At 42.9% G+C, this 65,063-nt stretch overlaps 3 protein-coding genes and 2 pseudogenes across 4 annotated transcripts in view; 2 read left to right on the top strand and 3 right to left on the bottom strand.

The window, feature by feature from the left end:
• Window positions 1–234: 234 nt before the first annotated feature.
• On the bottom strand, window positions 235–1,313 carry LOC119039477 (homeobox protein NANOG-like; annotated as a pseudogene).
• A 5,757-nt stretch (window positions 1,314–7,070) lies between these two features.
• On the top strand, window positions 7,071–26,949 carry LOC119039455 (toll-like receptor 13). 2 transcript variants are annotated; one of them, XM_037132209.2, is made up of 2 exons: window positions 7,071–7,544; window positions 20,442–26,949. In XM_037132209.2, exon 2 carries the CDS (start codon window positions 20,539–20,541, stop codon window positions 23,392–23,394), a length of 2,856 nt encoding a protein of 951 aa, XP_036988104.2. In that variant the 5' UTR covers window positions 7,071–7,544; window positions 20,442–20,538; the 3' UTR covers window positions 23,395–26,949. The 2 variants fall into 2 exon arrangements, with proteins under 2 accessions (XP_036988104.2, XP_036988106.2); XM_037132211.2 differs by lacking the exon at window positions 7,071–7,544 and adding an exon at window positions 18,553–18,836.
• A 3,444-nt stretch (window positions 26,950–30,393) lies between these two features.
• Window positions 30,394–55,896, top strand: PGK1 (phosphoglycerate kinase 1). Its single transcript, XM_037132207.2, has 11 exons — window positions 30,394–30,575; window positions 40,087–40,137; window positions 43,694–43,849; window positions 43,965–44,109; window positions 47,477–47,580; window positions 48,209–48,328; window positions 52,205–52,319; window positions 52,549–52,728; window positions 54,499–54,676; window positions 54,955–55,053; window positions 55,428–55,896. The coding sequence occupies exons 1-11, from the start codon at window positions 30,511–30,513 to the stop codon at window positions 55,466–55,468; spliced, it is 1,254 nt and encodes a 417-aa protein (XP_036988102.2). The 5' UTR covers window positions 30,394–30,510; the 3' UTR covers window positions 55,469–55,896.
• On the bottom strand, window positions 42,027–42,116 carry LOC119039487 (uncharacterized; annotated as a pseudogene).
• Window positions 55,897–64,763: 8,867 nt separating the features above from the next.
• TAF9B (TATA-box binding protein associated factor 9b) overlaps window positions 64,764–65,063 on the bottom strand; it is an 8,707-nt gene continuing 8,407 nt past the window's right edge. The window contains exon 7 of the mRNA XM_053662439.1: window positions 64,764–65,063. This exon is cut by the window's right edge and continues 1,712 nt beyond it. The gene's annotated coding sequence lies outside the window, so the exon portion shown is untranslated.

Raw genomic sequence — 65,063 nt, 5'->3', positions numbered from 1 at the left:
AGTATTGTATTTAATAATCTATAGCCAGAGACATCTTATACATCTATAGCAGCAAGGCTGTGGAAATCTCTGATGAGACTCAGCATACCTCACCCCCACCGCTCCAAGTCGACATAATGGGCATAATGAGAAGCAGCATATTGAGGCAGAGATACAGTGAAAAATCCTAGGAGAGATACAGCCAGTGCCCAGATGGAGACTGAATATACCTGTCATCACACTGAATGTTCATGGCTAGATGTTTGTGGAGTCTGGCTGCATATTCATGGAGTAATCTTGGAATAAATCCGTGGTTTACTGGATGCCATAATACATAGGGGTTTGCAATACTGCATCATAGCTTTCCCCAGCAGCTTCCAAGGTGACCTCTAAATCACTGATGGGAGGAGTTTGCTGGAACTGGATCTGGGGCTGCAGGGACCCCTTTCCATAACTATAGAACTGATTGGTCCAGGCCTGGTTGTTCCAGGCCTGAGGGCACCAAGTCTGACTATTCCAGGAATGGTAGTTCCAAGATGGGCTGTTCCAGGAATGGTTGCTGCAAGAGAGGTTACTGCAGGTCTGGTTGCTCCACACTGAAAGGTTTCCAGAAGCACTCACCAGACATCCCTGGTGACGATAGGAAGAGAAGCCCAGGTACTCTGTAGTTGCTGAGCTCATCTGAGTTAAACGGTTGCTACTCTTTGGCCAGTTGTACTTCTGCCACCTTCTATGTTTTATTCTCTGGTTCTGGAACCAGGTCTTAAATCTGTGTGTAGCTAAGGTTCAGGACGTTAGAAAGTTCTTGCATCTGCTGGAGACTAAGATACTTTGTCTCTGAAATCTCTCATTGAGTACACAGAGCTGGGTCTGTGAGAAGACGGTTCTGACCTTCTGTTACTTGACCTGGCCCTTTTCCTCCTTCGCTACACTGTCCTCTATAGAAGTGGGCAGTATTATGTTGGGACTGGTGGAAGAATCAGGGCTGTTTGGAATCAGCAGGTCTGTGGAGGAAGGAAGAGGAGAGACCGTCTGTGTGTGAAGTGTCTCAGCAGATGACATTGGCAAGGATGCAGAGTTTTCGTCAGGCTCATAAACCTCAGGCACTGGTGAAGGTTCCCTAGAATTGGATGCTTCAGGGCAGGGCAGAGGAGGAGCTGAATGCACACTCACGCTTTTCTGTAACCAGAGCCAACCAACCCAATCTACGAAAAGCGAGTCTGTTTCTATTTTGTTTCTTTTGCTCTTTGAATTCCACATAGGAGTGAGATCATATGGTATTTGTCTTTCTCTAACTGGCTTACCTCACTTAGCATGGTAGTCTCCAGGTCCATCCATGATGTTGCAGAGAGTAAGATTCAATTCAATGACCGAGGAATATTCCATTATATACAAATACAGCAATGCTTTTATCCACTCATTAGATGGCATTTTTTAAAAGACAAATTTATAACAACAGAAGGCAGATTGGTGGTTTCTGGCAGTTAGGAATAAAGAGAAGGTGCACTAAAAGATTATGAGGGGCTCTGGGAGGGTGAGAAAACCCTTCTGTATATTGATTATGGCGGTGTGTTTACATGTATTAAAGCTTATAGAACTGTACACCAAAAGAGTCCATCTTATTGTGTTTCCTTAAAAAGTAATTTTTTTAAATCAGAGGGTTAAAGAAACCACGACACAAGAGTGTTGAATGTTATTAAATGAAGATATGATTCTAAGAGTTGCTATAGCTGGCTCGCCCTTCATCATGTCAGCAATAATCAACTTTGGAACTGTCCCTCACAGGACTTTTTGTGAGATAGATAGTCCATTTATTTCCCTTACCCTTAAAGCCACGTCTGGTTTGGTTTGGCATCTCTTGGCACTAAAAAGCATCCCCTTACAAATAGATGGTAAGTGTTATTATTCGTTAACATGTTAACATTTCATTTGGTTTTGATAAGTAAACATTGAACTTCTAATATATGAAAGTATTTAAATGCAATGTTGATGGAGAACAATCCAGAAGGTTTTCTTTTAATAAAAATGACCACACATGATAGAACCTTCATACCCCTCACATCAGTGCATTTCACTGGCTCCTACATTTCATTTCACTGGCTCCTACAGATACTCTGTGAATAAGACAGACATCATTTATCCCATTTTTCTGTTGAGCATATAGTGTGCAAACGAGTGATAGGTGACATGTTTATGGTCCATACCTTAACACAAAAAACTAATTAATGGTCTAACCTTTGTTGTACGGATGTGTCAGAAGGAACAGTTTCGAATAGAGGAGGCTTTTTGTGCTCTCCATCTTAAGCTACAATATGCAGGAAGAAAGGAATAAAAATGTTATTTAAGAGTGTTATTTAAGAGTGTTATAAAGACAAGGAAATTAATTCTGAACTGCTAGACCTACCAAATAGGTAGGAAGTGACTTTCTGAAGAGGCTGTCACTTTTCTGGGTTCATGAAAAGAACATCAGCAGGTACTCAGATATTCATTACCAACAGGAGGTGTGGTCTGCTTTTTCAAAGACACACACGCAGGTATGTGTAGGTCTGATTTGGTGACTCAATGTGAATGCACTTAATGTCACTGAGTTGTATGCTTGAAGTGCTTAAAAGGGTGACTTTTATCTTACATTTTACCACAATGTTTCAAAAGAGAAAAAAATAGGATTTGATTTTCTGGATTACATCTAATAACTCAAGACTGATAAACCCTAGGCATCTCACAGAGAACATATTTTTTTAACGATTTTATTTATTATTTATTTATTTTTTAGAGAGGGGAAGGGAGGAAGAAAGAAAGGAAGAGAAATAATGTGTAGAGGGAGAGAAATATCAATGTATGGTTGCCTCTCATGCGCCCCCTATTGGGGGCCTGGCCTGCAACCCAAGCATGTGCTCTGATTGGGAATGCAACCGGCAACCCTTTAGTTCACAGGCTGGCCCTCAACCACTGAGCCATACCAGCCACAGCAGAACATCTTTTTATTTACTTATTTATTTTATCCTCACCCGAGCATGTTTCCATTGATTCTAGAGACATAGAGAGAGAAATAAACATGGATGTGAGAAAAATGTCGATCAGTTGCCTTCTGTAAGTGCCCCTACAAGGGATCAAACCCACAACCTAGGTATGTGACCTGACCAGGGATCAAACCTGTGACCCTTCAGTTCATGGGAATCAGTGCTTCAACCCACTGAGCCACACCAACCAAGGCTAGTAGCCAGGTAATTTTAGGACTGTATAGATGTAACTACTCCTTAACTGTTAAGGAGTTGAAATTACATTTTGACCTTTGAAGGCAACCATGAGACTGATATGGCCCACAGTGAAACTGAATTTGACACCCCTAGTTTATAGGCTATTTGGCTGATAATGCTTGCGTAATTCAGAGAGCATCCAGACCAGCACTCTGGTATGTTTTCCAACAAAAACAGCACTTACTAGCACCATAAATTTCTTCTATAAGTTACCTACATAATGAGCCAGAGAGAGGCTTTACCTTTGCCTTCCTTGCAACTCAGGTGAGAGAACTGGTCATACATGGTTTCTGGAAAGAAATATGTAAAGAAACCATCTCCGAGCAGCCAGGAAAGGCAGGATATCTTGCTGGTAGCCTTTCTATTGGGAAAAATCTCCTGGGAATAGTACTCCCAGAAACATGAATGAAAAGACTATTTCAGCAGTGGTGTCCCTTAGTGTGACTTTCTGTTTAAATTTGTTTCCTGCTTTTCTAAATTGTCTCAGCTAAAACTAATAATATTTTTAAAGGCAGACAAGACACCTCAGAGCACATCCAGAAAGTTCAGAAGAGGAAGAGACTACTAGCTCAGCCTGGCAGGAAAAAGTACACAGGCTCAAGGGAAGCAACACAGGTGCCTGGTGGAACAGAGATACTAGCACAGCTCTGTTCCTTACTGGCTGGGTGATTTGGGGCTAGTTAGGTGACTATTTTGTGTCCCAGTTTCCTCATCTAAAAACTGCAAAAGTGATAATACCTCATAAACCATTTTCTTACCTGTGTAAATACATGTAAAGCACTCATTACAATGCTTGGGATATGATAAATGTTCCCTAATTTTTCCCAGCAACTTCTTCTTCTTCTTCTTCTTCTTCTTCTTCTTATTATTATTATTATTATTATTATTATTCCACAAATGCTCCATAGTATGAGTGAGAGGCTTGAAAAAGCCCAAAGAGCCCTGGCTGGTGTAGCTCAGTGGATTGAGTGCAGACTGCAAACCAAAGGATCATGGTTCTATTCCCAGTCAGGGCACATGCCTGGGTTGCAGGCCAGTTTCCAGCAGGGGACGCATGAGAGGCAACGACACATTGATATTTCTCTCCCTCTCTCCTTCCCTTCCCCTCTAAAGATAAATAAATAAAATCTTAAGGACTTCCTGCCAAGATGGGACTTCCTGCCAAGATGGAGGCGTAGTTGGAAACACTGTGCCTCCTCGCACAACCAAGTTTAAAGACAACAAAGGTTTAGTTAAAAAAAAAACAACCAAAACACAGAAAATTGAACTATATGGAAGTCTGACCACAGCAAACCATTCATCCAAACCAGTAAGAGGGGCAGAGCCAGCGACTGGCGGAGCAGGGTTGCGCAGGAAATCTCGGCCAGACCGACCCGGGTGCACAGGCAGCAGTTGGCAGATCCCAGGCATGGGGTTGTGACGGGCAGACCCAGTGAGCAATGGGTGGACCCAGTGAGGGCACAAGGCGGCAGGCTGACCATGGTCACACAGTCATGCACAGAAAAACCAGGCAAAGGAGCAAGCAATGAGACAGACAGTGCAGGCCCTAATGACAGGAAGCAGCAGAGGGGACCACTATTGCCCCTCTCTGACCCCGCCCCCACATGCAGCATCACAACCCAGCAACCTGGGTTGCCCCGCCCTGGTGAACACCTAAGGCTCTGCTCCTCATACATAACAGGCACGAACAGACCAAAACATTGTGGCTGAAGAACAGCTCAAAGCACCAGAGCTAATAACTCTAAGCAACCAAGAAATAGCCAACCTGTCAGATGCACAGTTCAAAACACTGGGGATCAGGATGCTCACGGAACTGGTTGATTATAGTCACAAATTAGAGGAACATATGAAGGCTAAACTAACTGAAATGAAGGGAAATGCACAGGAAGCCCGTAGTGATGAAAAAGAAACTAGGACTCAAATCAAGGGAGTGGACCAGAAGGAAGAAAAAAATGACCAAACAGAAAAGGATGAAGAAACAAAAATTCAAAAAAATGAGGAGAGGCTTAGGAACCTCCAGGACATCTTTAAACGTTCCAACATCCGAATTATAGGGGTACCAGAAGGGGAAGAGGAACAGCCATGAGTGGAAAATTTATTTGAACAAATAATAAAGGAGAACTTCCCCAATCGAGTAAAGGAATGAGACTTCCAGGAAATCCAGGAAGCTCAGAGAGTCCCAAAGAAGGTGGACCCAAGAAGGAACACACCAAGGCACATCATCATTATATTAGCCAAGATTAAAATGAAGGAGAGAATCCTAGAAGCAGCAAGAGATAACGGGACAGTCACCTACAAAGGAGTTCCCATCAGACCATCAGCTGATTTCTCAAAAGAGACCTTACAGGCAAGAAGGGACTGGAAAGAAGTATTCCAAGTCATGAAATCCAAAGACCTACATCCAAGATTGCTCTATCCAGCAAAGCTTTCATTTAGAATGGAAGGGCAATTAAAGTGTTTCTCAGATAAGGTCAAGTTCAAGGAGTTCATCATCACCAAGCCCTTGTTCTATGAAATGTTAAAGGGACTTATCTAAGAAAAAGAAGAGAAAAAAGATGAACAGTGAAAGGACAGCAAACTCGCAGTTATTAACAACCACACCTAAAACAAAAGCAAACTAAGAGAACAGCTAGATCAGGAGCAGAACCATAGAAATGAAGATGTCATGGAGGGTTAACAACAGGGGAGTGGGAGAAGGAGAAGGGGGGAGAAGGTACAGAGAATGAGTAGCATAGACAGCAGATAGAAAATAGACAGGGGGGAGGGCAAGAATAGTAGGGGAAATATGGAATCTAAAGAACTTGAGACACGTGGTCATAAACTAAAGGGGGGAATGGTGGGGGTGGGGTGTGCAGGATGGAGGGGAATGAAGGGGGAAATAGGACAACTGTCATAGCATAATCAATAAAATATATTTAAAAAAATAATAAAATCTTAAAAATAATTATAATGGCTTGGTGACAATGAAGTCACTTTTAAAAAAAAAAGAAAGAAAGAAAAAGCCAAAAGAGAGAACCCTTTTAATAAAATCTTAAAAATAATTATAATGGCTTGGTGAGGATGAAGTCATTAAAAAAAAAAGAAAGAAAAAGCCAAAAGAGAGAACCCTTTTAATAAAATCTTAAAAATAATTATAATGGCTTGGTGAGGATGAAGTCATTAAAAAAAAAAAGAAAGAAAAAGCCAAAAGAGAGAACCCCAGGGGAAAATCTCTCCTGCTCTGGAAAAAAAGACTTTGTTCAGGTATAGCCCACCCCTTCCCCAGTATGATGTTATTATAAAATATATTATTCTGCTTTTTCTCTTTTTTATGAGCTCCACATCTACCTAAAGGTTGTGGTTGCAGTACTTAAACATAAGGAGCATTGGGCTATCAAAAGAAGGTGGATACCCAAGTTTCTGGAGTGTGGCATATGTGGTAGACAGCCATTCCCCCCCACCACCACTGCCCCTCCAGCACTTGATACTGTAGAGATGTGTGAAGGACAGAGTACTGAAGTTAAACTACCAAGGCCTGCCTAGAAATTCCTCGGTGCTGGCAAAGGCTGGCCCTGGAAATGGGTTTCTGGAGTATTACTTCTCCCCACAACAATGAAAGCATAAATGCTTTGAATCGGTTTATAATCATGTGGCTCCAATTTCTTCGGAATCCAATGTCTTCACAAGCTTCTACTGGCTATAATTTAGGAGAAGGAAGGAATTCCGCACCCTAGACTAAAGAAAATGCAGTGCAATGTGGGTAATCTCTTTAACAGGCAGCCAAGTTTGTGGCCAAAAGGAGGAGTCAGAGGGGAAATAAGCAGGGTCGCACAGCCTGACCCCAAAGCTCAAACATAGCTGAGAAGTTCCAGCTAGGAAACTTCCAGTTCCAGGAAGAAAAAAAAAGGAAGAGAGGCCTCTCTCCACCCATTCACTTGTGCCGTTCCAGACGAGTGTGTGGGAGTGCTGCCAACACAGGGCTTGAACGAGCTGAGCAACCCCATGAGCTCCCAGGGAACGAGAAATCTGGAGGAACTGTCACGGGCACAAGTTCTTCACACTAAAAAATCTGCTTTGCAACACACACCAAGCAGGATTTTGGCACTTCTGAGGAAACTCCTTTAGTGAGCCCAAAATGGGCAAATCAAACAACAAAACCAAACCATAAAGCCTGAAGAGGAAGAAATGCTTCTTAGTCGATCACATGTCTTAGCTCAGAACAATCATCTTGAAGTTTTGAAACTTCCCAAGAAAGAATTTCCTTATTTTACAGAAAATCTGAGTACAGAAAGATGAGCAACAGGAGTGTGGACCAAGAGCTTCTTGCAGGTATGTTGTTTTCTTTAAACTTTGATTAGTATGTTGTATGCTGCTGTGTAATAAAAGACCCTTTCCTAGAATTGTCCCAAGAGATAGATGGCATTACTAGAGTCTGAGGGATCAAGAAAATTATAGGTATTCTTTAAAGTAACTTATTTAGAAATTTCACCATATGCAGTGGTACTACATGAAGGTGGTGTAGCATTTATTTTCTTATCAGCCAACAAGACTCATTCCCAGTGACTAAAGTAGCTTTTAAGAATTTCAGATCTGAAGAGATATGTGTGCTCTCACGTTCATTGCATCATTATCTACAATAGCCATGATATAGAAACTATCTAAGTGTCCAACAGTGGATGAATGGATAAAGAAAATGTGATATATTTGTACAACGGATTATTATTCAGCTGTAAAAAACACAGAAGTCGTGCCATTTGCAATAACGTGGGTGGACTTTGAGGACATTACACTGAGTGAAACCAGTTACACAGAGACAGACTAATACCACATAATCTTGCTTATACGTGGAATCTGACAAAAAAATGTTCACAGAAACAGAGATCAGATCTGTGGTTGCCAGAGGTGGCAGGGAGGTGAGGGTGAGGGAATGGGATGAAGATGGTAAAAAGGTACAAACTTCCAGTTACAAGTTAAATCTGGGGGATGTAATGTACAACAGGATGACTCTAGTTCACACTACTGTTTTGTACATTTGAGAGTTGCTAAGAGAGTAAATCTTAAAATTTTCATCATAAGGAAAACAATTTTGTAACTGTGAGGTGATGGTAGTTAACTGAACTCATTGTGGTGATCTTTTCCAAACACATACATACTCCAACTCATTGCATTTTGCACCTTGAGCTTATACAATGGTAGATGTCAGTTATATCTCAATAAGCCTGGGGAGAAAAGAACTTGGGATACCCAATGCATCTTCAGTTAGGTGCTGCCATCCCAGCAGCACAGAATATGCTGTGCAAACTATCACAGGGCTTTTGAAATATTCGCTCTCAATCTAATAAGCTCTCTAAGATTACATATGGAAGTTTAGAGTGAACTTTCACATTGAGCACTACAGGGATCCGTGATTGGGTTTCATCACACCTCAGAAATTCCAGAAAGAAGCAGTTGGAAGGATGGGGTGGAATTCTAGATAGTGCTCTGAGCCCACATGACCCTGAGACCGCACAGCAGCCTTAGGGATCAGGCAGGAAGGTCTGTGCCTGGACCGCTTGTGCTGAGGTTGTAAGAGCCCTGAATTGGAGGTCAAGCGGTCTGCACTTGAATCTCAATCATACATACCATTTACTGACTAAGCACCATCACGCTACCTCTCTGGCCCTCCTTTCCTCTTCTGTAGAACTTCACAGAGCTTATGTGAGAGCACTGTAAACTGTAAAGTGCTCAGTAATTGAGATATCTTTTCTGGGCATCAAGTTCCATAGATCCCCTCAAACTAGAGCATGCACGGTGGATCACCCCTTCTGTTACTTCTGCCATCCCCAGCACATTTTCAAAAAATAGCACTCTCAAAACACTTCCAAGAGTAGAAATGGAAGTATCCACTCCTCTCAATTTCACGAGAAACATCCTGTATTAAAAATAATAATACATGGATTATTATAATACAATGGATTGAGCGTCAATCTGCAAACCGAAGGGTCACTGGTTCAATTTCCAGTCAGGGTACATGTGTGGGTTGCGGGCCAGCTCAGGTCCCGAGTAGAGGGCCCGCGAGAGGCAAACACACATTGGCATTTCTCTCTCTCTCTCCCTCCCTCCCCCTATGTCTAAACTAACTAAATAAAATCTTTAAAAAATAAATTTGAAAAGGGGAATGGTTTGCAGGAACAAGTATAAAGGACACATGGACAAAAATAAGAGGGGGTGCAAGCGGGAGGGAGGTGGGGAGGGCTTGGGGGGTAGACTGGGATGGGAGTAATAGGCAGAAAACTGTACTTGAACAATTAAAATGAACAAAATACTCTAAAATTTAGAGTATTACCTATACCTTAATTACCTAATATATATACTTTATTAAATCATATAGCAGCAAAACATATAAAAATAAATTTAAAAATAATCATAACAAGCCACGTGCATTTTAATTCATGGCAACATTTCAAGTGAGAGTATTGCTAGAGTGCAGGTAGTGTAGAGCGTTAATTGAAGGAGTGTCATATACCCAGGTCCTGGGTGAGTCATGAAATCCTGTTTTCCAAAAACACTCACCAGAACTTTTTCCCACACTGTACCGGAAAAAGTCCTTTGTACAAGCCTGAGAATGCCTTTGACTAACCCGGTGGGGGGGTCGGTAAAAGCAATAGGGTCATCAGACTTTAAAAAGGGGGGCTCAAGCATTCTCCAGAGGCATGATAACGTGTGTAAATTTGACAAGATTAGGTTTCTATCAGAGTTCAGTTTATCTACTGCTGGAAAATTGATTGGGGTGCTGACATTTCTGCATGGAGACTCGGGTCCCACAGTTGCACTCTGTAGTAGGTCAAAACCTGTTGTTCGGTGCAGGGGCCAGACATTGTCCAAGGAAAACTTTCCATTATGAAGCAGGAGGCTTGAGGTGTGTTTGTGTGGGTGTCACCCTCTGCTTACCCTTCCTGACCTTTAGAAATTTGGGAGCTGATTGTATTCCGCAGTGATATGTATGGTAGAGTGTTGGGGCTAATCCCAATTCCCTTAGCAGTTATTTCATGCAGGAACCCACTGAGGAAGAAGCCATGGGAATTGTTTGATGTCAAGATCAAACTAAGATAGGCTATGCTAGTCTTGTCTGGTGTGGCTAAGTGTGCTGAGTACTGGCCTGCAAACCAAAGGATCACTGGTTCAATCCCTAGTCAGGGCACATGCCTAGGTTGCGGGCCAGGTCTCCAGTGGAGGATGCATGAGAGGCAACCACACACTGATGTTTCTCTCCCTCTCTTTCTCCCTCCCTTCCCCTCTGTCTATAAATAAATAAATAAAATCTTTAAAAAAAGATACACTATGCCAGTTATTCATAGAACATGGTCCCTGAATCAGTAACTCAACATCACCTGTGAAACTGGGCTAAATTCCAGTTCTTGGGCTCCTCTTCAGACCAAATGAATCTAAAACTCTGAGGGTTGGGCCCAACAACATGTGTTTTAAAAAGCCTTGGGGAAATGGGGAGTCAGGAGAATGGGGGCAGCTGTAACAGAGTCAACAATAAAAATAAAGTAAAAAAAAAAAGCCTTTCAGGTGATTCTGATTCAAGCTGAAACTTGAGAACAACTGGGTAAAGGTCTTTTCATCTCTGGCTGCATAATTTAGGTATTTGTTTAAAACCCAATTCTTGCTCTGGCTAGTATAGCTCAGTGGATTGAACGTGGGTCTGCTGAACCTCACAACTGCAATTCAATTCCCAGTTAGGGTACCCTACCTGGGTTGCAGGCCAGTTCCCAGTGGGGGATACATAAGAGGCAACCGTACATTGATATTTCTCTCTCTCTCTCTCTCCTTTTCTTCCCCTCTAAAGATAAATAGATAAATAAATTTTTAAAAACACACAGATTATTGATAGAGGCCCGGGAAACACCAGTTTTTAACCCCTAGATGATTCCATTTCTTAGGCAGGATTGAGAACCACAAGTACATTCTCTCCTCATGGACAAGTTACTCAGGACTTTGCTGAGTTTTGGTCATGGACCTTCCATCCTTTTTTCTGGAGTACAGGGTACGATTTGGGGGTTAGAAGGCATTTCCTGGCTCCAGGGCTCTCTCTGTGATGGAATCAATGCCTAGGCACAGTATCTGAAGTTCATGTTTCTTGGTAAGAAAGCTAGAGTGTCTCTACCTATTATGCTCTTCTGTCTCCTCCCTTAGAGGTCTTGAAGAAACAATTTCCTGCTTACTGTATACAGGCCTGGAAATGGAGGCTCTGCAGAAAGAATGGGCGGGCATTGCTGAAATACAGTCAGTAGTCCCTGACTATTGTCTACTTCAACCCAGATATCTCTAGTTCCTTCAGTTCTTTTATCATCTCCCAGTTATTCTCAGATCCACTGGACACATAGTCTATGACCTTACACCAGGCACTTTTGCTTTCATTTCTTTTTTTTTAAATATTTTTTGCTCTTCTTCTTCTTCTTCTTGTTCTTCTTCTCCTCCTCCTTCTTCTTGTTCTTCTTCTCCTTCTCCTCCTCCTCCTCCTCCTCCTCCTCCTCCTCCTCCTCCTCCTCCTCCTCCTCCTCCTCCTCCTCCTCCTCCTTCTCCTTCTTCTTCTTCTTCTTCTTCTTCTTCTTCTTCTTCTTCTTCTTCTTCTTCTTCTTCTTCTTCTTCTTCTTCTTCTTCTTCTTCTTCTTCTTCTTCTTCTTCTTTGTTTCACCACCAAAGCCAAGTCTCTCTCTCTCTCTCACCATTTATCTGCCCATTACCCTCTTCTACCTCCCCCCACCCTCTATTCCCTCTGGTCATCACCATGCTGTTGTCTGTGTGTTGGAGTTTTTGTTTGTTTTATTGCTTTTTGCTTAGTCCCTTCATCTTTTTCACCCAGTCACCCAAGCCCCTCCACTCTGACAGCTATCAGTCTGCTCTCTGTGTCTATGAGTATGTTTCTCTTTTGTTTGTTAGTTAATTTTGCTTTTCAGGTTTCACATGTAAGTGAAATTATGTAGTACTTCTCCCTGGCTGGTGTAGCTCAGTGGATTGAGCCGCAGGCCTGCGAATCAGACAACTGTGGTTCAATTCCCAGTCAGGGCACATGCCTGGGTTGCAGGCCAGGTCCCAGCAGGAGACGCACCAGAGGCAACCATACATTGATATTTCTCTCCCTCTCTCCTTCCCTTCCCCTCTATAAATAAATAAAATCTTTTTTAAAAGAATTAAAAATATGTAGTACTTCTCTTTCTCTGACTGGCTTATTCCACTTAGCATAATAACCCTCCAGGTCCATCCATGCTGTTGCAAACAGTCATATTTTCTTCTTTTTTTTACAGGCAAGTAGTATTCCATTGAGTAAATGCACCGCAGCTCTTTTTATTCATTCATCTACTGATTGGCACTTGGGCTGTTTCCAAATCTTGCCTATTGTAATTAACGCTGTAATGAACATAGGGGTGCATATATAATTTCGAATCTGTGTTTCGGGTTTTTTTCTATATATTCCCAGAACTAGAATCATGGGGTCATAAGGCCATTCCATTTTTAGTTTTGTGAAGTGGGTCTGCACTGCTTTCCACAGGGGCTGAGCCAGTTTGCATTCCCACTAACAGAGCACTAGGGTTCCCTTTTCTCTACATCCTTGTCAGCACTTGTTTGTTACTTTGTTAATGATGGCCACTCTGACTGGTGTTAAGTGGTATCTCATTGTGGTTTTAGTTTGCATCTCTCTGATTAGTGACATTTCACACATTTTCATCTGTCTATGGGACATCTGTATGTACTCTTTGGAGAAGTGTCTATTCAGGTCCTTTGCACATTTTACAATTGGATTGTTTGAATTTTAGTGTTGAGTTTTATAATTTCTTTATAAATTTTGGATATTAATCCTTTATCAGATGCATCATTGGTGAATATGTTCTCCCATTTAGTAGATTGTCTTTTCATTTCTGTTGATGGTTACCTTTGCTATGCCAAAAAAAAAAAAACCTTTTTAGTTTGATATAGTCCCATTTGTTTATTTTTTCTTTCATTTCCCTTGCGTGAAGAGATATATCAGAGAAAGTATTGCTATGGATAATGTAAGAGATTTTACTGCCTATGTTGTCTTCCAGAATTTTTATGGTATGGAGATGTACATTTAAGTTTTTTTAAATATATTTTATAGATTATGCTATTACAGTTGTCCCATTCCCCCCCTTATTCCCCTCTGTCCTGCACTGCCCCTCTCACCCACATCTTCCCCTTAGTTCATGTCCATGGGTCATACATATAAGTTCTTTAGCTTCTTCATTTCCCATACTATTCGCTCTTTTGACTGTCTACTCTCTGCTCTCATCTCCCCGGCTTGCTAAACTTAGTTCCGAACCTTCTTCCAGAAGCCTTTCATTTTTACCACCTTCGGGAACTTCTCTCCTCTGGCTGGTAGGGCGCAGCTTCTTGCTCTGGCATTGGCTGTCAATGCTTCTTTGATTTCAGTCACACCAGCAGCTTCAGGTAAAAGGGAATCCCTTCCACTAGTCCTGTCCTCGGGGCAACTTGACCAAGAAAGAAGGCTTGTTCCTTTCTGTCTCTTATCAGGGCAGGAAATTGGATGTTTGGGCAAGTTTGGATGTTTACATTTTTCCTTCACTTAAAATTTTCTGTAACAAACCAGGATAGATTTTAGGGGTCATATTGGTATCCCTTGTCATCTCTGAGAGCAGAGTTAATCTGGCGGCACTGTGTTGTTCTACCCAGTTTCCCACACCACCCAACACTTAGGCAAGACATAGCTACTTATACTACTTCTTCTTCCTCTTCTGCCCCTCTTCCTCTTTTTCCTTCTTCTTACATTTACTTTTACAATGAAATCTCTCCTCCTTTGGCCCATTGTTTCTTGTTGCCTATCAAAGTCAGAATGCCTTGAAGTATTAAATCAATCTATTCATCTCAGTCATTATGCTGGTGGGCTGCCTTGAATTTGAAATTGACACTCTCAAGAGCATTGCTTTTGCATTTGATATGTCATGGACATGAATATAAAGTGTAAGTGTAAACTTATGATGCCATCTTTTTTGGAATATTCTAGAAGTTACATACCAAATTTACATTCTTCAAAGCAATCACCAAGATGGTTAACACAAATGTCTCTATGATAAAATCATTGTTACAAATGTTTGGTGACTCCTCTTTTGGAATTAGGGGGTGACAGGATATAGCGGAAAGAACATGAGGTTTTGAGATGATTTGAGGCATGAATCTGTCACATATTAAGTTGTGCAATATTGCGCAAGTTCCTCTCTTAGAACTTTCACTTCCCTATGTATAAAGTGGGGTTAAGCCTTGGCTGATGTGGCTCAGTGGACTGCATGATGGGCTCCGCTCCCAAAGGTCACCAATTCAATTCCCAGTCAGGGCACGTGCCTGGGTTGCGGGGGCCAGGTCTGCAGTTGGATGTGCAAGAGGCAACCCCACACTGATGCTTGTGTCCCTCTCTTTCTCCCTCCCTTCCTTTCTCTCTAAAAATAAATAAATAAAGTGTTTGAAAAATATTGTAAAAATAAATAAAATGAACTTGGATGAAGATTATTGGTCTTGCTGAGTTTTGTAGCGAGTCAGCATTGCCCATGCTCATGCTGCCGTATTAGAGCCAGTTTATCACTTGTACAAGGAAGTCTTTTTCCCTGTACACTCTCCCTCAGTTAATGGCCCTGGTTCCCCCTCCCTCATTTGTGTTCTGGTCAAACTGAACCATATTCTTTCTTTACAAATTAGGAGTAGGAGGGGACTTTTCTGATGTGCTATATACCCAAACCGACAGCAAATAAAATAATTAATGGGAAAATCTATAGATGCCATCCTATTAACCAAAAAACATTTTCTATCGTCACTATAATTTAACATAGTATTGGAGGTTGTGACCAATATTATGTAAGACCAACATAAAGGAAAGGCATAGGAAATGTATTCAATATGAATTTTAGAAAGAGATATATAAATTCCATTACTTGTAGAGAATATAATCATTAACAGATAAACCTAAAAGACTATATAGTCACATTTTAAAAACTAGGACAGTTCAGAAAGCTTTCTATTACTTATCATTAACGATAACACAAAGAACTCAAAACTTATGATACTCTTGCTATACCTAACTAGAAAATTAAATAGGGGGAAAAAGATACCCCTTAAAATAATAAAATCTAAAAGTTTCTAGCAAACAACACAGAAAACACAAAATTGTACAGAGAATATTTAAAAATTATTTAAAATATAAGGAAAGTTTTGACTACATGAAGATATACCATGTCCATACTTGGGGTGATTTAACATGATAATTGTACCATCCACCTCACATTAACTTGCGAATTCAGTGCAGTGCAAAATCAAATTCCAGCAAGACTTCAGGGGAAAGCTGGTAGACTGAAATTATATTTAGATATTGGGAGATATCTCTGTATCTAAATCATGAAAGATATTTCATGAATTGCTTATCACTCTAAAAATCAACTTGAGAACGAAGGGCAAAGACGAAGGATTCACCCTATAAGATATTAAGATATACACCCTGGCTGGTGTGGCTCAGTGGATTGAGCATGGACCTGTGAACCAAAAGGTCGCCTGTTTGATTCCCAGTCAGAGCACATGCCTGGGTTGTGGTCCAGGTCCCCAGTAGGGAGCACATGGGAGGCAACTGTATACTGATGTTTCCCTCTCTTTCTTCCACTTCCCCCCCCCCGTCTAAAAATAAATAAATTAAACCTTTAAAAAAGATATTAAGATATACTTTCTTTCTGTTACCTTTATGTTAATTTATTCTTTTTAAAAAATTACTTTATTGTGGTTCAATTACAGTTGTCTGCATTTTCTCCCATATTAAGATATACTTTAAAGCCATAGTAATAAAATGGCTTGGCACCCTTGTAGGAAATAATTAGTAAACAAAAGAACTGAAAAGAGTTCAGGACAGGCCTGTGAACTAGAGGATTGTGGTTTGATTCCCAGTCAGGGCACAAGCCTGGGTTGCAGGCAAGTTCCCAGCAGGGGACGCACAAGAGGCAACCACACATTGGTATTCTCTCCCTCTCTCCTCTTCCCCTCTAAAGATAAATAAATAAATTTTTTAAAAAAGAGTTCAGGAATGTACACATGATGTATTATAGAATTCTGCACTTGAAATCTGTATAATTTTATCAACCAATGTCACCCCCATAAATTTAATTGAAAAAAAAAGGAAATAAAACAATGGTGCCTTGGGAAAAAAAGAAAAGAGCTCAGGAATACATTCAAGTATATATAGTAATTTGCCTTATGATAAAGATGTCCCTCAAAGCACCAGAAAAGGAGCAAATTGTTTTTTATTTCTTAGTGAACTACATTGCTAATTGAAGACTAAAGCTGGATCCCTACCTTACATAATATGCAAAGGTGGGATTTAGATGGATTAGACATAAATGGAAGAGGTAAAGTGAAATGTACAGCACTTAATGTAATCCAAAGAGGGAAATGATTAAAAAACATAAGAATCCACATGCAAAATCATAAAGGAAAAAACAGGCTTTTAAATATATATATATTTTTATTGATTATGCCATTACAGTTGTCCTATTTCCTCCCTTCATTCCCCTTCACCCTGCACAATCCCTCCCCCACCATCCCCCCTTTAGTTTCTGTCCACGTGTCTCAAGTTCTTTAGATTCCATATTTCCCATACTATTCTTGCCCTCCCCCCTATTTTATACCTACTGTCTATGTTACTTATTCTCTGTACCTTCTCCCCCCTTCTCCTCCTCCCACTCCCCTGTTGCTAACCCTCCATGTGATCTTCATTTCTATGGTTCTGCTCCTGATCTAGCTGTCCTCCTAGTTTGCTTTTGTTTTAGGTGTGGTTGTTAATAACTGTGAGTTTGCTGTCCTTTCACTGTTCATGTTTTTTTTTAACTTCTTTTTCTTAGATAAGTCCCTTTAACATTTCATATAATAAGGGCTTGGTGATGATGAATTTCTTGAATTTGATCCTATCTGAGAAGCACCTTATCTGTCCTTCTATTCTAAATGAAAACTCCTGAGAAGCACCTTATCTGTCCTTCTATTCTAAATGAAAACTTTGCTGGATAGAGCAATCTTGGTTGTAGGTCTTTGGATTTCATGACTTGGAATACCTCTTTGCAGCCCCTTCTTGCCTGTAAGGTCTCTTTTGAGAAATCTGCTGACAGTCTGATGGGAACTCCTTTGTAGGTGACTGTCCCCTTAGCTCTTGCTGCTTCTAGGATTCTCTTCTTCATTTTAATTTTGGCTAATGTAATGATGATGTGCCTTGGTGTGTTCCTTCTTGGGTCCAACTTCTTTGGGACTCTCTGAGCTTCCTGGATTTCCTGGAAGTCTATTTCCTTTGCCAGATTGGGGAAATTCTCCTTTATTATTTGTTCAAATAAGTGTTCCATTCATGCGTGTTCCTCTTCCCCTTCTGGTACCCCTATAATTCAGATGTTGGAATGTTTAAAGATGTCCTGGAGGTTCCTAAGCCTCTCCTCATTTTTTTCTGAATTCTTGTTTCTTCATTCTTTTCTGTTTGGTTGTTTCTTTCTTCCTTCTGGTCTAGTCCCTTGATTTGAGTCCCAGTTTCCTTTCCATCGCTATGGGCTTCCTGTGCATTTCCCTTCATTTCAATTAGTTTAGCCTTCATATGTTCCTTTAATTTGTGACTAAAATTGACCAGTTCTGTGAGCATCCTGATCCCCAGTGTTTTGAACTGTGCATCTGACAGGTTGGCTATTTCTTGGTTACTCAGAGTTATTAGCTCTAGAGCTTTGAGTTCTTCTTGAGCCATAATGTTTTGGTCTGTTCGCACCTGTTATGTATGAGGGGCAGAGCCCTAGGTATTCACCAGGGCAGGTCAACCCAGTTGCTGGGTTGTGATGCTCTATGTGGGGGCAGGGTCAGAGAGGGGCAATAGTGGTCCCCTCTGCTGCTTCCCACTGCTGGGGCCTCTGTGGTCTGTCTCACTGCTTGCTCCTTTGCCTGGTTTATCTGCGCATGAATGTGTGACCATGGTCAGCCTGCCACCTTGCGCCCTCACTGGTCTGCCCATTGCAACCCCACACCTGGGATCTTTCAACTGCTGCCCTTGCCTGGGTTGGTCTGGCCGAGTTTTCCTGCGCAGCCCCGCTCTGCCAGTTGCTGACTCTGCCCCTCTTACCAGTCTAGCCAGACTGAATGGTTTGTTGTTGTTGGACTTACATATAGTTCAATTTTCTGCATTTTGGTGGCATTTTTGTTACTAAAACTTTGTTGTTTTTAAACTTGGTTGTGTGAGGAGGTCCAGTGTTTCCAGCTACACCTCCATCTTGGCTGGAAGTTAAAAAAAAGGCTTTTTATTACATCGCGATGATAAATTTCTGGTCAACAAAGAATATCATAGACAGTGTTAAGTGATGGAAGATCTTTAAATCATCAAACCACAAGGGGATTAATATACAAGAAACCCCGATGATAAATGGAAAAAGGATATACCTACCAGGTCACTGAAAGAAAACTCCAAATGGCTACCAAATATATGGAAAGACTCTTAAAATCTTAAATATTCAGAAATATGTCAATCAAAGACAATGAGATATCACTTACTACCACAAGAATTACAAACATTGGAAAAGCGAACAGCACCAAGGGTTACTGATGTTGTAAGCAGTAAGGAACTTACTTCACTTGTAAAAGCTTTTTTAAAGTCATGCTCTGTGATTCTATTCATTCTAATACTGTGCCAATCATCATTGCACCCATCCAAAACAGTTCTGTGTTATTAGGTATATATTTCTATCATGGATGCTTGTTTTGTAATTCTTAGCTTTGCAAAACAATGCTAGACAATGGCATATATTTGTGTGTGCCCATAAAAATACATATATACAAAGGAAAGACAACAATCCAATGCAGCTATGCTATTTCCTTTCTTCCTCTGTGAATAGCAGTGTTTTTTAGACAAAAGCTAGGAGATCTACACAATGGTGTGCTAGTGGTGGCCTAGGGTTTAGGTGAAAATAAGGGAATAACCTTTTATGGAACTAGCCAGTGTACCAGGCAGCAAACTGGGCACTTTAAGTTGTCTTCTTGAAACTGTACCACATTATGAGGGAGTAGGTATCATTCTCCCATAGTATAGATAAGAAAAGAGGTTCAGAGGGGTGAAATTGTCAAAAGCACAGGATTAATTCTGACTGGTGTAGCTCAGTGGGTTGAGGGTTATCCTGACAATCAGAAGGTTGCTGGTTCAATTCCCAGTGAGGGCACATGCCTGGGTTGTGGGCCAGGTCTCAAGTTAGAGACATGTGAGAGGCAACTGCACATTGATGTTTCTCTCTCTCTCCCCTCTCTCTAAAAATAAATAAACAAACAAAAATCTAAAAACAGAATAAAAGACAGAGGCAACCTGTAAACTTTGTCAACCTTGCTGTTTTTTCCCCCTACCATGGATGATTCTTTTAAGTGGATTGAGATACACAGAACCCAACATCCATTTCCAGTGGTGGAATTTCAGGTGTCAGCCCAAATACCAAGGGGGGTATTTTATTGTGCAGGGATGTGAGGGGTGTTGGGAAATTTCTTAATTCTCTAAATTAAATCACATATGCAATTACTTGCCTTCTATGCTTCTGTATGCTAATACTTTTTATTATGGGAGAAATAGCACTTGTCTTTTCTGATATACACAGAATTGCTTTAGAAATGGATTTCTTGCCTTGGCTGGTGTAGCTCAGTGGATTGAGTGCAGGCCTGTGAACCAAACAACCGTGGTTCAACTCCCAGTCAGGGCACAGGCCTGGGTTGCAGGCCATTTCCCAGCAGGGGATGCAGGAGAGGCAACCATACATTGATATTTCTCTCCCTCTCTCCTTCCCTTCCCCTCTAAAGATAAATAAGTAATAAAATAATAATAAAAGCCCTGGCTGGTATAGCTCAGTGGATTGAGCGTGGGCTGTGAGCCAAAGGGTCACCAGTTCGATTCCCAGTCAGGGCACATGCCTGGATTGCAGGCCAGGTCCCCAGTGGGGGACACATGAGAGGCAACCATGCATTGATGTTTCTCTCCCTCCCTTTCTCCCTCTCTTTCCCTCTGCCTAAAAATAAATAAATAAATAAAATTTTAAAATAAAAACAAATTAATTAATTTAAAAAACGAAATGGATTTGTTTTGGAAGTTAACTTGGGGAGAATTTTCATTTCATCTTCTTAAAGGAGCAAGGAGATATTGACAGAGAAATTTAAACAAAATGACTTTCTCTTTTTTCTTTGCAGCGAAGTCACATGGAAGAATCATTTCTTCAAAAATGAACATCAGACACAGAAAAGTGTATTCTTTCTAACGCTAACTCTGAAGTCTGGGGTTGACAAGATGGGCTTAGAGAACCCCTTGCCTCCTCAGCAGCTCTGCCTCATTGCCGTTGGATTTTCTCTGTTGTCTTTGGCAGAGACATATGGATTCAGTAAATGTGCACAGTATGAATTGGACATTCACCATGTTTTCTGTATTCGGAAGAAGATCACCAACTTGACAGAGGCCATTTCTGACATCCCAGGATACACTACTCACCTCAACCTGACACAAAACCAAATTCAAACCCTTCCTCCTTACGGCTTTACTAATCTGTCTGCTCTGGTAGACTTGCGACTGGAGTGGAACTCCATTTGGAAGATTGAGAAGAGGGCTTTTTGGGGACTTGAAAATCTGACCCTTTTGAACTTGGTAGAAAATAATATTCGCAGTGTGAACGACTCCTTTGAGGGCCTGTCCAACTTGGAGACTTTGCTCCTGAGCCATAATCAAATTACCAATATTCACAAAAATGCCTTTGTCTCTCTTTTCAAATTGAAACACTTAAACTTGTCTAGAAACCATATTACCAATTTTTCAAATGTTCTCGAAGCAGTCCAGCATCTCCCATGCCTGGCATACCTTGATCTCACTCACAACAACATCAGCATCTTGGACCACAGCCCCAGGTCGTTGGTTTCCCTGACCCAGCTGAGCCTGCAGGGGAACAAGCTAATGGAATTAAATTTCTCTGCTTTGTCACTGCCTAATGTGACCACTCTGGATGTCTCTCAGAACAGCATGGCAGACATCCAGCATGTGGCTCTGGAGACTCTGCCCCAGCTGAGGAGTTTAAATCTGAGTGGGACATCAGTGAGATTGGAGATGCTTCCAGTCAAACACCTACAGAATCTAAGTGAAATAGACCTTAGCGACCAGGAGTTTAGAGGCAGTCATTATGTAAACGTCAGCAGTGTGTGTCATTTCCTCAGAAACTTGCCTGTGTTAGAGGCCTTGGTCTTTAGGAAAAAGGCCACTGGGGCAGGGGACATAAAACATCTTGCCAACTGTACCAGGCTTTTGTCCCTTGACCTGAAACAAAACATTAATCTGGTTCACCTCAATGACAGTGAGTTCAATGGCTTACCCAGCCTCCAAAGGCTGCAACTGGACAGGTGCCAACTTTCCTTTGTCACCAACCAGACCTGGACTGTCCTCCAGAACTTGACGATCCTAGATCTCAGTCACAACAAGTTTAAAAGATTTCCAGATTTTGCATTTTCACCCTTGAGGTCCCTACAATTTCTTTTCCTCTCTAAAAATCCCATCACAGAACTCAGTGCTCTGGCCTTCTACGGGCTGTATTCTCTGAAGGAGCTCAATGTGGCTGGATGCTGGATAGTGCAAATCGACAAATATTCCTTTGCTCAGTTTCCAAATTTAGAGATTTTAGACCTCGGATACAATAATCTTCGAACTCTAAAATCCAAAACCTTTCATTTTCTGAAGAAACTCCAAGTTCTGATTCTCTCCCAGAACCGCCTGAATAGTATAGAGAAGAATGCATTTTCTGGCCTTACTTACCTTACTAAACTTGACCTGGCATACAATATCTTGTCAAGCTTCAGTGCAACTATTTTTTTGGGCCTTGAAAATCTAGAAGATTTGAATCTCAGTTTTAATAAAATTACATATGAAACCACCAGGACCTTAAGCTTTCCCCCATTTATGAACCTCAAGTCTTTGAAACAACTCAACCTAGAAGGACAAATGCATGGGATTCAGGTTGTTCCAACCAACTTCTTCCAAGGGCTGAACGCCTTGCAGGAGCTACTCCTAGGCAAAAATTCCATGGTATTCTTGGACCATCTCCAATTTGACTGCCTGACTAATCTTACAAAGCTGGATATCTCAGGAACAAAATCTGGAGACCGGAGTCTGTATTTAAATGTTTCCTTATTTCGAAAACTCAAAAGACTACAAATGCTGCGCCTGGAAAACAACAACATTGAGTCACTGACTCCCGGTATGTTCTCTGGCTTAGAAAGCCTTCAGGTCTTCTCTTTAAGATTCAACAATCTACAAGTCATTAATCAAAGTCATCTGGAGAACTTGAAGTCCCTGAGATACTTTGATCTCTATGGGAACAAACTTCGGTGCACCTGTGACAATGTGTGGCTCAAGAACTGGTCCATAAACACAGCAAATGTCCATATTCCTTACCTCCGGAGCTACCCTTGTCAGCAGCCAAATACCCAGAGTTTGTTGGTAGATTTCGATGATGCTATGTGCAATTTTGACCTGGCGAAGGTTTACTTCTTCTGCTCTTTCAGTCTAGTCCTCACGACAATGGTCTTCTCTTGGTTCGGTGCCAAAATAACTTCATCTCTATGGTATGGGCTGTACATATTTCGAGCCTGGTACCAGGCCAAGTGGCATAGGACAGAGAAAGAGTTCCTCTATGATGCCTTTGTCTCTTTCACTGCCACTGATGAGCAGTGGGTATACGAAGAGCTTGTTCCAGCCCTCGAAAAAGATGGCCAGCCCGCCTTTAAGCTCTGTCTTCACCACCGGGACTTTGAACCTGGGGTAGACATCTTTGAGAACATTCAGAATGCCATCAACACCAGCAGGAAGACTCTGTGTGTGGTCAGTAACCACTACCTGCACAGTGAATGGTGCCGCCTCGAAGTGCAGCTGGCCAGCATCAAGATGTTCTACGAGCACCAGGATGTCATCATCCTGATCTTCCTGGAAGAGATTCCAAACTATAAGTTATCCAGCTACCACCGACTCAGGAAACTTGTGAACAGGCAGACGTTTATCACCTGGCCAGACAGTGTCCATGAGAGGCCACTCTTCTGGGCTCGTATTAGAAATGCTCTGGGCAACAAGTCTGTGGAGAAGGACAATGCACAGCTAATTGTGGTTGAGTGACTGGAAGTCTTGGTGACCTCAAGGGCAATGTTGTCCAAGGTGTGTGGAGGCTAAGGGTGTGACTGAGTGTTCATGTTCTGCAGGGAAAAGGATGTGAACTGCTTCTGGCCACGAGACCCGAGATCATGTGGTTAATGTCTTTTGGGCAGTCGGAAGAGTGAAGGGGGCTGCTTGAGGAATGGTGTCTGCACTCTAGGGGATTAGTTATCTGGAGAGCATATCTGTTACATTAGGGAGACTTGGAAGACATGTCACCTGACACTCTGGTGATCAGGAGACCCCTCATAGGTGCTTGAGAACATTGTCCACCTAGTTTCTCCAAATCAGTTTCTGTCAAGATAGAACAAATTGTACTTCTTCTAAGAATCTGTAACAATAGAAAGATTGCATACAGACCTCAATAAAAGCAAAAAAAAAAAAAAAAAGAGAGAGAGAGAGACATTGAGATTCTGGTGTATTCTTCTTTAGAGCATAAGATTCCAATGGTCAGCTTCTTCCTCTGTTTAAGTCAGAGCCCAAGAGTTAAGAGAGGCCTAGTTTGGGCCCATCAACTTACTTCATGGAAAGCAGCCTTGACGAACTGCAGAAATGATCACCTGGCTATAATAAAACAGCCTTGATAGAGCAGTTTCCGGCAGGGGCGTGGTCTCTAGTGTCTTCCTGCTTCAGACATCAGACACAAACCAGCGTTCCGTAGTAGATGATGCCTGGCAGAAGCAACACCCAGCTTAGGGGCTGCGGCTCTTGTATTAGGCAAAAGTGCTTCAAATTTCTGCAGGCAGGACTTCCCTTCAGGAAAAGTGCTACGGATTCCTGGAGCAAGAGGGACCATAGGGACCCAAAGGAAGTCAGCCTGTAGTGCAAGTGGTAGCGCACGGACACTTCCGTGATTGTCTCTCTGCAAGGACTTGGTCTTTAGTTGCTGGCTTCCTCCTTCTGTTTCCCCCGATCCCTAAGGCTCTGGGAAGAGTTTGTTGAGGAAAACGGCCCTGAAGGGCAGAAGGTTTAGTGGCAGGGATAACTGAACGATTACTTCAGTGGATCCCAGCCAGGCCTCTTTGTAACATAAATGAAGAGAGGTGGGCATGTTTTGGACAAGACCTTTGTTAAACTGATAGCCAGCAATCCAGGGCATGGAAACTGGCACTGTGTCAGACTTGATGAATGTTCATCCAGTTGGCTGCCATCCTCTCACCATCCTCCTGTGGGAATTTCTGTGAGAGCTGGAGAACTGACTCAAAAATAAAACTGCTTATCCAAGCCCTACATTAATACTGCATTGTGCCATGTATAATGCGCATCCATGCTTTTGTGCGCATTATACATGGCATTATTATGCCTGTTATCATGCCCATGGTATACAATCACTATGCCTATGTATGATGTACTCCCTTATTTCCCTCAAAAATCTGGGCACAAAAATGTGCATTGGACACAGCAAAATACAGTAACTATCACCTCAGTATTCCCTGCATCCAAATAACTGATATCCTATATTTTGATCTTGTTCATCCTTCAAGGTACACTCAAACATTTCCCAGTCTCCTGAATTGTGTAGAAATGGATGAATATTTTGAAAAATGTAAATAGTAATGTGAGGCCATTTGTGTGGGAGATGATATCATCAGCTGGATGCTTATGGGGTAAATATTACATGGTAGCAGGACATAACTTACAACTGCCATATGGACCATGCAAGAAAAATCATATTACTTAATTTTCTTCAAATCGAATGATATCTGATTTTGAGGTCCTGTTCTGCAAGACTGGTGGAAAACTCAAGCTCAAATCGGTGTGGGCTCCTCACTTTTACACACTAACCCGTCATGTTCTTGTGTAAAGAAAAAAAGTGGAGAGCTTCTGTAGAAAAGCATTCAGGGGTTTTAAAAAACTAAAACTGACCTTTTATTCTTTTGCATCCTCAAAAAAAAACAAAAAACAAAAAACTTGGGGCAGTTTCTCCAGTCTTCAGTCCGCACTAATTACCCCTTGCATGCCCAGTGTCCAAGTCGGATCTCTGAAATCTGAGGGCTCTTCTGCCCCTGAGCTATGCTTGGTGTGGCATCTTTGCTGAAACTGGAGACAGCCATTCCTTCCTGAAGTGCTAATAACCTCCCTGGAGATGGAGTGTGTCTTGGATCCCACCACTCAAGGAAACAGCACACCTGTGTTCCTCTCCTGGCCTTGAAACTGGGCCTTAACCCTGAAAGATAGAAGCCAGATAGCACTAAGTATGGCAATTAATATCAGCTGACTAAGGTTTGAAGCTTGACTCAACCGGTTAGGAACTGTAACCCTGTTACCCAACCTCTCTAAACCTGTTTTTCATTCTGTAGAATCGGAATAATTATAATAGCTTTTTCTAGGCTGCTTTAAGGATTGAATGGAATAAGGTATAGACGGGTTTAGCAGGATGCCTGGCCGGTCCATAGATGTTAGCTATGAAATTCTACTCCCTCATGATTGAAGGACCTGGGGCAGAAAGAGCAATGGGTGCCAGAGGATGGGCTTACTGAAGAGAAGCAGCTAGAAATATAAAGGCCAGCAGCTTTGTCCACCTCAACATCTGCTAAAGGCCATTCCTGAAGGGAATCCTAGGCTGTTTTTTCTAAAAGGTTACAGTGTTGACAGTAGAGTGTTGCTTAAAATTGTAGAGTACTAATATTCCTTGCTCTAGGGGACATATCCGTAAAAATGTTGCTGCGTGGAATATCTGAGATTTTCTTGCCTGCATGGCTAAAGAAAACAGTATTAAATTAAAAAGACAACCAACTGTATGGGAAAACATATTTGCCAATGATACCTCAGACAAAGGTTTAATCTCCAAAATATACAAAGAACTTACACGACTCCACTCTAGGAAGACATCGAACCCAATTAAAAAATGGGAAAAGGACTTGAACAGACACTTCTCTAAAGAGGACATACAGAATATCCAGAGACACATGAAGAGATGCTCAATATCGTTAGCTATCAGAGAGATGCAAATTAAAACCACAATGAGATACCACTTCACACCAGTCAGGATGGCTATAATAGACAAAGCAACAAACAACAAATGTTGGAGAGGGTGTGGGGAAAAGGGGACCTTAGTTCACTGTTGGTGGGATTGCAGACTGGTACAACCATTATGGAAAACAGTATGGAATTTTCTCAGAAAAATAAAAATCGACCTGCCTTTTGACCCAGCAATTCCACTGCTAAGATTATACCCCAAGAATCCTAAAACATCAATTTCAAAGAACCTATGCACCACAATGTTCATAGCAGCACAATTTACAATAGTCAAGAGTTGGAAGCAACCTAGGTGCCCATCAGTAAATGAATGGATCAAAAAATTGTGGTACATATACACCATGGAATTCTATGCAGCAGAGAGAAAGAAGGAGCTACTACCTTTTGCAACAACATGGATGGAACTGGAAAGCATTATGCTGAGTGAAATAGGCCAGGCATTGAAGGACAAATACCATATGATCTCACCTTTGACAGGAAGCTAAAGAATAAAACAAACAAGCAAACAGAATAAAAACAAAGACTCTGAAATAGAGAACAAGTGGGCAGCGACCAGAGGGGAGAGGGAAGGGAACTTAAGGGGAAAAAGGGGGAGGGATTTTGAGGAACAACTATGAAAGACACAGAGATGAGGACTGTGGGGGGGGAATGAGAGGGAGGAGGGAGACCGGGTGGGGGGGTGGGGTGGGATGGGGGAAATAGATAAAAAAAAATGTACTTGAAAAGTAACTAAATAAAATTTAATATTAAAAAAAATTTGTAGAGTACTAAAAGACAAATCTTTCGTTTCATTGCTTACCAATCCCTGGCATGCCCAACCTAACATCTATCATCTAACCCGTGGACGTCCAAGGCCCAAGTGTGCAGTTTTTAGGGCCAGAAGGAAGTTTTGGATCAGTGGGTTGGAATGATGAAAGTTGATATCCGAGGGAAGAGGGAGAACGTAAAGTAACTTTAGAATAGGTTTTTATGCGCTCCCTTGCACAGCACTGCCACCTGGTGGTTATTTAATAAATCATAATATTTCCCCTCTTCCTCCGACCCACATCTGCCCTCTCCCATGGTCCAGTCCTAATGTGTTAACTGAGAGAAAAGAGTGATGCATTGTATTCGGTTCCCGTGGCTTCTGTAACAAATTCCTATAAGGATGGTGGCTTAAAACAACAGAGATTTATTCTCTCACTGTTCTGGAGGCCAGAAGTCCAAAATCAAGGTGTGGGCAGCACCATGATCCCTGCAGAAGCTCTAGAGGACAATGTTCGTACCCTGAGTTTTCCAGCTTCTGGTGGCTGTTGGCTGCCATTCCTGCCTCATTGCTGCATCACTCCAATCTCTGTCTCTTTTTTTTATTGTATTTTATTGTTTATGCTATTACAATTGTCCCTGCTTTTTCTCCCTTTCCCCACTTGCACTCAGCTTCCCCTCCCCTCCCTCAGGCTATCCCAATATCATTGTCCAAGTCCATGGGTCATACACACGTGTTCTTTGGCTGATTTCTTCACCTTCTTTCATTCAGCCCCCCTCCCCTCTCTCCCCTCTGATAGCCGTCAGTCTGTTCCATGCATCCATGCCTCTGCCTCTCTTCTGATTGCTAGTCTGTTTCATTCATTAGATTCCATGTATAAGTGAGATCATATGGTACTTGTCTTTCTCTGACTGGCTTATTTCACTTAGCATAATGCTTTCCAGGCCCATCCATGTTGTCATAAAAAGTAAGAGTTCTTTCTTTTTTACATCCACATAGCATTCTGTTGTGTAAATGTACCACAGCTTTCTGATCCACTCATCTACTGATGGGCACTTAGGCTGTTCCCGCATCTTGGCTATTGTACGTAACACTGCTATGAACATAGGGGTGCATGTACTTGTTTGAACTGCTGTTTTGGGAGGTATAACTTAGGGAAAAATGGTGATGGTGCTCTATAATGTCAAGGGTGGGTGAGGGAGATAGAATTGAGTGGCTGGAGAGCTCTTCCATACCTTTTCATAGCATGCAAAAGATCATGGGGGTCCAGGGTAAAACACTGAGTCCCCAAAGCCGTTATATGTTTCAGTAAAATGTAACAGAATAAGAGCAGAAACAGGTCAAAGTTTAATAGGGAAAAATCTAAAAACCTGTCTCTAGGTTTAGAAATTATTTGTATAAATGAAGGAGAGCATGTCTAAATAGCAGTTCATGGCCTGCTGCTGCGGCTCAGTGGATTGAGCGCTAGCCTGCAAATTAAATGGTCACTGGTTTGATTCCCAGTCAAGGCACATGCCTGGGTTGTGGGCCAGGTCCCTGGCAGGGAGTGTGTGAGAGGCAACCACACATTGATGTTTCTCTCCCTCTCTTTTTCCCTTCCTTCCTGTCTCTAAAAATAAATAACTTTGTAAAAAAATAAATAGCAGTTTATGTGAAAAATGGTTTAATTTACCACAAGGTTTAGCTGTATGACATGACTGAGGAAAATGATAATGCAACCACAACCTTAAGCTGAGTCGATAGATGTCTAGGTCGTTGTAAAGAACAGTTGTACTGTATGCTGTGCAAACCAGAGCTCATCTGTTTCCAGTTCAAGGCAAAATATTTATAGCATGCATACAGGAAAGTGCATAGATCATAAATATATAACAGAATGAATTTTAACAAAGTGAACACACTCATATAACTGCTACAGTGGCCTGGTGTTCCAGTTTTCCCAGGACTCTCCTGGTTTTAGTACTGAAAGTCTTGCTTCCTGGGAAACCCCTTGGTCCTGGGCAAACCAGAAAGCTGGTTAACCTAACCCATCAGATTAAGAAATAGAACATTGCCAGTACCCTAGAAGCCCTCATATAGCTCATTAGTTACTACCCATTCCTCTTGTCCAACAGAAACTGTTATCCTGACTTCTAACACCATAGGTTATTTTGAGACGTTGTATTTTAATGCTTGCACTACAAACTAAAGAGCAGAACTTACCACCTCAGGGCTCATGGGGTGAATCCAGTTGCTACACATGTTCTGTCTGAGTCATGCAGTACTAGCCTGTAGAGGTTTTTCCTTTTTCCACTTTTTTATTTCGGGGACAGTTCTATGAGTTTTAACACATGGATAGATTCGTGCAACCCTTACCACACTCAGGACACAGAATCGTTTCATTACCACAAAAATCTTCTTCATGTATTTCTTTGTAGTCACACATTCCCCCCACTCCTAGTCCTTGCCAACCAATGATCTGATCTCCATCTCCTTTTGCCTTTTCCATAACATCATACATTTGGAATCTTATACAATATGTTAACTCTTGGAATATGCCTTCTTTTATTCAAAATGATTGCCATGCCAATTGTTGCTTATATCAATGGTCCATTCGTTTGTATTACTGAGCAGTTGTGTCTTAGTTTGTGTATCTATTCAAGGACATCTGGATTGTTTCCAGTTTTCACCAATTATGAATACAGATGCTATAAACACGTGGGATGTGGGATTGCGGGGTCATATTGTAAGTGTAGGTTTAATTTTATAGGAAACCGCCAAGCTGTTTTCCATGTAGGCTGTAATATTTTGAGGAGCCAGAAAATCAGAAATTTTCCAAAGGGAGGTACCATTAGCATCGATCCCAGTATGCCTGCCGGGTATTCCAAGAGCTTGGGGGTGGCGCTTTTCCCCGGAATGTAGGTTTGTGCGAAGCTGCAAATGCTCCGGGAGAGGCGGTAGCCTGTCGCCTTCCACTCTTTTCACGTGGCGCCACCGTGCTCCTTTCTCCTTCTACAGGGGCCCTGTGGCGCCACCTCCCGGTGGCGCCCTTCGTCAGGAAAGTTCCCAGGAAGGTTCCGGGTCGCTGCGTGCGGTACGTGACAAACGGTAGCCGCACGTCCGACCACCTCCCTCACAGACTGACAGAGGTTTGGACCAATGGAAGCGCGCCGACGCTTTTCCGCTGCGTCCAATAGCAGAATCTGTAAGTGGCGCGCCGCGCACTACTGCCGAGAATGGGTGGGGCTAGGGCGGGGCTGGGGGCGGGGTGGTGAGGCCCGCGAGCATCTCAGCGTCCGCGCACGTTCCCCAGCGCACACTTGCTACTGTCTCCCTCGTTGTGCGGTCTCTCGCCTTCTCGCCGCTGCTGCATTGCCAAGATGTCTCTTTCTAACAAGCTGACTTTGGACAAGCTGGACGTGAAGGGGAAGCGGGTCGTCATGAGGTAATTCGTACACCTGCCCGCGCGCCCTCTGGCCTCCGGAAGCCCTCTGGCCATGGCCAACTTGCTTCTCCGCCTGCCCAAAGTTGCTTTAAGTCCTGGATTCGGCCTTATGGGTTCTAGTCATGCGGGGCGAGGCTACTGACCATGGTGGCTGATACTTTGCCCGGGTTGGACGGTTTCTAACCTCGTTTTCTCCCAATCCACTAAGTAAGCTGTAGTTGCCCTTTTGGGGTGGAACCACGGAGTCACAGCTCAGATTGCCGGGGCCCACTTTAATCTCTTTCCTATCCTTTCCTATTTCCGTCTCCTCCAGTTCCCAGTCGGCGAGTTGGCACCTAAGGCTTAGTCTGGAAAATCCTAGGCCCCAAGGCAGGGACCTTGAAAGGTCATTTGGTTACTTTCCTTTCCCTGCTGCCCTAGACCATCCCAAGCAAATGAGGAACGGCCCATATTTCAAAAGTCATGCGTTAAAGGAAGTATATCCTAGAGGGCTTTGATTTAGATTTTCAGGAGTAGAACTCCCTAAAGCATTGGGGGTAGGAGGGTGGAGAAGGGTGGGATGCAGCGAAGGCGGCCCTTCCCAGTTTATGTAACAGGCCTCTGTGCCCTACCTGGTCGTTGGACTCCAGGCAGTGGGGTTTGCTTGAGCAGCGTGACACATGCTGCGTAAAAGCAGACAGGGTGTGGCTACTCATTCTTACTGTTCTCCAACCTCACCCCACAGGTGGCTAGAGAAGCAGGATATTAGAAATGTGGAGCGCTCCCCATGCCCCTTGGGGGTCTCTTAATCTGCTCATGTGGATCCCTGGTCACTTAACGAATATAGCTTCTCCCTTATTTGCCTCCATTACTAGTATGGTGTATGGAGCGTTTACATTTCTTCTTGTAATGCGTGGCACAAATGTACATGCCGGGGCAAAGTGCATGAGGCGTTAGGTATGTGATTGATGCACTTGACTGTTACATAACTTCCGAGGATGCAAGTGTGGTGCTTTTGGGGGACCATAAGGTCCTGCTATGGTAGCTTGTGCAATCTTGCCTTTTGGGGAAATGATTGATGGGCAGCCATGTAAATGGTGTGATTGAGCCCCTTTCCCAACTTGGATTGGTTAAAGTGAAGGCATCTTTTGGACATTAACAGGCACATAAGTAATAGGGGATCTCCCTTTACCCTCAGCACTATGAATTAGGAAACTGGGTACCCTAAAATTCATGTAGCTCTTCCTTCCCTCTAATTTCTGTATGGCCATTATGAATTTGTAAGTGACCTTCTGTGCCATACTGTGGAAATACTCAAAAGAACTCAATAGCTTATGGCCGTGAAAAAAACCTGGTGTCCACATTTTCCCAAATGATCAAGATTTTTGCAATCAGGACAAAGTAGGAATTACAGTCATCTTGGTACCAGACAAGGGCCCTTTCTACCCCTAAGAGGATGTTAAGGGAAGGGGACAGATCCTTAGAAAACCAGGTGGACATGGGCAACTAGATCTTAGGTTTTAATGATTTCCTCCCATCTCTGTGCTCAAGCCTGACCTTTCCAGATGCATGCTGGGGCCTCATACTGGTCACCTTCCTAACAATTTCAGTTTGGGGGTTTACCTCCTCTCCCACCTGGGAAACTAGCTTGAGGAATTCACTGGGTTGGCTGGGAGTGGGACTAGAGAAGGTGCTTATCTTTTCTCACTCTGAATCTAATAAGAAATCTCTTCCTGCCCAAGGATTCAGTTTCATTCGACAGAGATTAATCCTGAGCCTTGAAATGATTGGCTGGTCCTTCCTGATTGAAAATGACCTGTCCAAGGTCACTGAACTAGCACCTTGGTGGCCAGGCCAGGACTGGAACTGGGTCTCCTTGGCAGCCAACCAGACCTTCTGAATCCTGGGACATAGTGAACAAGGACAGTTAAAACAGACCTTTTGTCTCCTGCGGTTGCAATCTATAATTTTTCTCCCATGGAATTTGGATACACTGTGCTTCTTTGGCCTGAGGGCAGGAAGTCGCTTTGTTCCCTGATTATTAACGCCTTTTTTGAACACAGTCACATTGTAGCATTACTCTTTGGAGGAGCAGAGGTGGCCATGCCTTGGCAGCTCAAATTTCTTTTTGTTTCAATGCCCTTAGGTGGTGGTTGCTGGCAGTGTTTTGGAAATGGGGTCTCCCGAGTAATGGTCCCTTTGCTTAACTCTTCTTTGTCTTGCAAATGAGAACTCCTGTTTATTGGGTCTTCTGACTCCTGCTTTGATTGCCAGGGGAAATTTTTTGTTGTTGAGGAAACTTTAGATAGTCAGAAACCTGACAGAATAGTTACCAGCTTCTACCTCATTTCTTTAGGACATCAGCTAACTTTACCTTTGAAAAAACTTCTGCTAATTTTTGCGATGTCATTTTCTTTCTTCCTCTCAGGATGCCAGTCACACCCCTTTGCTGTCTGTAAAATGCTTCTCTTTGGCTTGCCCCTCCCCCCATTTTTTAGGGGGAAAAAAGCCTCAATGTTTTGCACTGACCTGTTGTAACTTGTTAAGCAACAGCCTTGATGTAGTGGAAAAAGAAACACAGGAAAAACGGAGAGCAGGTTTTAAAAAGTTTTTAACACAGACATAATATCCCAATTTTCCAGTCAGGGGTGGTGAAGCAAGGATGGACATGGTTCCTTTGAGAGCTTTTCATGGAACTGGGCCTGGACACCCAAGATTTCAGGAGATAAAGATTTGATATTTCTACTAAGTCAATATTAACATTTTATTTTGAAATCATAGATTCACAGATTGCAAAGATAGTAGAGAGGGCCTGTGTTTACACAGTTTCCCCCTTTGGATACATGATACATAATTATAGTACAATATCAAAAGTAGAAAGTTGCCTTTGGAAAGAAGTGTATAGTTCTATGCTATTTTAGTGCATGTGCAGATGTGTGTAACTCGCACCACAGTCGTTTTCTTTGATCACCACTAAGGTTTCCCTCATGCCACCCTGTTAGAGTCATGGTCCCTCTTCCTCATTCCTAACCTCTGCTAATGGCTATTCTGCCATTGGCTTTTTAAAAAAAATGTATTTTTAAAACATTTTATTTACTTATTTTCAGAGAGAGGGAAGGGAGGGAGAAAGAGAGGAAGAGAAACATTGATGTGCTGTTGCCTCTCATACACTCTCAAGTGGGGACCTGGCCCACAACCCAGGCATGTGCCCTGACTGGAAATCGAACCTGTGACCCCTTGGTTCACAGGCTGCCACTCAATCCACTGAGCTACACCATCCAGAGCTGCCATTGGCTTTTTTCATTCAATACAATGCCCTTGAGATTTCTCCAACTTGTTGCGTGCATCAGTAGTTCAGTTAGTCCTTGTACTGCTGAATAGAATTCTATGGTATGGATGTTCTACCCTACCAGTTTAGCCCATTAAAGGGTATCTAGGTTGTTTCCAGTTTGGGGCTACTACAGATAAAGCTGTGTGAGCCTTGAATATTCATTCATGCACAAGTCTTGATGTGGACATGCGGTGTAATTTCTGTTGGGTAAAACACCTAGGAGTGGAATTGTTGGATCCTATGCTTCACCTTCTGAGGAATTTCCAAAGCAGCCCCATTTTACATTCCCACCAGCAGTGTGCGAGTGGTTAGTCTCTGGTTCCTCACCAGCATTGGGTGTTATCATTTATTTTTTATTTCAGCCATTCTGATAAAGTGTAGTGATATCTGATTTCATGCCTGAGTGTTCAGGGAAGCGGAAAAGGAAGGGGTACAGATTGTACATAGGTGGAAGGGGTAGGCAAGAGCAGATTCTGTGGCGAGGTCCACAGAGAGGAGGGGCTAAAAGGAGCTGTTGCTGAGGGTCTAGGAGATGATGAGAGGAGGTAATCTTCGTGCAGGGAGAAGAGAAGACAAGTCCGGTTCTCATCAGTAAGCTGTGTAAGCTTGGATAGTTAAGACAGAATCTTGAGTGTTTCTGCCCAAAGAATCTCCTCCTCAAAGGGCTTGGGTTAGGACGTAAGCCCTGTGAGGGGTGGCTGGTGCTCTGCCTCTTGCTCTCTTAGCCCTTTTAACCACAGGCTTCCTGGGAGGCTGCAGAGGGAGAATATGACCCGTTGTAATGGGATCCTCTCTCTGTGGAATGCGCTTTCTGGCTGGCAAGATATTTAAAGAAGATGCTTCAAATCAGAATCAAGTACCTTGAAGATAAGGAGAGTGTAGTTCTTTTTTTCAGAGGCATATAGATACTGCTGTCATTTCTGAAGACTTTCTTTAATTAACATGTTTGAATATCAAATTATCCCCTCAACCCACCTTTGGAAAGACTGCCCTCCGGTTAGGTAGGCTGGGGTCCAGGCAGACCTTGTTTTATTGTGCTTTGTCTTACTACACTTAACAGACACTGTGTTCTCGTTACACACAGAAGGTTTGTGCAACTGGCATTGAGCAAGCACACAGGTGCCATGTGCCAACAGCATTTGGTCATTTCGTGTCTCTCACATGTTGGCAATTCTAGCAATATTTCAAGCTTTTTCATTATTATATTATGGTGATGTTACCATTACGATTGTTTTGGGGTGCCACAAACTCCCCATATTAAAAAAGCGAACTGAATAAATAGTAATGTGTGTTCTGACTGCTCCACCAGCTGGCCGTTCCCCTGTCCCTCTCCCTCTCCTTGAGCTTCCCTCTTCCCGGACACACAGCAGTATTGAAATTAGGCCCGTTGATAACCCTGCAGTGGCCTCTAAGTGTTCAAGTGAAAGGAAGAGTCACACACCTGTTACTTTAAATCCAAAGCTAGAAATTATTAAGCTCAGTGAGGAAGGCATGCTGAAAGCTGAGATAGGGCAAAAGCTAGGCCTTGGTGCCAGTCAGCCAAGTTGTAAATGCAAGGCAAAGTTCTTGAAGAAAATTGTAAGTGCCATGCCAGTGAACACGTGGATGTGATAGGAAAGCAAAATAGGTTTATTGCCTGTATGGAGAAAGTTGTAGTGGCCTAGAGAGACCAGATCAGTCACAGCACAACATTCCCTGAAGCCAAAGCCTCAGAGCAAGGCCCTAACTCTCTTCCATTCTGTGAAGGCTGGGAGAGGGGAGGAAGGAAAGTTTGAAGCTGGCAGAGGTTGGTTCGTGAGTTCTAAGGAAAGAACCAGCCTCCATAACATACAAGTGCAAGGGGAGGCAGCAAGTGCCGATGTAGAAGCTGCAGCAGGTTCTCCGGATCTAGCTAAGATAGTTAACGAAGGCAGCTACGCTAAACAACAGATTTGCAATGCAGATGAAATGGCCTTCCTTCTATTGGAAGAAGATGCCATCTAGGACTTCCATAGTTAGGAGAGGACAGGGCCTGGCTTCAAAGCATCAACGGACAGGCTGACTCTTGTTAGGGGCTAATGCACCTGTTGGCTTTAAGCTAAAGCCAGTGCTCATTTGCCATTTGGGAAATCCTAGGGCCCTTGAGAATTAGGCTAAATCTACTCTGCCTGTGCTCGATACATGAAATAAAAAGCCTGAATGACAGCACATCTGTTTACAACATGGTTCACTCTGAATATTTGAAGCCCACCGTTGAGAACTACTTCTCAGAAAAAGAAAAAACTTTCAAAGCAGTGCTGCTCATTGACAATACACCTGGTGGACCAAGCGCTCTAACAGGGATGTACAGTAAGGTTAGTGCTGGTTTCATGCCTGCCCACACAACGTCCACTCTGATCAAGGAGTAATTTCAACTTTCAAGTCTTATTATTTAAGAAATACATTTCACAAGGCTTTCGCTGCCACATCTAGCGATTCCTCTGATGGACCTGGGCAAAGACCATTGAAAACCTGGAAAGCATTTACTATTCTAAATGCCTTTAAGAACATAAATGATTCACAGGAAGAGGTCAGAATATCAGCCTCAATGGGATTTGGGGAGAAATTGATTCCAACCATCATAGATGACTGAGGGCCTCAGGACTTAAGTGGAGGAACTAACTGTAGATGGAAACTGTAGTGGGAATGGCAAGAGAACTAGAATTAGAAGTTGGAGGCTGAAGATGGGACTTTAACATGAACTGCTGCAATCTCGTTAAAACCTTAATGAATGAGGAGTTGCTTCTTTTCGATGAGCAAAAAAAACTGATTGTTTAAATCCTCACCTGAGTATATGTTTATTGATTTTTAGAGAGAGAAAAATCAACGTAGCAGAGAAACATTAATTGGTTGCTCCCCTACACTCCCTAACCAGGGATCGAACCCGCAATGGAAGGGTGTGCCCTGACCAGGAATCCATCCCAGAACTTTTGGGGATGATGCTCCAACCACCTGAGTCACCCAGCCAGGGCAGAAAGTGGTTTCTTGAGATGGAATCGCCTCCTGGTGAAAATACTGTGATGCTTTCTTTAAAAGATTTTATTTATTTATTTTTAGAGAGAGAGGAAGGAGGGAGAAAAACATCCATGTGTGGTTGCCTCTCACATGCCCCACACTTGAGAACCTGGGCCGCAACCCAGGCATGTGCCCTGACTGGGATTCGAACTGGTGACCTTTCAGTTTGTAGGTTGGTGCTCAGTCCACTGAGCCACACTCACCAGGGCTCTGATGATTATTGAAATAACAACAAAGCACTTCTTACACAAACTTTGTTGATAAAGTAGGGCAGAGTTTGAGAGGATTGACTCCAGCGTGGGGACGGGGGGGGGGGTAGGGTGGAGGGGAATGAAGGGGGGGAATAGAACAACTGTAATGGCATAATCAATAAAAAAATAAATAAATAAAAAATAAATTTAAAAAAAGGAAAAAAAAGAACATTGGCACTGAACTGAAAGCTATCAAACTAAAAAATAAAGGGGGAAATGCCACATCCTTTTCCAACCATGCAAAAAAAAAAAAAAGTTCTATTATGCTAAAGATGCTGTCCAGCAGCACTGCATGCTACGGGGGAATTTTCATGAATGGAAGAGTCAGCGTGGCTGACTTCATTGCTATCTTATTTAAGAACTGCCACAACCACCCCAGCCTTCAGCAGCCACCATCTAGTCAATTAGCACTATCAACATCCAGGCGAGAGCCTCCATCAGCAAAAAGTATGACTTTGCTGAAAGCTCAGATGATGGTTAGCATTTTTTTTTAGCAGTAATGTGTTCCTAAATTAAGGTTTGTATATTGTTTTTTAAGATATAATGCTGTTGAGCCTGGCTGGTGTGGCTAAGTGCATTGAGCACTGGCCTGCAAACCAAAGGGTTGCTGATTTGATTCCCAGTGAGGGCACATGCCTGGGTTGCAGGGTGGCCCCCAGTAGGGGGCACACAAGAAGCACCTACACATGGATGTTTGTCTCCCTCTCTTTCTCCGTCCCTTCCCCTCTCTCTAAAAATAAATACATAAAATCTAAAAACTTAAAATATTCCTATTTTTAAAAATGTGATGCTGTTGTACTCTTAATAGTCAACAGTATAGTATAAACATACCTTTATATTCAGTGGGAATCCAACAGAAATTGGGAGACTGGTTTGATTGTGATACTCGCTCAGTTGCGAAGGTCTGGAATGGAACTTGCAGTACCCGAGGTGTGCCTGTACAGGACTAGGGAGAAGGATGTCGGTGGGCATCTTACTGGGTCTAGGGTCTCGTAATCATGTGCCAGGCCTTGGCCTTTGGGAGGAAGGACTAGGAAAGGAGCTTTATGGCCAAGCATGGCAGCAAGCGGGGTGTCCAACCTTTTGGCGTCTCCGGGCCACAATGGAAGAAGAGTTGTCTTGGGCCAAACATTATATTCATTGTGACACATAATCACAGAAAATACATCTCATTAAGTAAATTTCCGATTTTGTGTTGGGCCACATTCACAGTCATCCTGAGCTGCATGTGGCCCGTGGGACACAGGTTGGACACCCCTGGTAGGTCGTACTTTCCCTGGAGCCCCTCAGTGTGTGATGCTAGCTGCTTTTAGTGTAAAGAGTAATATAAACAGAACCACTTTAAAATGGAGCTGGAGCTGCCAGGCCAGAGGAACTGCCTTATACTTCCTGTGCTTCGAATCTTTGCAGTGATAAACCAGGGCTCAGTAACCTTTGGGTTGTGCCTAGAACAACATTTTGTTCCCCAAAACTGTTTGCAGTGATAAGAAAAAGTCAATTATTGTCACTAGGGGCTGATGACTACTGCACTGAAAATTAAAAACATTGTTTAGAATTACCATCACTGTTGTATTATGTGCACCAAGAGAGATGCATTCCTTCTGTTGATGTAATTGTTCCCCTTCTGTTTCTTATAAATCACCCATTGCCTCTGTCTCCTAATCCAAACACTGGGCTTCTGCCTTAGTGAATGAGTCCCGAATAGCATTCCTAATGACCTCTGAATGTTTGTTGCCTCTCACTTTGAAATATTTATTATTTTTAGATTAACACTAATAATGGTTGGTCTGCCTTTTAAACCATAGAATTATCATTGGGAGAAGCATAAACATATATAATTTGAATGGTACTTACTGTACACCAGGTGTCTTCTAAGCCCTTTACAAATCACCAATTCATTTACTCGTAGAATAACTGTGAGGCAGATGATGTCATCTACATTCCGCAGACAGAAAGAAATCCCCTAAAAAGGATCTTAACAGGCAAAACCTTACAAAGACCTACCACACCTTGTTGGTTTTAGTCAGATTGAAGAGTATGAAGTAGACCGAGGTTCCCAGGGGTTCAGAAGAAGGGGGAAGGAGTTGCTGGCTCTTAAAAATGGTAAAGCAGTCTTGCGTGAGAAAGGAGGCACTGTAGTCAATTTCTGCTTGTGCCATTCTGCTCACTCCCTTTGTCATTGCTCATTTGTCAGGTGGGCAGAGTCACATGCTCTACTCACTCCTCGGGCTTTTTGAAGGAGCCAGTATGATTTTTATTGTGTGTGTTTTGCTTGAAGGTACCATGTAAACTTGGTCTTGAACACAGGGTTTCTTCTGGTCTTGAGGCCCCAGGCTTTCTCCAAAAAATAAGATGTTTGCTTGATGTGTTTTATTTTTCCAGATACTTTTTTTCTTTTGAGTGATGTTCACCTCACTAGGACCCAGAAATAATGACAAAGGAATCAGAATCAAGATTTGTTTCTTCTTATCCCTTACATCTCCAGCTGCCACTGTATTTGATACTCGCATGCGAGGCCCACACTAAATCTTTAGCTAAAACAGGTGTTTAGCTGCCCAGATCATCAGGGCCAGTTCCTGTGATTTAAGTTAGGTGTTATTTTGAAATTTTTAATTATTTCTTCTAAAGTATGAGATACATTCTGAAAAGGGCACAAATCATAACCTCAAAGAATTCTCTCAAAATGAGCATATTTATGCAATCACCCAGGTCAAGAAATAAAAAATCTGAACCCCAGACGTTCACTTGGAGGTCCTAATTCAGTCGCTGTCTTGACTTATAATACCACTGATTATTTTTAAGGCAGTTTTGAACTTTCAACTTAATTCAACTGGTTTACAAAAATTGCCTCTCTTATTTTTGAGGGAATGATAACATTGATCATGGCTCTGAACCTGAAACTTTCTTTCTTTTTTAGAGTGGACTTCAATGTTCCTATGAAGAACAACCAGATAACTAACAACCAGAGGTAAGGTCTCTGCTGAACATCGAATTACATTTAATATGTGCATTGGTATGGCTTTGTAGGATGAAATTCTTTTCCTTTCTTATTGTGGAACTGTGGTAACTTAAGCTTATATCATCTTGGATTTTTACCAACCTATCCTCTAGTCTGCTTTTTTTTTTTTTTAAACAATTATTTTTAGAGAGTGAGGAAAGGAGGGACACAGGAGAGAAACATCAATGTGTGGTTGCCTCTCACATGCCCCCTACTGGGGACCTGGCCCACAACTCAAGCATGTGCCCTGACTGGGAATTGAACCTGCGACCCTTTGGTACCACAGGCTGGTGCTCAATCCACTGAACCACACCAGCCAGGGCTGAGATTTTTAAATAAGAGTTTATTTGAGTCAAACTGATGACATATGCCAGGGAGTTAGACCGCAATAGCTCCCTGGTCTACTTTCTTATGAAAATGTAGAAATTGAAAAAAAGCATCTTAGGAAAATGAAATTTTTTTGTGTCTCCATTTTTTAAAATCTGAAGAATTTGGGGGAGTATACATTTTTATTTTAATTTATTTTTTCTGTATGTGTTTAATCTTCACCTGAGGAATGCTGATTAATTTTAGAGAACGGGGGAGGGGGGACAGGGGAGGAAACATTGGTTGCCTCTCTCAAGCCCCTGACCTGGGATTGAACCTGCAGCCTTTCAGTTTATAGAATGATGCTCCAACCAATTGAGCCACACTAGCAAGGACTGAGGTTATGTATTTTTAAAGAATGAAACTTTCAGGGTACTTTGGCTTCATTTGCAAAATGAAGAACTTGCAAGAGAAGGATTTTTTTTACTGCGAGTAATTATTAAGCTTACATGTAGTTTTACATGCTCCCATTCCAGATGGTCTAGATAAAAGAGGAGTTTCTGAAAATTTTGACTTAAGGGAAAAGACTTCAGAGGTAATATCTTTGGTCTGTTTAAGCTGCCTCAAATGTTTTTGGCTCCTAGATTCAGAAGCAGAAATTTTAAGTGTTAGTTCTGTTCTTGCTTTTGACTAGATTATAAAAGAATGTTTTCTTTTAAATTTTAAATGAAAGGTTTGAGCTGGAAGAGTGCTTTCTAATCATTAGACCAGTGTCGTCTAATGTAAATACAATGTGGGCCACATATAATTTAAAATTTTCTAGATGCCACCAGAAAAAAGTGAAAAGAAATGGGTGAACTTAATTTTAATAATATATTGTATTTAATCCAGTAAGTCCAAAATAATCATTTTAATGTGTAATTGATAAAATAATCAAACGGACATTTAAGGGGTTTTTTTGGTATTAAGTCTTTGAGAACCTGCATGTGTTTTTACTACAGCACATCTCAGTGTGGGCCGGTCACATCTGTAGTATTTAAGAGGCACATGTGGCTGAGAGGAACCATATTGGACAGTGCAGGTCTAGACCCAGAACATTTTTGAATGTTGACCCCAGAGTAGAGCCTGCAGCCTGCCAAGTACATTCCTGCTGCACGGACGTGGAAGGTCTTTGTACAGACAGTGCTGACCCTGCATGATTTACATTGTTTTCTGTAGCACACAGAGAAGATTGGAAATGTGCCTGCCTATGAAGGTCTTTTATGAATAAACTGCAGAGAAACGTGTCTGAGTAGGTCTCTTCATTTTTGGCAACCCATGCAGTCCATTAACAATGAAGCATTAGAAATAATAGAACTGCACAACACTAGCAAAATAGAACCAGAGACATTGAAATTGAGAAGAAACTGACAGTAACCAGAGGGGAGGTGGGAGGGGATAATGCGGGGTGGGAAGGGTTTTCAGGAACCACCATAAAGGAGACATGGACAAAACCAAGGTGGGTAGAATTGGGGGAGGGAGGTGGGGATGGGTGGGGTAGATGGGAGTAGGGGAAAAATGGAGACAACTGTATTTGCGTAGGGGCCATGCTAATCTTCTCTGTATCTTTCCAGTTTTAGTATATGTGCTGCCGAAGCAAGCACGAGACAACTGTATTTGAACAACAGTTAAAAAAAAAAAGAAATAATAGAACTTGCCAATAAATAGGATAGCTGTGCAGATTAATTTGGTTTCATTGGGCAAACTTATACCTGGTAAAGGTAAAGTTATGTTTCCTCTATTTTGCAGAAGTGAGTTTTTATATCTGCCAAATAGCTTAAGTTACTTTTGAAACATAACTTGGTTTTTCATTGCTTCATACGCTGCTGAAATATCAGCTTATCAGAGAGTCTTTTCCTGGCCACTCACATACCCTCCACCTCCATTCCCAGTCATTCTCCCTCCCCACCCCCGCTTACCTTGCTTTATTTTTCTCTACAGCTCTTACCACCATCTGAGATAGCTATACCTTGTTTGTTTATTGTCTATTATATCTCCCATCATTAGAATTTCACTTTCATGAGAGCAGAAACTTATTTTCTGCTGTATTCTCAGAATCTGGAATAGGACCTGACATAAAAGAAGTATTCAATAATTGTTGACTAGATGAATAGTTTTGTTAATTATCAGTTTTAATTTCTTAAAGACTGGCAAAACTGGAAAGTTAGTATCAGTTTTGTAACAAAAATTGGAAATATTTAAAAGAAGTTGAATAATATTTTAGTTAAACTGTAATATAGTAAGTGTGGTGTGTTATATAAACAACATTCTGTATAATGCATTAATTTTTTCCTAAATAAAATGTTTTAGGATCTGTAATGGGTGCAGAAAAGTTACTACAGTTCTCCCTACACTTCCTTTAATGGTTTCAGGATTTAGGAATTTTATATTTCTTCCAAAGTCGCATAAGAGTAGTGTTTTGGACCAGGCACATATTTGGCGATTTGCTGGGACTCACAGGACACAGCACATCGTCTCACTGCGAAGTTTATTACATTGAAAGGATGCATGGCAGGGTCAGCAGCGGGAAGAGACAGGTAGAGTCTGGAGAAATCCCTTCATGGGCTTCTGATGCTTTCTCCCTCCCGTGAGGGGCCACACCGAGTATATTCCTTTCTCCAGCAGTGAAAAAAATGCAGTACTTGTGTAATGTTTATGCTCAGAAACACCATTAGAGACCTGGCCTCCAAGGTTTTTATGGAAGCTGCTAATGTAGGTACCTTCTGCCTAGCAGCTATAAAAATTCCAGACCCCTAGAGGGAAGCAGGTGTCCAGCATAAATCACCCTGATTTTTAGGCAGTCTAGGAAGAGTGAATGGCCCTTGTCGTTTAAAGAACCGAGAGACCACTTGGAAAGCCAAGTTCTGGACAGTAACCAAAGGTAGTCAATCTTGCAGGCAGGTCCTTCTGAAGATCACAGCTTCAGGCCTGCTAGCGGTGTTGTCTGCATCAGGGGCAAAGCATGACGAGAATGTACAATCCTAGGTGGAGGCTTGGCCTTACAATGAACTGCTTCCCCTGAGCACGTACCTGAAGACCATTGTTGAGTTGCCGAAAAGAGATTTGAAGGAATTGGCAGAAGCAAAGGGAGTTTTTATGTTTTATGGAGCCGTGAATAAACTATTTCCCACTAATTCCTAAGAGTGACTTTGCTCTACCTGCTCTCTCTTTTTGGTTACAGGATCAAGGCTGCTGTCCCAAGCATCAAGTTCTGCTTGGACAATGGAGCCAAGTCTGTTGTTCTCATGAGTCACCTGGGTCGGCCTGATGGCGTCCCCATGCCTGACAAGTACTCCTTGGGGCCAGTTGCTGTAGAGCTGAAATCTCTGCTGGGCAAGTAAGTGGCAGCTCTGGCGCAGGTGGGCTCTGTCACAGGAGTTGGCGTCAAGCACGTTGTGACTGGTTCTTCACTTTCACGCTGCTCATGTCTGTCCATCTCATGCTTTCCCCAGGGATGTCTTGTTCTTGAAGGACTGTGTGGGCCCGGAAGTGGAGAAAGCTTGTGCTAACCCAGCTGCCGGGTCTGTCATCCTGCTGGAGAACCTTCGCTTTCATGTGGAGGAAGAAGGGAAGGGAAAAGATGCTTCTGGGAACAAGGTAGGACCTGTGATGTCCGACGTTAGTGGTGTTGGGAGGGCTGAGTCTGTAAGAGACTGTAATTGAAGAATAGAGGAAGCTTGTGTTTGTTTTTCCTTTGACACCTTTTATTGAAGTGGAACACATGCAAAATACACAGCTTTACAGGTTGACAAATTATCAAAAAGTAAAGTAACACCTGGGTAACTGCCACCTAGGTCAAGGAATGTAATATTGCTAGCATCTTAGAAGCCTTCCATATGCTCGGGTGGTTTTAAAATACCTCTGAGCCCTGCCTAGTTTCTGTAGCTCAGTTGGTTGGAGCATCATCCTGTAAACTGAAGGGTTGTGGGTTTGATCTCCAGTCATAGCACATACCGAAGTTGTAGGTTTGGTCCCTGGTTGGGGCACATATAGGAGGCAACGGATCTCTCTCTCTCCCTCTCCCTCCCTCCCACTCTCTCCCCCTCCTTTCCCCCCTCTCTAAAATCAATAAGCATGTCCTTGGGTAAGGATAAAAAAATACCTTTGAAAAATATGTGAACATCACTTGGCTGTAAGAGCATTCAGTGAACATACTACTTCTAATTGTCCATTTGTTTCATGCCCGGCCTATGGTACATAAGACTTGTTTCTGACAATATGTGACAAGCCTGTCGAAGTGTAGGCTGTGATCCCCAGGTGCTGCGAGCAGACACAGGCAATTGTGGGGGGAGTGTCGTGCTACCTCAGGGGTTCCGCCAGAGAGTCCATTTTTCATCTGTGTTTGTCGAGGCTAGAACAGCTTCTCTATGCAATAGGCCCTAGTGTGTTATGGAAGGCCAGTTTGTTCTTACTTAGAAGGGAATAAACTTAAAGTTTGAGCTTGGAATTTTTTTCTTCTATGTCATTTTTTTAAATGATTCTATTAATTTAGTTTTAGAGAGGGGGGAAGGGAGGGAGAAAGAGAGGGAGAGAAACATCAATGTGTGGTTGCCTCTCGCACGTCCCCCACCAGGGACCTGGCCCATAACCCAGGCATGTGCCCTGAATGGGAATCAAACCAGTGACCCCTTGGTTCGCAGGCTGGCACTCAATCCACTGAGCCACACCAGCCAGGGCATAAGTTGGTTTTTTTTTTTATAAAAGAATTATGCCCGTAGGAAAAAAGTACTTTTCCAAGTCAAGTAGAAAGGGAAAATTGATTGTACTTTGGTAAATGATAGTGCCTTGGATTTAAGGCATTTTTCCTAGGAAGTACAAAACATTTTTCTCTGAATTTCTTAAGATAAGGGAGTATAAGTATCATCATTTCATAAACAAACTAACTCAGAAAGGTACTCACTGAACTAAAGTTAGAGTCTGTGGTTCTGTTCTGGGGTTTATGTGTAGCTAGGTCCATTAAAGAAGCAAACATTTTCTGTAGAAGGCCAGACAGTAAACGTTTTGGCTTTGTGGGTCATACACTCAATAACGACCGTATATGATCTCTGTTGGAATTACTCAACCTGGCTGTTGCCACGCAAAAACAACCGTGGACGGGAGGAAACAAATAAAAATAAAAATGGAACAAAAACAATCCAAAAGCTGCCCTGGCTGGTGTGGCTCAAGGGATTGATCTCCAGCCTATGAACTAAAGGGTTGCTGGTTCAATTCCCAGTCAGGGCACATGCCTGGGTTGTGGGCCAGGTCCCCAGTAGGGGGCACATGAGAGGCAACCACACATTAATGTTTATCTCCTTCTCTTTCTCCCTCCCTTCCCCCTCTCTAAAAATAAACAAAATGTTTAAAACAAAGAAAAATCCTAAAACAACCATAGGTGACTCACAAAATAGATTCTTCTGACCAGACAGCTGGAATTCAGCTATTAAATGATTCAGCCGGCTCCTTGAGGATGATTGGAATTCTCCATATTGGTAGAAGGGAAGCTGAAGGCACCCTCTGCGTAATTGGCGCTGTTGAGGTCCTCAGTATCTTGGGGAACAAGCTGTCCTGAGGCCAGTGTCTCCGTCCCTGTGGTACTCCTGACATTGCTTCAGATCATCAGAGCGCCTGCTTTCAAGCAGTTTCTTTTCTTAGTACTGTGGGCCCCGGGCCTACTTTAGCCTGCCTTTGGCATGCTCTTGCTATAATTGTCGCAGTCAAGTGCTGACTGAAAAGTTGGTGCCCTTTTAGACTGAAACTCAAGCTGCATAGACTCTAGGGCTTAGACATGGCAGGAGGCGGCTGGCAAATTGAGGTCAAACCTTTCATTTAGGAAGTGATGAGCCAGTGATGCTAGTCTGACTTTTTTTATTTAGTTACCTTGACATTTTAAGTTGTCCAGTGGCTTTCAGTGGGTGAAGTTTTCAGGAGCCAGCCACATGTTTAAAATGGGTAAAAAAACAAAGTGAGGACATAAAACATTTTCTTTTTTTTTAAAGATTTTATTTATTTATCTTTAGAGGGGAAGGGAAGGAGAGAGGGAGGGAAACATCAACGTGTGGTTGCCTCTCGTGCATCCCCTGCTGGGAACTAGCCTGCAACCCAGGCATGTGCCCTGACTGGGAATTGAACCAGTGACCTTTTGGTTCAGAGGCCAATCTTCAATTCACTGAGCCACACCACTCAGGGCTTTAATTTAAACTTTTATTGTATTTTTTCCATTACCATTTACTCCCCTTATACCCCTTCCCCCACCCCCACCCCCCGAAATCACCACACCATTGTTCGTGTCCATGAGTCTTTTTTCCTTTTTGCTCAATCCCTCCACCCTCTACCCTCCTCTTCTCCCATCTATCGTTCTGCTCTCCATCTGTAAGTCTGTCCCCATTTTCCTTGTTAGTTCAGTTCATTAGATTCCACATATGAATGAACTTGTATAAAACACCTCCTTGTAATCAACAGAAACTGTTTCTGAGGCCCTTTTCTCATGTCCTGTTTCCGTCTGCCTCCCCCGTTGCTTTCGTGAGGAATATGTCCTTTGCAGAAAGGCCGTGGTAGCCAGTATTCTTCCACCTCTTTTACAAGGACAATATGTTAAAAATGAGGAAATGAATCAAGTAAGGAGAAGGAAGAATAATCACAATTTTGTAGTAGGAGTTTCAGAGAGGCCGGTGAAAAATGGGCTGTGTCCTGGCTGGGTGGCTCAGTTGGTTGGAGCATTGTCCTGTACACCAGAAGGGTGGGGGTTCGATTCCCGGTCAGGGCACATCTGGGTTGCACTAGCTACACCAGCCAGGGCAAGACCTGGGATATTTTAAAGAAAGAACAGGCCCCATTGCTAGTTGTAGAAATTGATGTCCCACCAACTCACGGTCTTTAGAGATGTTCAAGAGGACTCTCGGTATGACACATTTTTATAGTTGTCTTTGCAGCCATCAAAAGTTACTGCTGTTGTTTTTTTCCATTTTTTTGTTTTTCTCTGCAGGTTAAAGCTGAACCAGCTAAAATAGAAGCTTTCCGAGCCTCGCTTTCCAAGCTTGGGGATGTCTACGTCAATGATGCGTTTGGCACTGCCCACCGGGCCCACAGGTACCGAGAGTCTTGTTTGATGTTGAGCCGGGAGTAGAAGGCTTCTATTTATCAATCAGCCCAAGCTCTGGGTTGCTTTCGGAAACTTCTGTATTACAGCGTGGTCCTGGTGACCTCTGTCTGAAGTTGGAGATACCAGTTCATTCAACTGTGGCTGTTGTTGAGTGTCTGTGATCCAAAGAGGAAATAAAAGTAAAACTTGAGAATTGTGCAGCTTTTGGTTGAGCTCTTCTGTAAGCAGTTGCTCCTTCTCACTTGGGGTATTGCATGTAAAGCTCATCCTTTGTTAACGCTGTGGAATCAGTCTAACTCTGTCAGTAGGGAACAGATCAAGGAATCCTCTCTTGTCATCAACTGGCTGATTATTCATTGGGGTTAAACCCTTGGCCTGAAGACTACAAATAAATGGGCTCGTTAATACCTATGTGAGGTCATTGCTTTTGATTAGTTCCCCTGGACACTGCACTGGTGGTCAAAGTGTTTACCTTGTACCTAAGTATTTTTGTGGCGGTTTCGGGATGAAGATCATGCTCTCTAAAGACAGTCCATGAAGATATTTCAGTGCTAAGGAGACGGTCGCTAAGACCAGGAGAAGTAGTACTCAATTGGAATGTCTTGTTTTTTCTAGCTCCATGGTGGGAGTCAGTCTGCCACAGAAAGCTGGAGGGTTTTTGATGAAGAAGGAGCTGAACTACTTTGCCAAGGCCTTGGAAAGCCCGGAGCGACCCTTCCTGGCCATCCTGGGCGGGTAGGAAGAACTCTTCACAGTTTTGCTTCCTGTAGTGTGTTGGCCGGTAGGAGGCCATAATGTGGGTGGTTCATTGTCACACAGCACCGTCACACCCAGGTAACAGGAGAATTTAGTGAAGGGGCTACCTCCAAAGGTGTAGGTGGCCTTTAGGAAAACTCAGAAGGGACGGTACAGTAATCTGGCATTGGCAGCAGGTGTCACCATCCCCAGGCCTGCAGGGGCAAAGGGAGGAGGGAACGCTTACGAGAATCTAGAGAGGGTGGTAGTGTGGAGACGGCTCTCTGATAGGAGCTGTAGTGTTGGCTCAAGGGACATTGGAGTGGTCATTTGGCAGGGAGGGAGCAGCACGGCCATAAATATTCTGATGTCCCTTCAGTTTTCTCCTGATGTACTCCCCCCACCCCTAGTTGGCTACAACCCAGCTGGAAGCCAGAGGCCAAGGGAGTCCCTTGATGACATCCATGCAGGTCAACTTCCTGGGACAGAACAGGGCCGAGAAGGGCTAAAAGGTGGTTCTGCGGGAAGCAATGGGAAACTCCCGCCATAGGCGCTCGTCCAACAGTATTTGAAGCCTTTGAGGCTTTCACATACATTCAGTCCGATAAGGGATAACTAGAAGAATCTTCTCATTTGTGTTTATTTAATTTTTTAAAGATTTTGTTTATTTACTTTTAAAGGAGATGGGAAGGAGAAAGGGAGAAACATCAGTGTGGGAGAGAGGCATCAGTCGGTCGCCTCTTATGTGCCTCCCACTGGGGATCTGGCCCACAACCCAGGCATGTGCCCTGACTGGGAATCGAACTGATGACCCTCCTTTTCACAGGCTGGTACTCAATCCACTGAGCCATACCAGCTAGGGCCCATTTGTGTTTAATATATCATTTAGAACTCATTTCTTCAGATCATGTACCATTTTATGTCTTCTCCTATTTTAAAGGTATCACATGGATACTTATATTGCGGTGGCTTACTTAAAAATAGAAATTTCACAATTGTGGGTCAAGAGGCTAGCAGGATACATTTTGGGCGATAGAGTAGGGACAGGGACCTGGTACTGCTTGGAAAAGACAACTTCCTGTCACTTGGTTTGGCTCTGTAGGTCGCTGCCTCTTTGTGACTGGATGCCTCGGACCCTTCTGTGAGCAGGGCTGTTCTCCCATGGGAATGAACACGCAGCATTCCCCTCTGAAAGCTGACTCAGGACTTGGGTGTCAATTTCCTGGAGCATAGTCGCTCTCCAGGCTTCGTGAGAGGGTCCTAAAAATAATTGCAGGTTCCTAAAAATAATTCACTTGGAGACAGGTTATCTGTGTCCTGGGAGCATTGCCCCTCTTATGCACTGGGTTATAAAGGTCAGATTGATCTTTGCTTCCCTGGAGATGAGGATTTAAGCCCTCTTGATTTTTGTTCTCCAACCTTCTGTAGACCTGGAACATGGGAGTGAGTGCCACCTAGTGGTCATGAGTAGGTTTTAGACTCGGCCTGAAATAGCCTCTTGGGGAGGTTTGCCACCTTTTCTTGCAGTGTAGTCTTCTTAGACCATTAATGATTTGGGGGAAATTGTTGCATTTTTATTAAGGAACATCACTGTGGAAGCACTCAGACATGCACAGAAGTTGAGAGAATAGTATAATAAACCCCCGGTACCTGTCACCCTGCTTCAACAATTTTTGACATTTTTGCCAATCTGGTTTCATCTACCATCTAATACTTTTTATCAGGAGTTATTTTAAAGTAAGCCTTAGATAGTGTGTAATACTTATATTTGCATCTCATAACCGATAAGACAATTTCTTTTAAATAACTGTCTAATACAATTTAATAATTTCATCTAATTATGCATTATAACTAATGTATTCAGAAGTTACTGATCGTCTCAGAAATGTCTTTTTATAGTTTGTTTGAATAAGGGTCCAAAAGAAGTCCATGCATTGCGTTTGGTTGTTTGGTATCTTCTATTCTGTAATAGTCCCCTGTCCTTTAGCACTTTCATGCCATTGATTTATTGAAGTAGGAAGTTTGAGCTGTAGACTGTCCCACATTGTTTAGAAGAGATCGAGTCTCTTTTCTCTTCCTCACTTGTTTTCTCCCCGCTCCATCACGCTCCTTCCCCTCCCCGTAAATAATCCCTCCATTCTTCCCCTTCATGATGACCAGTCTTTACACACTGGGTAAACAGGGTAAAAAGTCTCTTGTCATCCATTCCCCCACATCCCTGTGGTTTGGAATCCCCACCTCACAGATCCTAGCACGGTGCCTGTCCCAGGGGAGCCATCATCTTGTGTATTGAATGAAGAGGAAACAGGCCCAAGGTGATTTGTTTATTTAAGTGGGATTTAGATATATAAGAATGTATAAGGAAAGCAAGCTCTTAAGTGAAGGATTTTAAAGGTTGGGCTTCAAGTGAATTTGTTTCTCTTTAGTTTTGATCTTTTAGTCTTTCACAGGGAGGTGAAGGGAGGTCTGTATTTCCCTCTATTAGAATATAAGCTCCAAAGCATAGGGATGTCTGGTTTTGTCAACTGGTTGTTCTTTTTTTCCCCCCCTCTCATCAATGTATGGTTGCCTCTCATGTGTCCCCCCACTGGGACCTGGCCCCCCCCAATCCAGGCATGTGCCATGACTGGGAATTGAACCAGTGACCCTTTGCTTTCACAGACCTGTGCTCAATCCACTGAGCTACACCAGCCAGGGCTTAACTGGTTGTTCCTGGAGACCTACAACAGTGCTTGGCATGGAGTAGAATACGTTGAATCATGTGGTCCAATAGAATAATGAAGGCCATAAAGTGAATGTCCCACTCAGTGAGAATAGACTTAAGAGTATGAATATCTTTCAATTTTTGCTCAGTATGTATTTATTTGGTATGTGAGATCTGTCCAGAACATGTCCAGCCATGTACTATGAAATATAGAGACATTTATTGAAGAAAATACAAAGTACAAGAAACACTGTCCATAGGACAATGACACCTCAGTAGTCCCTTTCAAAGTAGGCACCTTGGGACCTCACACAGTTCTGGTTGTCATCAGCTGCCCCGTCATATTTTCCTGAATCTCATCAACGGTCTGAAATTTCTTCCCCTTCAAAGGTGATTTTAGTTTTGGGAAAAAGCCCAGATGTCACAGGGCACCAAATCCGGGCTGTATGGGGGCTGAGTCACCTGAGTGATTTGATGCTTCACCAAAAAACTGCATGAGACGTGATGCATGAGCTGGTGCGTTGTTTTGATGAAGCTGCCAATCATCAGTTTCCCATAGCTGCGGCCTTCTGAATTATCCGAATAGTTTCCATGGAGGAAAGTTCAAGCTTAACACAAAGTCTGATGTAGATTCATCGCTGTACTCTCTTGGTCATTTTGAATGTGATGGCCACCCTGTACACATGCTCACTCAGCAGCGTCTACCAACTAGTACACTGACTAGTACAATGAGGTCGTCATTGTTCACGCATGCACATTCCAGTCCACTCTTCTTGGCTGTCTGGTTATGTTAATGCTGTGCAAACCCGTTCTCATTATATTAATGGTGCCTGGACTTGTTCTGTACATACCTTGTATAATCTGATCCTTGCTTTAGGGTTAACATACTTCTGAGTGGGCTCTGGGAATCCCACAATTAGCAGTCTTGCTCAGGCATAATCAATCTTGACTGTTTGATTTTGAGGGGAGAAGAGGCAAAATAGACTTATTTGTAAATCATGGTTCCTTTAGATGGCAGTAGGTCTTCTTAGCCCTTTGTGATCTAACAAAATTTCTTAGTAATTAATTGGCCTTTTGGGTTAGAGAAACATAGGCAGATTTAGCCAGTGCTTTTGTCACTTTGTAGGACATTTTGCTTTTCTTGTGGTGATGATACTTGCTTTCCCTTCTAGAGCTAAAGTTGCAGACAAGATCCAGCTGATCAATAACATGTTGGACAAAGTCAACGAGATGATTATTGGTGGCGGAATGGCTTTTACCTTCCTTAAGGTGCTCAACAACATGGAGGTAGGAACACAGTGCCATTCGGATGTGAAACGGCTCTTGATGGGAGAAATTGATTTAGATTTAAAAAGAAAACCAGCTTTTGGCGTGAGCTGTAAAAACTTCCATTTTTATTCATTTTGACAAGTTGTTTGCCTTTTGTCTTAGAGTTATTCCTTCATGTCGTATTGTCGTGAGGTAATCACATTCTTAGTATAGAGGCTGATCTCCATCATCCTGGTCCCCTGTGTAGATTGGCACTTCTCTGTTTGATGAAGAGGGAGCCAAGATCGTCAAAGATCTGATGTCCAAAGCTGAGAAGAACGGTGTGAAGATTACCTTGCCGGTTGACTTTGTCACTGCTGACAAGTTTGATGAGAATGCCAAGACTGGCCAAGCCACTGTGGCCTCGGGCATACCTGCTGTCTGGATGGTGAGTCACTTGGATGCTTGGGAGTGTGCATGAACCAAAATATTGGGTATCATTCATTTGACCCACCAACAAGCATTTTAAAAGAATCTCTACAGGATGGGGAAAAAGCAGTGGTATCCGATCGCTGTTGCCTTCATAAGTAATGTGGTACAGCACCATTTTGGGGGGGGTTCTTTATCTATTTATTGTTTATTACGTATTTAACTATGTGCTGGGAAGGTGTTGTGTACATTTCTTGGTTTGGGCTGTTCTGAATTTTGTTGCTACCTGGAAAACTGTGTAAGAAATGTTTCTTCTGCCCTGGCTGATAAAGCTCAGTGGACTACATGCTGGACCAACCAAAGGGTCACCAGTTTGATTCCCAGTCAGGGCACATGCCTCAGTTGCGTACCAGGTCTCTAGTAGGGGGCGCATGAGAGGCAACCACACATTGACATTTCTCTCCCTCTCTTTCTCCTTCCCTTGCCCTCTCTAAAAGTAAATAAATAAAATCTTTTTTTAAAGAGAAATCTTCTATGAAAACATAAAGGTAGTAAAAGAACAGTGATTACAAGCAGGGAAAGTGTGTGTGTGTGTGTATATATATATATATATGTATATATATGTATATATGTATATATATGTATATATATATATACACACACACACATATATATATAGTAGTGTTCTCAGTTGTAATAGCTGTATAAAATATTAAGCAAAGGCTTTGAATCTACAGAAATGATAACATACTTTCAATGTACTCCTAATATTAATATAACTGTGATGACCATTTTTCCTGAAACATAAATTGAGTTACATGAATTGACAACCAAGCTCTATTACAGCATGTTGATATACTAGTTTGCTTAGTCAGTTTCTTTCTTTAGGTACATAGGTTTTATTTAGTTCAGTGTCTCTCAAAGTGTGGTCCCAAGAACAACAGCATCAGCACCATTTGGGAACTCATTAAAAGGAATTGCCAGTTCCAGAGGCTCACCCCGCAGACCTCCCGAATAGGAAACCCTGGGAGCCCTGCAGTTACACTCAGGCCCCGCTGGTGATTCTGTTGCTCGCCAAAGTTTGCAGAGCGCTGATTTCGTCCAGTGATTCTCAGCCTCCGCTCTTTTGCCATCTTGGATAGTTCTCGCTTTGTTGTGGAAGGCTGTTGTGTTACAGGATGTTTTAGGTATCTTTGGCTGGGTATCAGTAACACCCTCCTCCACCACCCCTGTTGTGACAGCCAGAAACATCTACAAATGTTCCCATGTGTCCCCTGGGGAAGGGCATAAGCAACCCTGGTTGAAAACCACCAATCTGGTTCTTCACAATAATAGACAATAATAATAGTGAGGCTAAGAGTGTTTTTATCAGAGAACTTTGGGGCTTCTCCCTTAGTCTTGCTCTTCCATAAGGGGCATGAACAGGTTTACAATTTGAAAAGACTGAAGGGTACGCTGGCTGGTGTAGCTCAGTGGATTGAGCATGGGTGTACGAACCAAAGGGTCGCAGTTCGATTCCCAGTTAGGGCACATGCCTGGGTTGCAGGCCAGTTCCCATCAGGGGACTCATGAGAGGCAACCATACATTGATATTTCTCTCCCTCTTTTCTTCCCTTCCCCTCTAAAGATAAATAAATAACTTGGAAAAAAGAAAAAAAAAGACTGAAGGGTATCTTGGTTTTAGAAGACACTCTGGTGTTCAGCCTTGAGTTTCGGTCGTGGTGGAGGTGGCGTTTGCTCCTCTAAGTAGCTTTTTTTGGTGGCTCATCCTCTCTCCTGTATACCACAGGGCCTGGACTGTGGGCCTGAGAGCAGCAAGAAGTACGCCGAGGCTGTCGGTAGGGCCAAGCAGATTGTGTGGAATGGACCCGTGGGCGTATTTGAATGGGAAGCTTTCGCCCGAGGGACCAAAGCCCTCATGGACGAGGTGGTGAAAGCCACTTCCAGGGGCTGCATCACCATCATAGGTAAGTGGTCCTGTATGAGCCTAATACATGTGAGCCAGCAGAGTTCTGGTCAGAGGAAAGTAGGAGGGAGATGGGCACATCCTCCTAGGTTTATTGGCGCTGGGTGTATCTTAAGGGCTGAACAGGTATGTAATTCATCGAGGAGGTTCTTAATGGGATGGAGTTGGGGTTTCATCAAGCTCCTGTTTGGGCTTGAGAGGGCACTGCCCTGAAGTTTTGGGGCTGATCCTATTTTCCCCTCCCTCCTTCCCCATTGTTACTTGGCTTTCATTCAACAGGTGGTGGAGACACTGCCACTTGCTGTGCCAAATGGAACACGGAGGACAAAGTCAGCCATGTCAGCACCGGGGGTGGTGCCAGTTTGGAGCTCCTGGAAGGTGAGGTTCTTCCCTGGGTTTGGGGGAAGGAGAGGGGATTATGTGGCGAGAGGAGGGTAGAGTGGACCAGAGGTAATAGTACTGGTAGGTAGTATTGTCATTAGCAGTCATTTTTAGCTGGCAGTAGAAATGGAGGAACTTCAAATAAAGCTCCTGGCACCCATTTGAAGTGGGGAAGGGCCCATAGGATGATTTATTCTCAGAGGTTACGCTCCAATAGACCTGGGACCCAAAACGTAAAAGGGACCCAACTCCCAGCCATAGATGCTAAAGAAGAGCTGACCTGTTATTGGGGAAAATAGAAAGTGACAGATCTGACTCAGCGGTGGGCCCTGTAGTAACACTGTCTCTGTGTGTGTGTCTTTCAAAAACAGGTAAAGTCCTTCCTGGGGTGGATGCTCTCAGCAATGTTTAGTATTTCTCCCGCCTTATGGTTCCTGCGCGCATCCTCCAACTCCACTCAGTGCTTTCCACATCTCTACTTGGTATTGGCTACAGTCTTCCCCCCTGGCAAGACCCAGCTAGTGGCCAAGAGGTGCAGCCCAGGAACACGTAACACAGCTGCACAGCAGCGCACCTTCACTGCACCCTGGATCTGACCACATTCTTCAGGATCCCATTTGCATTTCCTAGTGGCTAAACCGTTGTGCATGCTAGAGTGCATATATTTATATTTTTGCCTGTTAACCTGTCGGCTTAATCCTCTTCTTGGAGTAGCTTACTCTGATTAGCGTTGTCATCGTTTTGCTACATGAAAACAAGATAAAATTCCAGCTGTGAGGGAAGAGAGAGGAAGTTGGAGCTCTATTAAATAAATAATAAAAGTATTCTTTGAAACTGGGATTTTTTTTGTCCTTGTCATACTTACTTAGGGTGGGAACAGACTCTTTTAATTTGCATAATTTTTAAAATTTAATTATTTTTCAAGTACAGTTTTCTATTTCTCCCATCTCAGCCCACCCTGCCCCGTACTCCCCACTTCTCTCTCATTTCCACCCCCCTTAGTTATTGTCCCTGTGTCCTTTATACTTGTTCCTCCAGATCCCTCCCCTTTTTCCCCCTTAAATTCCCTTCCCTCTTCCCTCTGGTCACTGTCCCCTTGTTCTCTGTTTCAGTGTCTTTGTTTTTATTTTGCTTGCTTCTTTGTTTTGTTGTTTAGCTTCCTGTTAAAGTTGAGATCATATGGTGTTTGTCTTTCAACACCTGGCTTATTTCACTCAGCATAATGCTTTCCAGTTTCATCCATGTTGTTGCAAAGGGTAGTAGCTCCTTTCTCTCTGCTGCATAGAATTCTATTGTGTTAAATGTACCACAATTTTTTGATCCATTCATTTACTGACGAGAACAGACTCTTAAGAGGATCAAATCAACTACATTTCCAAATGGGAGAAATGGCATAGCAGTGACGGGGAGGTAGGGGGATTAGATCAACGTCTTACTCTTTTATTGAGGTCCTTATTTTATGGCAGACATTGTGATAGATACTTAAATTTTATTATCTTTTACACATGAATATAATTATAAAAAGTTGAGGCTTGTAACAAAAAATAGGCCTCATCCCATTCTTCCCACTTGTGATTCCCACTCCCCACAGGGACCACTTTTAGCCTTTTCCTGGCATTTTCCTCCCCCATGTTTCTAAGTAATGTGGTTATGCTGTTAAATTCTTGATTTTTTTAAAGTTATCTATTTCTTACATGGGATGATTTAGCTCTTACGGCCTCTATTCCACAATACTACCCATTCTTCATTCTCCCAATGTAGTTTTGTCATAATTCCAGGTTAGATTTCATTGTGATCGTGAACACTGTTCACTGCTGATCTATGTGAACATCTGTGAACATACAGCTATGTTCACATGAGCTGTGGTTACATACACCTAAGTACCTTTTTGTAAAATTAAATTTGGGCTGGCACTTGGTTAATAAGATTGTATTGGTTCCAGCTGTACATTTTTGTAATACATCATCTGTATATCGCCCTGTGTACCCAGCACCAAAAGTCAAATCATATTCCGTCACCAAATATTTGACCCCTTTACTACCCCAACCCTGCTTCCCTCTGGCAGCCACCTACTCTGGCTGTGTCCATGAGTTTGAGTTTTATGTCCCACACGAGTGAAATCATGGTTCCTGGTTGTTTCTGTCTGACCGACTTCACTTAGCATGATATTCTCAAGGTCCATCCATGTGGTCACAAATGTCAGTATTTCATCTTATGGCTGAGTACTATTCCATTGTATACATGTACCACATCTTGAGCCAATCATCTATGGAAGGACACTTTGGTTGTCTCCATGTCTTAGCCACTGTGAATAGTGCTTCACTGAACACAGGTGCATATATCTTTGCAAATAATTTTTAAATTTTGGGGTAGATACCCAGAAGAATTGCTGGGTTATGTGGTAACTATTCTTAATTTTTTGAGGAACCTCCATATTGTTTCCATAGTGGCTGTACCAGTTGACATTCCCACCAGCAGTGAATAAGGGTTCCTTTTTCTCTCCAACACGTGTTATATTACTTGCCTTGTTGAGAATAGCCATTTCCTTTTTTTTTTTAAAGATTTTATTTATCTTAGAGGGGAAGGGAAGGAGAAAGGGAGAGAAATATCAATATATGGTTGCCTCTTGTGGGTTCCCTGCTGGGACCTGGCCTGCAACCCAGGCATGTGCCCTGACTGGGAATCGAACTGCCATCCTTTGGTTTGCAGGCCTGCACTCAATCCACTGAGCTACAGCCAGGGTGAGAGAATAGCCATTCTAACAGATGTGGTATCTCACTGTGGTTTTGATTTGCATTTCCCTAATAGCTAGTGAAGCTGTGAATGTCTTTTCATGTATCTGTTGGCCATTTGTGTGTCTTGGGAGAGGCGTCTGTTCAGGTCCTCCGCCCATTTTTTAATTGGATTGTTTGGTGTTGAGTTCTTTATATATTTTGGATATGAAGCCCTCGTAGGAGTGTTTGCAAATACCGTCATCTCCCATTCGGTTGGTTGCTATTTTGTTTTGTTGACTTTTTTTTTTTTTTTTTTTTTTTTTGCTGTGCATAAGTTTTTTAGATTGAAATAGTCCCATTCATTTATTTCTATCTTTCCTTCCCTTGCCTTTGGGGGCAAATTCATAAAATGTTCTCAAAGTCCACAGTCCATAATTTAGTATCTATTTTTCTATGTAATGTTTTGTTTCAAATCTTATATTTTGATCTTTGATCCATTTTGAATTGATTTTTATATATGGGGTCAAACTAGTTTCATTCTTTTGCATGGCTTTCCAATTTTCTCAGTATCATTCTACTTGTTTTTACTGTTGATACTATCACATATATCCCCCATTCCGCCCCTTTGGTCCCCCTCTACTCAGTACCTGCACCCCCCAACCCCAGCCTTCCCCAAGGTGTTGTGTGTGTCCATGAGCCATGCACACGTGCATATATGTTCTTTAGCTAATCTCTTCCAATCTCCTCACCCCCACCCCTCTTGAGATTTGTCAGTAAGTTCCACGTGTCCATGCCTCTGGTTTTATTTTGTTCGTTAGATTCCACATTTGCGTGAGGTCATTGGTATTTATTTGTCTTTCTCTGAGTAGCCAGGCTCATGACACTTAGCATAATGTCCTCCAGGTCCACCCATGTTGTTGCAAAGAGTAAGATTTCCTTTTTTATTATGGCTGACTAGTAATGCATTATGTAAATGTACCACATCTTTTTTATTCTTATCTACTGATAGGCACTTGCCAAGATCTGAAAACGTCCCTGCACCATTTATTGACGAGGCTCTCTTTTCTCCATTGTGTCTTTGGCTCCTTTGTCAAAAACAGTTTGTCTATATACATTTAGTTTTATTTATGGGCTTTCAACTCTGTTCCATTGGTCTCTGTGTGTATGTTTCTGCCAATACCATGCTATTTTGATTATCATAGCTCTGTTACAATTTGAAGTCAGTGTGGTACCTATGGCTTGGTTATTTTTTTTCCCCTTAGGATTGCTCTGGCTATTTGGGCTTTTTTGCGGTTCAATACATATCTGATGAGTTTTTGTTCTTTTTTTTTTTAATGACATTGTGCCCTGGCTGGTGTGGTTTAGTAGATTGAGTGCCAGCCTGTGAACCAAAGGGTTGCCTGGTTTGATTCCCAGTCTAGGGCACATGCCTGGGTTGTAGGCTAAGTCTCCTATCCCCAGTAGGGGGCGCATGAGAGGCAACCACACATTGATGTTTCCCTCTCTCACCGCTCTGTGTAAAAATAAAATCTTTTTTAAAAAGTTAGCATTTGCCCTGGCTGGTGTAGCTCAGTGGATTGAGCGCAGGCCTGCAAACCAAAGGATGGCAGTTCGATTCCCAGTCAGGGCACATGCCTGGGTTGCAGGCCAGTTCCCAGTAGGGGACACATGAGAGGCAACCATACATTGATATTTCTCTCCCTCTCTCCTTCCCCTCCCCTCTAAAGATAAATAAATAAAAATCATTTAAAAAAAAAGTTAGCATTTATGTTCTGAAGTACAACCTGTTGAGGAGGATAATTTATGAGCATTTTAAATAGAATCGTGCAGGGATGTGCTTCCTGACTTAATGTAGAATTGTGAATTACTGATACATGACAAACGTTTAGGCTTAACTGTAGCAAGTTTACTTTTAACCCCTGGATAATATGAGCATATGCCTGCACACAAAAGATTATAATCTTCATGTCCTAAACTAATTCAGTCTCTCCTTTGGCTCAGTGTTTTCTGCATCTCTTCTTTTTCTTAACCTTCCCTGTCCAAACCTTCCCTGTGGCACATGACAAGAAAGTTAGTGGTACAGAATGAGAAGACTCCTTTGTAACTCAGTCCCCTCGTTGTGTGTTTGCCACTTTAGAAACAATTGAAGACTGGTTTCCTTCAAGCTGGAGCTAGTTAATGCACATAAAAAGCATGTGCATGTGTGTACTACATATAAATATATTTAAAAGTGTATTATAGGGAACCATTCCGCGTAGCATGGTGAATGTAGCCCAGCCTTTGATTCAAAAAACCGATGGGGAGCGAGTTGACACACAGGAGCTGAGTCCATGGATCAGTTTCCCATGGGGAATCAGGCCTGTGTCGTACCTAGGCTGCTTTGAGGCTCCCTCTTCACCAGTAACTCCTGAAGTCTTTCTGGAGAGTAAACACGAGCATACCCTCTTCCCCAATTTAACAGTTCAGCTGGGCCTTTTCCCTCCCCTAATGGGTCTTTGCATAAGACCAAGGGGTGAGGGAATGCAGGCCTGTTTTGCACAAGGTGTTTGTCTATGGGTGACTTAAATGATCATCACAATTCAAAAAATTGTATGTATCTATTGCCAGCATGGTTAAATTCCTGGGGGATGTTTCCCAACTCCCCTTTTTTGTTTGTTTAATAATGTTTTAAAGGTTTGGTGAGCTCCTTCAATGATTGCTTGACTCATAGGATAATAGGGGGTACCTGTTTTATTCTGAATTCCCCATCTTTCTAAGAAAGCCCGAGTGGTTTGTGCAATATATCCCGGGCCATTATTAGTCTTGATTTCGTGTGGACGGCCTAAGTGGCTGAAGGCCTCCAGCTCTAACATTCTCTGCTCATTCCTCAGTGAGGGGAGGGGCCTGTGGAGCACCTGAGTGAGTGTCTGCTGGGAAAGACAGGCCCTCTGCTATTTCTGTAAGTTGCAATGAGTTTGAGCAGCGAGTTAATTACCTTATTGTTCTCAGGTCCTAGGTCTAGGATTTGCAGTGTTTCAAAGACTTAGATGCTTACTCTTCCTCTTATTTCCTTTCCACTTTCACTTCCCCTGCCACACTTGGATGTGGTATCTTTTTCCTTTATTCCTTCTCCTTCACAATATTATACTTTCCTTGCCTTCACCTTCTTAATTCCTTCCTTATAGACCATCTATGACTTACTTGAACTTTCTACAACATACACAATCCACATAACATTCTGAAATAAGCATAATGTCTTTTAAAACTTAAGCCTGATTAGATGGCCAAACTTTTGACTTAAGGGGTATATTATGAAGTGAATAGGGGGACAGTGAGTAATATCTGTTTGCCAAATTATTGGAGGTTGCAACCCTCTGGGGTTAACGCCTAGAGTAGGGTGATTTGCATTCCCCAGAGTGAAGAGGTCCCTGCCCAGATACTAAGTGGGGCGAGAAGGATGTAAGGCTGAATTCATCCAACTTGCCCATTTGGACCAAAACATTTAAGAGACCACACACCTTCATGGGTTGAGAGATGCCCCCTATTCCTGTTATAGAAATGTAAACAAAATAGAAATCCCCTTCTCGAAGCCTCCCAAAGCATGAGGGCTGCTGTCCTTTACCTCAGGGATGACCTGGCTGGAATGCCCCTCGTGACGTGCTGTCTGCGTCAATTCTAAATCTGCTGCTAGGAGCTGTGTGGAGCCATGGCACCGGGGGTGGACCTGGTGGGTCGGGACTGTGCCCCGCACGAGGCGTGAAGAATGGTTGCTACCACGTGCAGGGGGAGGTGAGGGAGATGAACACCTCCTCCGTCGCTGACCGTCCTTGGCAGAGAGACCCAGCCCACCACACTGCAAGTGTGCACACGCTGGCACCCCAGCCGTGCTCACCAGGTGCGGCCTTGACTCCCATCACAGCTGGGGCAATCTACAGGAAGGGCCTGGCTGGTGTCCATAGGTCCCTTCTCGTTCTAAGCTTTCCTGATTATGAGGGCTTCTCTGCCCTGCTTTTTCCCATATTTCCAAATCTAAAGATCCTTTATCTGGGAGACATCCAGCAGCCTTCAAAGGCTGCTGAACTAGCTGAAAACATTGTTCCTGTTCCTTTTTTTTTTTTTGTGAAAAGGAAACAAAATGTTTATTTAATGCTATTCAGGCCTAATGCCTCCACTAAAATATCAAAGTCCTTTAGGGGTATACACCTACACCCACACAGCTCCCGCTTCTCCCACTGTCCCAACTCTGGGTACCGTAAATCAGGAAAAGAGCACACGTCTGTGTTGCAGGCCGCTGGCACCGTCAGCTGTGTCACCGTGCAGGCAGGATCTCTAGTTAATCCAAAGTACTGTGGTACCCTCTCATGGTCCACTGGCAAGAGTTCTTTGTACCCAGTTCCAGCCAAAGTCTCTCTTGCTTTCCAGGCCACACAGCCAAAGGGGGCACCTCAAAGCCGCGTGGGCCTCTTCTACCAAAGCTGCAGGAGTCCGCACTCCACCAAAAGCATGTGGCTTTCTTCTTCACCTGGCTGCAGGGATCTCCATTCTGGAAAAGCTGCCTGGTTTTCCCTTTCACCTGGGCAGTTCTCCCCTCATGTTCTGGAGCCCATCTTTTCCAAGCTCTCACACACGCACCCTCACTCAGGAGCACAGCCTCTAGTTCCCTTGTTCCTGTTCCTTAGACAGCCTGAACCTCATGGTAGAGGATTCATAGTAACTTTTAAAGAAAAAATTTTAACAAATAAAAGAACCTTTTCTGAAATTCCTCCTGCCTCAAGCACGGCAATTACAAAACCAGTTTGTTTTGCTTTCATTCCGTCTGCACCTTTAAATGCTACTTCTTGCTAGCAAGGAGAGTGTAGTGGGTCGAATGTGCTGTTGGTGAAAGACAGGGAGAGGGGTTTTGGGTCCTCCCCAAGCATTTAGGACTGCGAGGCGGGGTTCCAAGTGCTAGGTGACCAATCTTTATTTTGCGCATTCCGGGCGAGCCAGAAATTAGATTAAGTAGTTTGGAGGTCCCTATAAGGCCCCTGCATATCTTGGGGAATTGATCCTAGACACCCTGGAAAGGTTCCATCCAACTCACTTGGGAACGCCCAATTTCTTGGGCCGAGGGGAGGAAGTGCCTTTTGTACTTAGCACTTGGCAAATACCAAACACTCTCATACAAAACCTGTGACTAACACTAAATTCTTCTGAAAAGTGATTTTTGGAGTCTGGTCAAAACCGAAACACTCATTCACTATCTGCTTTTCCTTATGCACGTGGATGGAGGGAAAAGGCTAAATTTTAAAGGACTGCAAGAGGCAGCCTGAAAGAATCTTCTGAGATGCTTGTAAATAGCCCTGTAACTAGTTGCTGTTTTTAAAGCTAGTAAAGGGAAAGTCTTTGCTCTTTCTCCCAACCCCAGACCTAGTCGAGGATTGTGCTGTGGGGATGGACTTCTGAGTGTTTTTACAGTATGCCTCTTGTTGTGTGGACTTTTACTTGTGGCTGGCGGGAAACCTAGTATTCTGACACAGTCCCCATTCCTGCTTATCCTCTCACAGGTGTCTTTATTGTGGCCAGCGCCCTTTGGCTCTTAATTCCTCCACCCATTCCTGCAAGATTGCAGCAGATACTTGGGAGAGAGCGCAAGGCTCCTGCTTACTAAAGAGGGTGCAGATGTAAAGCGGCCGTAAGAGAGGGTAACTTTGGAAGAAATCACTTTTCCTCTGAAATCCAACATACCCTATCACCTTGCTGAAAAGCACTTGGTGTTGTCTGCCCTTACCTGGGCTAATGCGTGCACTCCAACCAAGTCGGTGCGCTTTCCACAACTGTGGCTCATAACCCTGGGTCCCTGTTCCTGGGTGCCAGATGATGTGGACCCTGGCCCTTGGGGTCCATGTGTTGTGGATGCGATGAACAAATTCACACAGACTACAGAAGTCCTGTGGAGAAAACGGGATGGCCTGGCTGCTCTCTTGAGTGAGAGAGGGCGGCGACCCCTGCCTGGACAGGCTTTTATTGCTTTTCTGGGTACATGACATCAAGGATGGTCCTCATTTATTATGTGCAGGTTCGCTGTAGGTGATTATCTTTTACAGATAACAAAGGAAAGAATGTTGCTAAATTACTTCAAAGAGAAGGATGTTGCAGATCAAGGGGAAAAGTGGTTGAACTGGTCACACTCCATACTTGGGAGGTTTAGCACAGACTTTAGGAAGCCATTTTAAAGATACAGTAAACATTTGCTGCCTCAATCCATGGTGTGGGAGTTTTAGCAAAAAAGCAAACCTCAAAGCAGCCCAGGTACAATGCAGGCCTGATTCCCTATGGGGAAACAGATCTGTGGGTTCAGCTCCTGTGTGCTAACTTGCTCCCTGTCAGTTTTCTGAATCAGGGGCTCAGCTACATTTGCCATGCTATGTGGAACAGTTCCCTGTATTATATGACACATGATTTTTTTTGTGCTATTCTGATTAGTGTTTTCTTCCTTTACTGTTGAGTACTTCCTTTCACTCTGGACTCCTCAGACCAGTGCGAGGAGCTTCCATTACAGCTTCCATTCTCCAGCATGCTGGCGACATTCCTATATTCAGATCAAAGGAGCTTGTCTCCTACTTGTAGAAGAAATGTCCTCACCACAATAACCATCATTGCATTTTTTAAAAAGTTCTGCCTGGAAGCTGGAGGACGTGTAATTAGAGAAGGGGGATCTGCGAGATAAAGCAGCCTTCATCTGAAAGAGCAAGCCACCCACTGGCTGGCTGATGCAGTAAGTGAATAAACACTCAATTACATGTACAAATTCCCAGGAAAGATAGAGCGTGCTATGTTTTTAACAGATTTAAACCTATATCCTTTCATTTTTATTTTGCTTCTCTGTGAGTGCTGTGTTGATTCTAAATAAAAGCAAGCAATTCCCTGATTTATAATTAATTCATCCATGTAACACATGTTAATGATTTTTGGACCTCAGGATTACTGGGCCTTGTTCATCTTCCTTGAGTCTCTTAAATCAGAAAGGAAAGATAAGTGATAAACATCAATTTTATTAATAATCTTGGAATATACATTAATAATTTCTTAGTTATACAGCATTTTACAGTTTTGGAAGAACTTTCACATACACCAGTTCAGCCCTCACAACATCCCTGTGAGGTAGGCAGGGTCGCTGTTACCTTCCTATTATACTAGCAAGGAGAACAAGGCTCAGAGGTGAAGTAAGGTCACACAGGTGGTAGATGATGGAGCCAGGGCTAGAACCTAGGCCTTGTGACGTGCTGCCTCCCTGAGAACATTCAAGTAATGACATCCTATGCTATAAATAAT

The sequence above is a fragment of the Artibeus jamaicensis genome, unplaced genomic scaffold, assembly GCF_021234435.1.
Source record: "Artibeus jamaicensis isolate MK-2021 breed Jamaican fruit bat unplaced genomic scaffold, CSHL_Jam_final contig_241, whole genome shotgun sequence".
NCBI classification, from domain to species: domain Eukaryota; kingdom Metazoa; phylum Chordata; class Mammalia; order Chiroptera; family Phyllostomidae; genus Artibeus; species Artibeus jamaicensis.
The sequence above is the reverse complement of the archived record's forward strand: the minus strand, read 5'-3'. Positions and strand labels throughout refer to the sequence as shown.

Bases quoted from the DNA above. Each gene is read 5' to 3' on its own strand.
- LOC119039455 (XM_037132209.2), top strand. From the start codon at position 20,539: ATGGGCTTAGAGAACCCCTTGCCTCCTCAGCAGCTCTGCCTCATTGCC.
- PGK1 (XM_037132207.2), top strand. From the start codon at position 30,511: ATGTCTCTTTCTAACAAGCTGACTTTGGACAAGCTGGACGTGAAGGGG. The intron at 43,850-43,964 runs GTAAGTGGCAGC...TGCTTTCCCCAG, and splicing joins CTGAAATCTCTGCTGGGCAA to GGATGTCTTGTTCTTGAAGG. The intron at 48,329-52,204 runs GTAGGAAGAACT...TTTCCCTTCTAG, and splicing joins TTCCTGGCCATCCTGGGCGG to AGCTAAAGTTGCAGACAAGA.